The 72,089-nt window shown below is 43.0% G+C and overlaps 2 protein-coding genes across 2 annotated transcripts in view; both read left to right on the forward strand.

The window, feature by feature from the left end:
* Positions 1-11,179: 11,179 nt before the first annotated feature.
* On the forward strand, positions 11,180-37,255 carry LOC310633693 (neural proliferation differentiation and control protein 1-like; the record flags this gene model as incomplete). The annotated part of the gene is made up of 9 exons (XM_083351548.1): positions 11,180-11,252; positions 16,079-16,231; positions 21,676-21,789; positions 24,549-24,767; positions 29,493-29,559; positions 29,814-29,898; positions 30,523-30,599; positions 34,250-34,343; positions 37,202-37,255. The coding sequence occupies 9 exons, from the start codon at positions 11,180-11,182 to the stop codon at positions 37,253-37,255; spliced, it is 936 nt and encodes a 311-aa protein (XP_083207674.1).
* A 22,761-nt stretch (positions 37,256-60,016) lies between these two features.
* POU5F1 (POU class 5 homeobox 1) overlaps positions 60,017-72,089 on the forward strand; it is a gene marked incomplete at both ends in the record, with an annotated part of 29,446 nt that continues 17,373 nt past the window's right edge. Inside the window, one exon of the mRNA XM_083351059.1 lies at positions 60,017-60,661. Within this exon, the coding sequence (XP_083207185.1) occupies positions 60,017-60,661 (645 nt within the window). The remainder of the gene's footprint in view (positions 60,662-72,089) is intronic.

Raw genomic sequence — 72,089 nt, forward strand, 5'->3', positions numbered from 1 at the left:
TTGATGTTTTAGTCTACAAGAAATCCAACGGCTCCCTAGGACACACTATCTACCATAAAAAAAACGCACACAAACCGCTATCTGAATGCACTCTCACACCACCACCCAGCACAGATCAACTCCGTAGCCAAGACACTCATCTCCAGAACAAAACAACTAGCTGACAAACAACACCTAAAAACCGAACTACACAACCTCACTAATGTACTAACAGCCAATGGATTCCAAAGAAACATGATTACCAACTTAATCCGAAGAGAGACACCCACAAAAACCCAAGACAGAGAACAAGAAAAAGGCAAAGCCCTCCTCCCATACTTAAAAGGGACCACAGACAGAATCAGCAAAGTCCTCCAAAAACACAACATCAAAACAGCATTCTACACAGACAGAAAAGTATCCACCATCCTAAGAAACCCCAAGGACATAATTGGGTTAGAAAACCAAGGAGTATACGAAATCCCATGCACCACCTGCCCCACCACATACATCGGACAGACCAACAGAAGAATAAGTGCACGCATTGAAGAGCACAAAAACTCACTCAGAAAGGGAGAACAAACTTCATCCCTGGTCCAACACTTTGAAGCCACGGGACATGAAATTGATTTTAAAAAAACCAAAACTATCGCCAAAATTGAACATTTTAACAACAGAATAATCAGAGAAGCCATTGAGATAGAAAAACGCCCCCACAGCATGAACAAACGAGATGATACCTCTCGCCTACCAGCTATTTGGAAACCCGCCTTGATTGACAGACGAGTCCCAACCACCAAGAATGATACCAGACCCAAACTCATGATAACATCACATGACATCACCACCACACAACTATTCAAAAAGCAAATCCGAACCCACAATGATGGGGAGGCACAACCACAGGACAGAAACCTAACTACAGCTGCAACATCAGCCACTTTAAACCCCTCCAAACCACATAATAAGCAAACTGACACCCACTATAAAAACATGGCACCACCACAAACACGAAGGCAAACAAAAACAGCACAACTCACCAGCTCAGGTCTAAGGCTGGCAGCTGAGACCAGCCCATCCACTCAAAACACACCCCCACCCAATCAGAACACCCCCACCATTCAAAACACACTCCCACCCAATCAGAACACACATAATCCCCACCCAATCAGCACACTTCCACTCACGGAACACACCCCCTCTGGCAGTTTAAAAAAGAAAAACAAACAGCCACATACTTCTCCCAGAAGAAGGAAGCAGAAACCACTAGCCTGATGATGACGGATGGGATTTCGTCGAAACGTTGCGCCTACACCTTTAGTTCTACGCGGGGAAAAACCCGAAAAACCAAGGATCCATATATATATACATATATATATATATATATGTATATATATGTATATATTTATTTATTTATTTATTTATTGATGGGATTTATATCCCGCCCTATCTCCTGAAGGACTCAGGGCGGCTCACAATAAAACATATAATAAGTACATAAATCAAGATAAAATGAAAATTGAGAACATCAGTGCAATAAAAATTAGAGAATTTTAAAATGAATTAAAAATACTAAATATAAATTAATTAAAATGCCTGTCAGTCTAGGTCAGCTTGGTGGAACAGGTGTGTTTTGAGGCCGCGGCGAAAGGATTGGAGGTTTTGGGCTATCCGAAGCTCAGGGGGGAGCTGATTCCATAGGGTTGGTGCTCCCACAGAGAAGGCCCTCCCCCTGGGGGTCGCCAGCCGACATTGCCTAGCTGACGGTACCCTGAGGAGGCCTTCTCTGTGTGAGCGTACTGGACGATGGGAATTTGTTCCCGGCAGCAGATGGTCCTGCAAGTATCCCGGACCTAAGCCATGTAGGGCTTTAAAGGTAAGTACCAGCACCTTAAATCTCACCCGGAGGGCAACTGGTAGCCAATGCAGCTCACGCAGGAGGGGTGTAATATGGGAGTATCGGGAAGCTCCCATCACAACCCGTGCAGCTGCATTCTGCACCAGCTGAAGCCTCCGGGTGGTCTTCAAGGGCAGCCCCATGTAGAGAGCATTACAGTAATCAATACGGGAGGTAACGAGTGCGTGGGTGACTGTACGTAGGGCATCTCGGTCCAAAAAGGGGCGCAATTGGTATATAAGACGAATCTGGGCAAATGCCCCCCTAGCCACGGTTCCAATGTGATCTTCAAAACTGAGTCGTGAATCTAGGAGGACGCCCAGATTGCGTGCTTTATCAATGGGAGGTAACATCTCTCCTCCTATAGTCAGAGATGGAACCTCTTGGACTAAACGAGATGACGGTATGTACAGCCACTCAGTCTTGGCCGGGTTGAGTCGAAGCCTGTTTTCTCCCATCCAAATCTGTACCGCTTCCAGACAACGGGACATCACATCAAGGGCATCACTGGGTTGGTTCGGGGTGGAGATGAATAGCTGGGTATCATCAGCATATTGATGATATTTCACCCCGAAGCTACGGATGATCTCTCCCAGCGGCTTCATATAGATGTTGAACAGGAGGGGCGAGAGCACCGAACCCTGAGGCACTCCACAATTAAGAGGCCTAGGGCTTGACCTCTGCCCTCCTGCCAACACCGTCTGCGAACGGTCCGAGAGGTAGGAGGAGAACCAACGCAGAACGGTGCCTCCCACTCCCAGCCCCTCAAGACGACGCAGTAAGATACCATGGTCGATGGTATCAAAAGCCGCTGATAGATCTAATAGGACCAGGACAGAAGAATAACCTCTATCTCGGGCCCGCCAGAGATCATTCACCAGCGCGACCAATGCCGTCTCCGTGCTGTGCCCCGGTCTGAAACCCGATTGGTACGGATCTAGATATTCAGCTTCCTCCAGGTTCAAAGGGAGCTGTCGCGCCACCACACTCTCAACGACCTTCGCAAGGAAGCGAAGGTTGGAGACAGGACGGAAGTTGTTTAAAACAGCTGGGTCCAGTGCCGGTTTCTTGAGGAGGGGCCTTACCACCGCCTCTTTCAAGGCAGCAGGGAAGTACCCTTCACTCAGTGAGGCATTGATAACTGCTAGGAGCCAGCCTCGTGTAACCTCCCGAGAAGCATAGACTAGCCAGGAGGGACACGGGTCCAACAAACATGTGGCGGCACTTAGTTTCCCCATGATCTTGTCCACTTCATCCGGAGTCACAGGATCGAACTCTTCCCAGATGTACTTGGCCAACTTCATCGATTTCCTCTCGTTAGATACTGCCCAGTCAGAGTCCAGACCAGCCCGAATCTGAGCAATTTTGTCCACCAGATATTTACTAAATTCCTCAGCCCGTCCATGTAGGGGGTCCTCTCCCGTCTCTTGACTTAAAAGGGAGCGGACCACTCTAAATAGGGCGGCCGGGCGATTATCTGCGGACGCAATGAGGGTGGTGAAGTAGGCGTGCTTTGCCACCCTCATTGCCACAAGATAGGATCTAGAAAAGGATCTTAACTGTGTTCGGTCAGACTCAGACCGACTGGCTCTCCAAATGCTCTCTAGGCCCCTTCTCTGGCGCTTCATCTCCCGCAGGTCCTTGGAGAACCAAGGAGCGAGTCGGGACTTGCGCCGGGTCAGAGGCCGCAAAGGGACAACATATATATATATATATATATATATGTTTCAAATGTTAACTATTTAGATTACCTTGCTAGGCCCCAAACATGGGGCAAATCTTTATTTCCTGTTTTCAGCCTATCTTGAAGGCTATCGAACAGGCAGTAGTCACACCGGACAATTCATATATTTGTGTAAATTACTAACAAAGAATTAAACTGCATCTCAGTTTCCCTTTAATTCTTTGTTAGTAATTTACACATATATATATATATGTATATATGTATATATATATATATATATATATATATATATATATATATATATATATATATATATATATATATATATATATATATATATATATATATATATATATATATATTTGTTTCGCGGGCGTTTGTATGTAGATCTTTGGTCATTCGGGTTTTTTACCTTCAATTCTACGTGGGAAAAAACCCGAATGATCATATATATATATATATATATATATATATATATATATATATATATATATATATATATGTGTGTGTGTGTGTGTGTGTGTGTGTGTGTGTGTGTGTGTGTGTGTATTCTTAAATGAACAGTGCAAAGAAATAGAAGAATACAATAGAATAGGGAGGACCAGAGATCTTTTCAAGAAAATTGGAGAGATGAAGGGAACGTTTAATGCAAAAATGGGCATCATAAAGGACCAAAATGGCAGGGACCTAACAGAGGCAGAAGAGATTAAGAAGAGATGGCAAAATTACACAGAAGAACTATACAAGAATGAGCTTAACGTCCCTGATAATCACAATGAGGTGGTCACTGACCTCGAGCCAGACATCCTAGAATGTGAAGTGAAGTGGGCCTTAGAAAAGCTGATCAACAACAAAACCAGTGGAGGTGACAGTATTCCAGCTGAGCTATTCAAAATCTTAAAAGACGATGCAGTAAAAGTGCTACACTCAATTTGCCACCAAATTTGGAAAACTCAACAGTGGCCACAGGATTGGAAAAGATCACTTTACATTCCAATTCCAAAGAAAGGCAGTGCCAAAGAATGTTCAAACTATCGCACCATTGCACTCATTTCTCATGCTAGTAAAGTTATGCTTAAAATCCTACAAGCTAGACTCCAGCAGTATGTGGATCGAGAACTAACAGAAGTACAGGCAGGATTTTGAAGAGGCAGAGGAACTAGAGATCAAACTGCCAACATACGCTGGATCATGGAGAAAGCTAGAGAGTTCCAGAAAAACATCTACTTCTGCTTCATTGACTATGCTAAAGCCTTTGATTGTGTGGATCATAACAAACTGTGGCAAGTTCTTAAAGAGATGGGCGTATCAGACCATCTTATTTGTCTGTTGAGAAACCTATATGTGGGCCAAGAAGCAACAGTGAGAACTGGACATGGAACCACTGATTGGTTCCAAATTGGGAAAGGAGTCCGGCAAGGCTGTATACTGTCGCCCTGCCTATTTAACTTATATGCAGAGCACATCATGAGAAAGGCAGGGCTAGATGAATCAAAAGTTGGAATTAAGATTGCCGGAAGAAATATCAACAACCTAAGATATGCAGATGATACCACTCTAATGGCAGAAAATGAAGAAGAACTAAAGAGCCTCGTGTTGCGGATGAAGAAAGAGAGTGCAAAATTTGGGTTGAAACTTAACATTAAGAAAACCAAGATCATGGCATCCGGTCCTCTCAATTCCTGGCAAATAGATGGGGAAGAAATGGAGGTAGTGACCGATTTTATTTTCCTGGGCTCCAAGATCACTGTAGATGGGGACTGTAGCCAAGAAATTAAAAGACGCTTGCTCCTCGGGAGGAAAGCCATGGCAAATCTAGACAGCACACTAAAAAGCAGAGACGTCACCCTGTCAACAAAAGTGCGTATAGTCAAGGCTATGGTCTTCCCAGTTGCAATGTATGGCAGTGAAAGTTGGACCATAAAAAAGGCTGAGCGCCAAAGAATTGAGGCCTTTGAACTATGGTGCTGGAGAAGACTCCTGCGAGTCCCTTGGACTGCAAGACGATCAAACCGGTCAGTCCTAGAGGAGATCAACCCTGACTGCTCTTTAGAAGGCCAGATCCTGAAGCTAAAACTCAAATCCTTTGGCCACCTAAGGAGAAGGAAGGACTCACTGGAGAAGAGCCTAATGCTGGGAAAGGCTGAGGGCAAGAGAAGAAGGGGACGACAGAGAATGAGGTGGCTGGATGGAGTCACTGAAGCAGTAGGCGTGAGCTTAAATGGACTCCAGAAGATGGTAGAGGATAGGAAAGCCTGGAGGAACGTTGTCCATGGGGTCGCGATGGGTTGGACACGACTTCGCAACTAACAACAACAACATATATATATATAATCTATTTATTTTCATTCTCATATCTGCTCTCTAAATGGTCTGTGTCTCTTACCCTTTTTCTTTTTTTAACATTTGCCTTTGGCTTTTGGTTCTCTCATATTTTCCCCCTCCAAATTTAATTTTATATTTTAGTTCTTCCACTCATCCTTTTCATAGTCCTCATATAGTTTCTTTCTTTTCTGTGCTTTTACTTCAATTTTATTCTCCTCATTTTGTCAAGAAGTCATCTTACCGGGACACCATTCATATTTTTATTATACATTATATTTAGAAACTACCTATCTCCCTCATAGAATGACTTTGGGTGGTGTACAAATAGACATAAAAATGTTAAGTTATATATCAATGTAATAAAATGTTGGCTGGAAAGTGAGTCACGGCAACTGGACTGCTTTTCTTTTTGGTATGAAACATTTTGCTGCTTGTCTAAGCAGCTTCTTGGATAAGCAGTGAAACGTTTCAAATTAAAAAGAAAAGACCTCTCGTTGCCATGATTCAACTTCCAGACAAGTCTGTCTGGATGACTAAGTATCTTCATCGACATAATAAAAAGTTAAAAACAAAAATAAAATAATTAAAATTATAGGATCTCCTGCTTGAGCAGGGGGGTCAGACTGGAAGACCTCCAAAGCCTCTTCCAACTCTGTTATTCTGTCAGAAAGGGCAGCTTCAGGGCGCTAGCCAATCCCATGTTTGCCTGCTTCTCTGTGGGCCACCAAGCAAGCTGACAGAGCCAAATCTACAAGCTTTTATGAAAAGGCCAAGAGAGAGGAAGCTCACCTCTGGGGGGAGAATGTGTCAGTTATATCAGCTACATCAACCATGGTGATTGGTTAAATACCTACCCATATCTAAAACTCTGCAATATTCTTCACAACTGCTGGGTTTCCTCAACCCTCCAAGGGTCTGTTCCAGGGGTAGGCAACCTCGGCTCTTTTATGACTCATGGACTTCAACTCCCAGAATTCCTGAGCCAGCCATGCTGAGGGGAAAGGGAGAGGTTTCCAAGCTGAGCCAAGCTGGCTCAGGAATTCTGGGAGTTGAAGTCCATGAGTCATAAAAGAGCCAAGGTTGCCTACCCCTAGTCTATTCCCATTGCTGTGTTAAAAGAGTTACTCACTCAATACTAAGTTGCAGGAAAAAATGAAAATGGCCTCCCCTCTTGCTGATAGGCAAGGCACTCTGCTGCATCTGTTGTTACTTAGTGATGAACGGTGCTGACTTGTATTTTGCATGTGCAACATGCAATTGGCAAAGCATGCTCTAGTTTGGCTATAATCCCTCTACTGCATGTAATTGAAAGTACCCATCAGTTATGATACTGTTGGAAAACTGGGCAAGTCCAGTTGCAGGATTCTCTTGGTCATCCCGAGTCCTCCTCCTTCTCCTCTCCTCTCCCCTTCCTTTCCTTCCTTCCTTCCTTCCTTCCTTCCTTCCTTCCTTCCTTCCTTCCTTCCTTCCTTCCTTCCTTCTCTTCCTCCTCCTCCTTCTGCCTCTGCCTCTTCTGCCTCTTCTCCTTCCTCCTCTTTCTGTCATAACTTGAACTAAATAAAGTTTTTAAAGAGAGAGAGAGAGAGAGAGAGAGGTCCAGAAGAGTGCCAAGTCACAAGCAGCACTTTTACTTTAAATATTTGTCCCCTTCTTTCCATCCTTTATATAGGAATGTCAACCTTCAGATTTCTCCCTGGAAGGCAATGGCAGAGGGAACTGATTCCATCATTCCAACACTCTGTTATTTCACCCTTGCCTGCATGATAAACCTTCTAAAAGGTAAAGGTTCCCCCGCACATGCGTGCTAGTCGTTTCTGACTCTAGGGGCCGGTGCTCATCTCCGTTTCAAAGCCGAAGAGCCAGCGCTTGTCCGAGGACGTCTCCGTGGTCATGTGGCCGGCATGACTAGACGGCAAAGGCGCACGGAACGCTGTTACCTTCCCAACGTAGTGGTCCCTATTTTTCTACTTGCATTTTTACATGCTTTCGAACTGCTAGGTTGGCAGAAGCTGGGACGCGTTAACTCTGCTCACTCTGCTACGCGGCACTCGGGATTCGACCCGCCAAACTGCTGACCTTCTGATCGACAAGCTCGGCGTCCTAACCCACTGAGCCACCGTGTCCCTTCTACAGTAGAGTTAAAACCCCTGTTGCCAGCTGAGTAGTGCTATTTTGCTCACTTCTGATTGACCATGGCATTCCTGCATCCCTCTTCTTAGAGAATTAACAGCAGAAAAGCAATAACAAGACTATCCCGGGACTGCAGGGGAGTGGCAACTGCCTGAAACAGACAATAAGTACAGATGTGATCACACCTGTCTCTGGTCACTGACAAGGTCTCCACCGCAGTGGGAGAAACGTTTAACCGATGACCCATTGCAAGGGTGATGGAATATGGGTGACAATGCTAGTTTTAACATAGATACAGCAAAGCTTAACCAAAAATCTTCTTATTCATGGGCTGGGAACAAAATAAAGGAAATGTTCCTGGGACGTATCATTTATGCAAGATGGGTGGTGTAGAATGAATGAAAGAATGAATTTAGGAATGAATGAATAAACGTGGGAGAAAAATGTTGCCAAAGAATGTTTCAGATATTCTCTCTCTCCCTCTCCCTCTCTCTCTCTCTCTCTCTCTCTCATTTTTTTCTTTAACTAGAATGGTGGACTAGTTCTTACAATATTCTTGCCAAGATTATTGGAAATGGTTTGCCCTTGCTTAGTTCTTCTGAGGGCTGAGAGACAAGGACAAGGCCTAAGGTCACCCTGCTAGCTTCATGCCTAAGGTAAGACTAGACTAGACATCACGGTCTGCAGGTTGCCACCTTGATAGCTTAACCACTACACCAACCTGTCTCTACACAGCTTGGCCTTTGTGAGCAAATCCGCTAAGTCAGGGGTGTCAAACTGCCGTTGCATCATAGGGAGGCCACGCCCATCCCAGCTCCGGCAATGCAAAAAAAGTCACGATACGTCACAAGACGTCATGTGACATGGCGAGTTTGACACCCATCCTCTAAGTTAACAAGGAACCAGATGGTTTAAGGTGTGTGAATATAGTCGGTGACTCTGGTACCAAACTTCCAAATATAAAATTGCTCCTTCCTTAATTTGGATGAATTATTTATTTATTTATTTATTTAATTAGTTTTCTATACTGCCCTATTCCCGAAGGACTCAGGGCAGTTTACAGGGCAATATTTAAAAGACAATATAAATTAAGATAAAAATAGAATTAAAAAGAATTAAATTAATAATAGCCCAACAATAAAACAATGTTAAAACTTAAAACTAAAAAACCCCTCAGTCCAATTATGCCCTTTGATATGAGTGGATAAACCTAGAATCTAAAAAAAAGGATTTCTTCATGTGTTTTTAAGCTGCAGCATTATAAACACCTATCAGGGAGTATTTATTTATTTAGGGTATGGCAATGTTACATTAGCCAGGAGACTAAATGCTAATAAAGAACAGTTGTTTCGCTGCCTAAGACTGCTAGCCTGTTCAGTTCATGCTCATGGGCTTTCCAAGGTGCACTACAATGAGTAAATTTACTCAGTGAATAAATTCTGTTTAACTCAATGGGGCTTGCTTACTATTGTGTAGATGTGTATAAGACTGCACACTCTGTGCATAACTTTGGTACCTTGCAATGGTGAAGCAACTCTTGCTCAGTGGGACTTTGTGAAGCATTAACCCAGAATTCTGTTTACATTAGTTTTAGAAATGCAGACTTATATATTTATTTATTAAACTGATATGCTGCCTGTATCACTGTCAAGTGACTTTTAGTGCATCATTATGCATTAGGACAAAAATTCATTTCACTGAAGTTAGTAAAATATACTTCCAGGTAAATGTATGTAGGATAATTAAACAACGTTTCTCAACCTTGGCAATCTTAAGACATGTGGACTTCAACTCCCAGAATTCATAGCTGGCTGGGGAATTCTGGGTGTTGAAGTCCACATGTCTTAAAGTTGCCATGGTTGAGAAACACTGGAGTAATACATTGCTGAGTGTATCCTTAATGGAGATAGGCGATCTAGAAATACAAAATACAAATAAACAAACAAATAAATAAATAAATAAATAAATAGTGGCCTGTGTCTCATAACAAGCTTATATTGGCATGAGTGGAACTATAAATCTGCATCACTGTGATGAACGTGTACATATGTGCATACAAGTAGTCCTTGACTTACAACCACAACTGAGCCGAAAATTTCTGTTGCTAAGCGAGACAGTTGTTAAGTGAATTTTGCCCCATTTTATAACCTTTCTTGCCACAGTTGCTAAGTGAATCATTGCAGTTGTCAAGTTAGTGACACAGTTGTTAAGTGAATCTGGCTTCTGGCAAAAGGTGATCCCATGACCGCTGGACACTTTAACCGACATAAATATGAGTCAGTTGCCAAGCGTCTAAATTTTGATCACATGATCACAGGGATTCATCAACGGTCGTAAGTGTGAAAAATAGTCATAAGTCACTTTTTTTCAATATCATCGTAACTTTGAACGGTCGCTAAATGAACTGTTGTAAATTGAGGACTACCTGTTTTATGCTAACACCGGATGGACTGATGAAATCGTATGACTCACCCTGGTGCACAACATCAGTTTATGTTTTATTTTTCCCAAAGCCTCTGTTTATGCAGATGTATTACCAGAATGCTTTTAAAAATCCCATGTGAATCTTGAAAACTTTAGTTCAGAAATGCAGCGGGAACGCTACCTTTAAGTGTACCATGCACATCAGTATTGGGACGTTGGGATTCTAGAAAGTATTTTTACAAAATGTTTTGATATGGGCACCAAAATGTACAATGAGAATATGACACGATGGTTCCCCTACCCCTACCCCTTCCCAAGCCAGTTAGTAGCTGGATGATTCCCAGACCTCTACTGTAATTGTTCAACTGTGCATTGATTTTAACTGGATCCATTATAGTTAGTAAAAGCTCATCCAATTAACTTGTCAATCTAAAGCTGTTGGCGCACCACAATGTCTCCTATACCTTCCCCTCTCCGGTGAGCGAAATATTCAGGGACATTTTTCTTCTGTCTAATTCTCCATCCTTATCCACCACCATCACCACCACCCTCGCCATCCACCCTCCAATCCTCGGTTCATTCATAAATATCTGCAGTCCCTCCCCACCGGCTGTTCCAGCAGGTCTCTTCTCGTATTGGGCTCCATGCCAAGAGCTGCAAAGGGGCACAGCCCCCCCCCCTCTCTAGCTTACTACTTACCCTCCCCCTCCCAGATTCATTTATTTCTTTGAAAGGAGATGATGCTGAGCAAAGCCACAGGATGGCTGGGATTTTTCGCAATCCTGGCTACTACGGGGGCCAACTGGGAAGCAGGTGAGGGGGCACCTGGGTGTGGGTTGGGGTGTGGGGTGTGGGAAGGGGGGTGCAAATTGGGGGAATTCGGGAAGAGGAGAGGAGGGGAGTGACTGCCAAAGGGAGAGAAAGCAGAGAAACGTAACAGCAGAAGGGGAGAGGGCGGGGAGATAACAAAAGGAGAGAGAGAAAAAACGGTCCACTCAAAGCGGAAGGGTTACAAAGGAGAGAAGGGCAAAGCCTTGGAATGAAGGAATAAATGGAGGAAGGAGAGAACGGCAGAGCCTTGGAGTGAAGGAATAAATGGAGGTCTGTTGCTGGAGGGATCAATGGAGAAACGGGATGCAGTAGTTCCCAGCTAGGTTTGGTTCTAGGATAAGAAAGGAACCGAGGCTTCGTTGCATCTTTGCTTTAACTTATTCAACTCATTCTGAGAGATCGAACGTTGCTTTCTCCAAATCCACCACTCTGCCCAGATCAAAAAGATCATACCCCTTCAGTGATACGATAAATAGATTTGGGGCTGGATCGTAGAGTAAGGGGACACCTTGTCCTTGATTGCTTTCTAGAAATTATCTTGGCTCCAAAGATTTGGCCCAGCTTAATTGTTGCCTATTGCCCCTCTAGAATTCTCTGCCCTGGGAAACTGTCTTTCCTTGCCTTAAAGGTCTTAAGTTTCTTGCCAGCCTTCATCATTATAATTCGCTTGGCACAAGGGTTTGTGGCAGAATTAAGGCTTGTGACTCATCCATTACATGCCACCTTCCCATTTCCATCCGAACCTCTTTGTTCCACTTTGCAAATTCACCCATTAGTAAGAACTAGCCTCTTTCCTCTTCTCTACCAAAGTACTTTTTGACACATGGATGACCGGGAGATGTTCAACAGGTGCAGCTCATATCTATACAAAGATGCCAGGCTAGCTGCTGCTGGACTAGTTTTATTTCTGCCTGTCGAAGAAGCCCACCACAGTCCTGTAAGAGGGGTGGAAAGAAGGAGGCAAGTTTATCTTACGCCCATCCTGATTTTATGTTCCAAAGTTTAGTTGCAAACAATACCGATCCTTCCGTATCAGTGCATACACTTGTGTTAAATGGAAAGAAACAAAATGCCCTTTTCAAAGGGGATCTTGGTTTCAAAGAAGCTCCTGAAGATAAAGGGGAAGAATAAAAACTGCAGCTTATTCAGTGCTGGTGGCTTATAGATCCGCCTGTCTCTGTTGCAAACTTTAGGGAGAAACGTCTTTTTATTTTAATGGCATCAATCAAGCCAGAAAGGGCTGCTGTTAAAGATGTTTGTCCTCTGTGGCTACTGCTAAGCTTGTAAGCCGCCCTGAGTCTTCGGAGAAGGGCGGGATATAAATGGAATAAAAAAAATTCAAAACAATGATTATATGGCACTGAAGTCATCAAACATAGAGGACGTGGAATAATAGAGTTGGAAGGGACCTTGAAGATCTTCTAGTCCAACCTACTGCTCAAAGCACGGGACCCTATACTATTTCAGACAGGTGGTTGTCCAGTCTCTTTTTGAAAGCCTTCAGTGATGGAGCATCCAGAGCTTCTGAAGGCAAAGCTGTTCCACTGGTTAACTGTTCTCACTGTTAGGAAGTTTCTCCTTAATTCCAGGTTGCTTCTCTCCTTGATTAGTTTCCATCCGTCGTTTCTTGTCTTGCCTTCTGGTGCTTTGGAGAAACAGTTTGACCCCATCATCTTTGTCATTGATTCTACAATCTTCAATATTCTTCCGGGATCTGAGGGAAAGCTTTGCTTTATCACACATAGCACAATTAGCGATAATGCAATTGTTTATTTTCTCTTGACACTGCTTCCACATGTGGTCTAGCCTCATTTGGTCAATTTAGGGAGGTGCAAACACCAAAGAAATTTGAAGTAATCCCGAGGGAGACTCTGGAAACACACTGGAATTTTGAGAAACACATTTGAGTTACTGTTGTGGTTGCGCTACTGTATATCACAGGCACCACCAAGTAAGATCCATGATAGCTCCTCTTGGGTTCCCAGTTGTTTCGAACTGGGTGCGTATTTGGAAGCATTTAATGTGTAACGATCACTGCCAAGACTGGCAAATCACAAACCACAAGTCACAAACTAATAGCACTTCCAGAATGCTACTTTCTCAAGTGTAACTTTACCTTTTTTTTTTTTGGTCAAGTACTGCTCTGTAATCACCCATCCTATTGCTTTCTAAGACATAAACTGATTGATTGATCAATTGATGGATTTGCATTTTTAAGGCCATCCACTTTCCAACACCCGATTGTCTCTCAGTGGCTCCAGAAATACCCTTCAATATAAATATGGTTGAGTGAGCAACTTTGCCTTACAACGGTCTGCACTCTGCATATGCTCGGAACTGAAGCCATCCTGCCAAGTCCTGGAGTCTGGCAAACCAGGGAGCAGAGTACCCTCTGCACATACTCAGGGCTGAATCCATCCTTCCAAGTCCTGGAGTCTGGCAAGCCAGGGAGCAGAGTGCCCTCTGCACATACTCAGGGCTGAATCCATCCTGCCAAGTCCTGGAGTCTGGCAAGCCAGGGAGCAGAGTGCCCTCTGCACATACTCAGGGCTGAATCCATCCTGCCAAGTCCTGGAGTCTGGCAAACCAGGGAGCAGAGTACCCTCTGCACATACTCAGGGCTGAATCCATCCTGCCAAGTCCTGGAGTCTGGCAAGCCAGGGAGCAGAGTGCTCTCTGCACATGCTCAGGGCTGAATCCATCCTGCCAAGTCCTGGAGTCTGGCAAGCCAGGGAGCAAAGTGCCCTCTGAACATGCTCAGGGCTGAGCCCATCCTGCCCAATGCTAGAGCCGGCCAACCTAGGAAGCAGAGTGCTCTCTGCACATGCTCGGATCTGAGCCCATACTGCAGAGTGCTGGAGTCTGCCAAACCAGCTGTGGTTCGGCTTCCGATTTATTCAGTTTTATTTAAACAAATGAAATGTAAAATTAGTAAGGGAGATGTCCCTGGACACCTTGCTGACAACAGATAATGTAACGGGGATCCAGGATCATTAATGTCTGAAATGCTTCACCTTAATCATTTGGGAATTATTGTCCCTATCTTAAAGATAGCGAGGTGAGGTTTCATAAGGTTAGGCTAATTCTTGAATTCACAGCTGACCAAAAAAAAATTGGATTTGAGAATTCTGCCTCATTTCTCATTTGACTAAACCCCCGTGTCCTTTGGCTTGCAAGAGAAGCTGAAACTTAAGCAAACATTGATTGATTGATTGATTGATTGATTGATTGATTGGAATCCAACCCCTTGGTCATCCTCTTCTTTCCTTTCCTTCCACCTTTCCCAGCATTAGAGTCTTCATATTATATATATAAAGTGGAATAATTTGAGCCTGATCATTTGTGCCGCAAATGAGTGCTCTGGGTCACTCTAGACCCACTTGCTTGTATTCTTGGCTTATCTGCATTATTCAGAGGAGTGGAAACATTCAAAGTTCAAAGGATGCAAGACTCTTCCTGTCCTGATTCTTCAAATTCCACTTCTTTATGGTGTCACAGGGAATATCATGGGGAATATAGGTACTCCTTGACTTATGACCATAACTGAGCCCAAAATTTTGGTTTTTTGCTAAGCAAGATAGTGTTAAGTGAGTTTTGCCCCATTTTACAATGTATTTGCCACAGTTGTTAAGTGATTCCCTGCAGCTGTTAAGTAATAGCATAGTTGTTAAATGAATCTGGCTTTCCCATTGACTTTGAGGATCAGAAGTCTGCAAAAGGGGATTGTATGATCCTGGGACACTGCAACCATCAGAAATGCATGCCAATTTTGATCATGTCACCATGGAGATGCTACAATGGATGTAAATGTGAAAAATGGTCATAAGCGACTTTTTTCAGAGCAGTTGTAACTTCAGACAGCCACCAAACCATTAGTTGTATGTCAAGGTTTGAGAATTGATTTGGACTAGACATCCTCCAATGTCTCTAACAATTCATCCATTCTATGATTGCATGATAATTGGTGCAGTGTGTTGTGCTACAGTTTCCATCATCCCCTGCATTCATGTTGCTTGGACCTTAAATATGAGGGTTCCTAAATGCCTGACTATGGGGAAGACGTTGGACTGAGTAGCTTGGACTGAGAGTGAAGTTTCTTGGCAAAGCACAGGCAAGTCTGAGGAATTGGCCTTTCTTCCTTAAGTCTGTCTCACTTACTTTGGCCATATCATGTGGGGGAATACACTGGAGAAAGCAATTACCGTATGTTTGGAAGAATTAGTGGTAAAAGGAAACCAGGGCACCAAAGAACATGGTGGCTGGGCACCATCAAAGCGGACACCAGCCAGAGCATAAGGTAAAGGTAAAGGTTCCCCCGCACATGCGTGCTAGTCGTATCCAACTCTAGGGACCGGTGCTCATCTCCGTTTCAAAGCCAAAGAGTGTTTGTCCGAGGACGTCTCCGTGGTCATGTGGCCGGTATGACTAGACGCCAAAGGCGCACGGAACGCTGTTACCTTCCCACCGTAGTGGTCCCTATTTTTCTACTTGCATTTTTTACGTGCTTTTGAACTGCTAGGTTGGCAGAAGCTGGGACGAGTAACAGGAGCTCACTCTGTTATGCGGCACTCGGGATTTGACCCACCAAACTGCCGACCATCTGATCGACAAGCTCGGCGTCCTAACCCACAGAGCCACCACGTCCCTCTCAGCCAGAGCATAGAACAGCTCAAAGAAGTAGTTCAAGGTCGGAAGATGTGAAGAGGCCTGGCCTGTAAAATCGCCAAGAGTCGGACAGGACTGAATGGATAACATCAACATCTTTGAAGCAAGTCTTCCTCATCTCTTTTGTGTGTTCTTTTTTGCAGACCCGCTGTGTCCTGCCAGGTACAAGATCAACTGCCTACTTCACCAGCGAATGGGCTGCGGACCAGATGGGGCACCAAGTTGTGGCTCTTGTTTCCCTGGTCACGAAGAGGATTCCAATGGAAACTGTGTGCCGAAAAAAGGTCCTAAGCATGGTAGGTCCAATGGGGTTTGGAAGCTTGAAGGATCAGCAGGGATGGAGTTTTCCAAAATTTTATTGGGAAGAGCAAGGCAACTTGACCAAGAGGTTCATGACAGCAAAGAGGACTTTCTACCTGGAGTTTAATAAAGGGCATAGGTTAGCAGTGGCATCTAACTTTCACTGCTGCAATGAAGGAGGAAAAGATAGTAATGATGTTTCTCTGGAGATGCAAAAATCCATTTGTGGGGGTTGTGGTGAAATTGATTGGGAAAAAGCACAGGAAAGAATTGTCTCTGTCCCATTAAATTATGGAATTCTAGTGTTAAATTATGTGGGCACTATTAAATTGTGTTGAAGGGGAAGAGTTCTAATGGTAAAATCTCCCAGAGCCAGGGATTGTTCTCCTACGTATCTATCATAACATTTCGGGACAGTAAGATTTGCAACTAAACAGAGCATTCATTCTGTGTCATTGTTTCAGAGGTATTTCTTTACCTAAACAGAGAAACAACAGGCAAAAAAGGCACTGGGTCCAGGAGCGAAACTCAACTTCCTGCCAGTTTCCCCACTGAGTTCCTTGCCCTCCCCTCCTATCTCCCCTTCTCTTCCCAGTAGGGAGGTAAGTGGCTGCTCCTGGATGGGGTAGGAAGCAAAGGATTGTGAGAATGGCTGGGAAACTGTCACAGAACATAGAAAATGAAGACCATGTGAGTTTATCAGCAGCATAGCAGCAGTCAGCAGTAATTAAGCAGCCACAGCTTTCCCAAATTTTATCCCCCAGAAGCCATGGGTCCTGGATTTGGGAGACGTTCCGTAAATTAGCATGTTTGAGGTACCTTGGTTCAAAAATTGTTGACCTATGAAGTAGCAGTAGCAATAGCACTTAGACTTATATACCACTTCACAGCGCTTTACAGCCCTCTCTAAATGGTTTACAGAGGCAGCCTATTGCCCCCAACAATTTGGGTCCTCATTTTACCAACATGTTTTGCCATGCTAAAGATCATGACAACGACAGTTTTAGTGGTATATAGATATAGACAAGGAGTGGGACATTAAGTTTAGAATAGTAGTTAAGGCAACAGGTTAGAAACCAGGAGACTGAAGTGACCTTGAGCCAGTCCTTCTCCATCAGCCCTAGGAAGAAGAAGAAGGCAATGGCAAACCATTTCCAAAATCTTGCCAAGAAAACTGTAGGGACTTGTCCAGGCAGTTGCCAGAAATCAACATTCTCAAAAGTCCAAAACCAAACCAAACCATTTCTCTAAATTTAAGGCACCAAGGCCCTTCATCACTGTAAACATCCAATAATAATAATAATAAGTTGGAAGGGACCTTGGAGGTCATCTAGTCCAAGCCCCTGCTCAGGCAGGAAACCCTATACCATTTCAGGCAAATGGCTGTCCAATGTTCTCTGCATTTCTTCTGTACGTTCCAGCTCTCCTTATTTTCTAGCCTGTGTCCTTTGCAACACATCTTGTATTTAACCCAAAGAGACATGGAGAGCTAGAGAGAGAATAGTTTGTGGATCAAACTCAAGAGCCACTAAGCCAATCCCACATATGTTTCAGTTCCAAAGTGTCATCTAAAACCAGTCTGAAGGTTTTAGAGAGAAGAGCAACAAAGATGATTAGCGGACCAGAGGCTAAAAAAATATAAAGAATGGTTGCAGAAATTGAGCATGTCTAGTTCAAGGGTAGTCAGCCTTGGCTCTTTTATGACTTGTGGACTTAAATACCCAGAATTCCAGAACCAGCCATGCTGGTTCACCCCTAATGAAAAGAAGGCCTAGATATGACCTAGATATGATAGAGATGACATGATAGCAGTGTTCCAATATCTAAGGGGCTGCCACAAAGAAGGGGGGGGGGCAATCTATTCTCCAAAGTACCTGAAGGCAGGACAAGAAGCAATGGATGAAAACTGAACAAAAAAAAAGAAGCAGTTAGAACAATTAATTAGTGGAATGGCTTGCCACTAGAAGTTGTGAGTGTTTCATCACTGGAGGTTTTTTAAGAAGAGATTTGAAAGCTATTTGTCTGAAATGGTATAGGGCAGGGGTATCAAACTCAATTTCATTGAGGGCCACATCAGCATTGCGGTTGCCCTCAGGGGGGTGGGTGGGCGTGGCCAGGGTGGGCGTGGCCTACTGGATGGGCGTGGCTAGAGTGCATATGCCCTACTGGATGGGCGTGGCCAGCTCTACATCGTTTGCATCAAGGGTGCCTATGGGGGCCTGGGCAGGAGTGGGACAGATCTGAGGGTCTCTGGCAGGAGGAGGGACTCTGGGCCAGGGCCAAGGCAGTGGGGGCCGTTCCCTCACTGTTTCCAGGATGGCTTCATGGGACACATGAAACCACTTTGCGGGCCGGATCCGGCCCCCGGGCCTTGTGTTTGACATGTCTGGTATAGGGTTTTCCCACCGGAGCAGGAGGTTAGACTAGAAGACCTCCAAGGTCCCTTCCAACTCTGTCATTGTGGTAAGGTCAAGAAACAAAGCACCAGAACTGAATAGGATTGCAATTTTTACCTCATTGTCATCACAGCTGAAGAGGTCAGCTTATCTGTGTGAATGGTTCACAGTGGAGGTATCTGGCCATTAGTATGCCAAGTGAGCTAGAAAAAAAAATGCTTCTAGCAACCATTTCTGCCTCTGACCATGGCTTATAAAGTGTACCATAGCCAGCTCCTACCGGTATTAGTTGTATTCAGGGTTGGTTGTGATTTTGACGCCCAAAGAGATTTACTCTCCAAACGATGACCTTGCAATCTGTCACTCTACTCTCTGTACCTCTACTTGGAGATTGGAGTGTTATTAAAGGTCAGAAGCTACTGGTCAAGATCGGAGAACAAGAGCTGAAAATTCTGCTGAAGACTGGATACATTTCCCCCCCCCGTCTGATCTAAGCCCTGGGTCAAAATAGGAACAAATACAAACTCTGACGGGTCCTTGGTGCTCTCTTGAGCTTGTTTGTTTTCTTGCAGATGTTTCATTACCCAAACTAGGCAACATCAGCAGCGCTAGTCATGCTAGTTCTCCTTTATTAGTACAAACTCTGTATTCTCTTCCTCTGATTTCTGTCCTTCTTCCAATAAAAAGGAATTATGGGGCTGTTTTGTGGCGGAAGAAGAGGGGCTGACATACCTCTTTATTTTCCTGAAGTGTTTTTATATTGCTTGTCATAACTCATCACCATCATCATAAAACGGGCAATTTTAATTCCACCAGCTAATAAAAGAAGGCTCTTGGGGAGAGTTAATTGCTGGGAAAAGGATGAGTAGTTGGATTTTTGTGGGGTGGTGGTTTGTTTGTTTTTTTGAATACTTGAATTTCATCACGTTCCACTTGACTTCCACTCTGATTTTCATAACTAAAATTTCCGATAAGAAGCAGCTACATCTTGATTTAGGTGCATGATGCCAGCCCTTCAAGGTAGACCAGAGTAGGAAATTTATGAATGCTAATATTACTTTTATTATAAGGTTGAATGATACAATCCAAGTCTGAATACATTTTTCCCCTGCCTCCCCCCTTACAGGAGAGCTAAGGACAATCTTGTCAGAGAAGCTTTCTCAAATTACAGTTCTGCACCGGACTCAGATTCTTTTAACTGACAATTATCTTGACTGCAGCTTTTCCTCCTGTTCCTCATGGTTTTTCCTTCTGCCCAATGCAGTATATATAATAAAGGAGAATATTAGGACACCGCAGTATATATAAATCTGTCATTTAAAGCAGGGGGTCTCCAAACTTAATGGCTTTAAGATTTTGTGGACTTCAGCTCCCAGAATTCCCAAGCTAGCATGGCTGGCTAAGGGATTCTGGAAGTTGAAGTCCAGGTATCTCAAAGTTGCCAAGTTAGGAGCCCCCCCCCCCCCCCGATTTAAAGGGAGACGATATCCCAGTGAAACTATTGCATTTGCTTCCCTGTGTTTAGCCAAGCGATGATTTGCCATGGGTCAAACAAAATTCCAGAATTTCCAACCACAATATAGAGGTAGTCCTCAACTTATAATTGGCCACCTAGTGATTGTTCAAGGTGAACTCCTCCAAAAGCTGCTTATAACACAGTTCCGAAGCTCTGAACCCTCCCATCCCATAGTCATGGGACTGAATTTTGGGCGCTTGGAAACCAGCCCTCATTTATAGCTGCTTGCAGTGCCCCAGAGTTATGTGAGTACAATTTACAATGGCTTTTCTGGAAGCCAACATCCTAATTTCTTGCAAAAAATGCCCCATAGCAAACAATGGGTTTGCTTAAGAACCCTTGCAAAAAAAATAAAATGTAAAATTGGGTCTGGTCACATGATGAGCATCTTTACAACCTTCACGATTCAATTGCCAGGCTTCATCTTCATCTTCATCTTCATCAACGATTTGGATGAGGGGATAGATGGGGAACTCATCAAATTTGCAGACGACACCAAGCTGGCAGGAATAGCCAATACTCCAGAAGATAGGCTTAAGATACAGGAGGATCTGGACAGACTCGAACACTGGGCACTATCTAACAAAATGAAATTCAATGGTGAAAAAAGTAAGGTTCTGCATTTAGGCAGGAAAAATCAAATGCACAGGTATAGTATAGGTGGTACCTTGCTCGATAGTAGTAACTGTGAGAGGGATCTCGGAGTCCTAGTGGACAATCACTTAAATATGAGCCAGCAGTGTGCTGCAGCTGCCAAAAAAGCCAACACAGTGCTAGGCCGCATTAACAGAGGAATAGAATCAAGATCACGTGAAGTACTAATACCACTTTACAATGCCTTGGTAAGGCCACACCTGGAATATTGCATCCAGTTTTGGTCACCACGATGTAAAAAAGATGTCGAGACTCTAGAAAGAGTACAGAGAAGAGCAACAAAGATGATTGGGGGACTGGAGGCTAAAACATATAGGGAACGGTTGCTGGAATTGGGTATGTATAGTTTAATGAAGAGAAGGGTGAGGGGTGACATGATAGCAGTGTTCCAATATCTCAGGGGCTGCCACAAAGAAGAGGGAGTCAAGCTATTCTCCAAAGCACCTGAAAGCAGGACAAGAAGCAACGGATGGAAACTAGTCAAGGAGAGATGCAACCTAGAACTAAGTAGAAATTTCCTGACAGTTAGAACAATTAACCAGTGGAACAACCTGCCTCCAGAGGTGGTGAATGCTCCAACACTGGAAGTTTTTAAGAAGAGACTGGACAGCCATTTGTCTGAAATGGTATAGGGTTTCCTGCCTTAGCAGGGGGTTGGACTAGATGACCTCCAAGGTCCCTTCCAACTAATTATTATTATTATTATTATTATTATTATTATTATTATTATTATTATTATTATTATTATTATTATTATTATTATTATTATTATCAACATGATACTGAATGTCAAACATTAAACACTTGCCCTGCCACTATTTGTGTGTGTTTTTGTGTTTACTGGCTGGACATTTCCTCTTTTCCTCTCTTTCAGAAAGCAAACTCAAAACTCAGAAGAGACCTAAAGATTTGCCAGGTCTTTTGCGTTACCTTCTGGCTAAGCATGAAAAGACATTGGAGTTGTCCACGATGGAGACCACCGTACCTGGTATGTGAACTCACCAACTCTTCCTCTTTCCCCAAAAGGGAACAAATTATTTGGGGTGCTTTCAGGTCTTGTACTATTTTCCTAACTAACACAAGGAATCGACATAAGGCGTCCAATTTTCTTTAATAATTTCAAACAATCAAGCCGCTTAATTAAAGAACTATCAAGGAAGAAACCACACGCGCACACACACACACACACACACACACACACACACACACTCTAACACTGGCAGGGCAAGTGACTGTATACAGGTAGTTCTTCACTTACAACCATTCCTTTAGTGACCAGTTGAAGTTACACTGGCACTAGAAAAAGTGACTTATGATTGTTTTTCACACTTACGACTGTTGCAGCTTTCCTACAGTCATGTGATCAAACTTCACACACTTGGCAACTGGCATGTATTTATAAGGGTTGAAGTGTCCCGGGGTCATGTGATCACCATTTGCAACCTTCCCAGCCAGCTTCCAACAAGGAAAGTCAAGGGGGAAGCCAGATTCACTTAACAACCGGGTTACTAACTGAACAACTCCAGTGATTTACTTAACTGTGGCAGCAAGAAAGGGGCAAAAGTCACTTAACAACTGTCTTGCTTAGTAACGGAAAATTTGGACTCAATTGTAGTCATGGGTTGAGGACTACCTGTATGTTCTGTTCCAGCCTACTACCGGCCCTGCAGAAAAGGCAGGGACAACCCCTTTACAAAAGGCAAAAGGCTGGAACGAAGCCTGCCAAATTTATTGACACCAAACAGAGCAAACTGAACAAAACACGAACCACAAAACAGGAGCTATTCAAACGGTTGCCTTCAGCAAACCAGCCCTCCCACACATTCCCCTTTTAAACAGTTCAAGGCGTGGCTTCTCTCTGCCTCCTTCCAAGGTGCCCCATTGCTTTCCTCTGTTTACTCCTGATTGACTGCCTCTTGCGTCAGGCGTCCTTGAACAGGGCCAGCTGTGGGTCATCTTCATCCATGCTGTCAGGCTCACATAGCTGGGTCTGCGTAGTAACCAGATGAGAGGGGCCTGGCTGAGAGCTCTGCGAAGCCTCAGAACTGTCCTCTGCAGGCTCTCCAAAACCCCCTCCTCCTCCTCCTCTGAATTGTCCGACCCAACTGCCGAACCCACAGGCTGACCCTGAATCACAACACTGTATAAGATTAAATTCAGCTTTGCATTCATTTCTGGGTGCATTTAGTATTTGCATAATAATGCCATGCCTTGGAATGATTCATGACTGAAGAGATTGTTGGGTCGTGTGGCATCTTGTGATTGACACTGTCATGGAAACTTTGGCATAGAATTTGGAGAGCTTAATGCTGGGTTGTGCTTCACTCCACACCTCAAACTACTTGGCAATCTCTACTTTTTCAATACATTTTGACTCAAAGCACTTCACTCTATATTTTCTTTTTATTTCCTTATCTCTCTGATATTTGTACTGCCTGGGAAAGATTGAATATGCATTATGATTTTATCCACTATTTATTTTTATCTCTTAGCTGTGTTGGAAAATGAGATCATTTCCAGTTCAAATTGCATCCAGCACTCTCCCAGTCATTCCCTGTGTCCAGATGAGAGCAAGCACATACCCCGTTCAGTTCAGTATTCCTTAGGCTTATTGATTAAACATCAACTAATGTAAATAATAATAATAACAATTAATCAGCAGAAAGAAGATAAAAGGCAGGGAAAATAACGAATAGGGAAAAGCACACGAGCTACAGGCAAGGATTTACATTCTCTCTCGATCAAAAGGCACAGCATTTTCCAGAGCAATGTTTCTCAAAATTGGCGACTTTAAAATGAGTGGACTTCAACTCCCAAAATTTCCTAGCCAGGATGGCTGGCTGGGGAATTCTGGGAATTGAAGTCCACCCATCTTAAAGTTGCCAAGGTTGAGAAATCCTGTTCCAAACCCACAGGAAATGGTACTGGAGAGTTTTCATAAACAACCTTGAAGTGACTTTCAGTTCTTCCAGTTTAGATAGATAGATAGATAGATAGATAGATAGATAGATAGATAGATAGATAGATAGATAGATAGATAGATAGATAGATACATAGATAGATAGATACATAGATAGATAGATAAGGTTAGATAGATAGATAGATAGATAGATAGATAGATAGATAGATAGATAGATAGATAGATAAGGTTAGATAGATAGATAGATAGATAGATAGATAGATAGATAGATAGATAGATACATAGATAGATAGATAGATAGATAGATAGATAAGGTTAGATAGATAGATAGATAGATAGATAGATAGATAGATAGATAGATACATAGATACATAGATACATAGATAGATAAGGTTAGATAGATAGATAGATAGATAGATAGATAGATAGATAGATAGATAGATAGATAGATGATGGATGGATAGAAAGAAAGAAAGAAAGAAAGAAAGAAAGAAAGAAAGAAAAGGTATTGTGTATTAGGAAGAGAACAACTGAATGGATTGGGATGTGCATTATTTTTATTATTTTTTTCGCCTAGGGTAAAAATTGGCTCATAGATTAAAAGACAGAATATTACACATGTTGTGTAATATCATCTCTGAGTAACATTGCTTACTAGACTGTATTTCCAAAAATGCTTTTTGCCGAATTTTAGGTTTAGCTCTGCTGTTAGATTAATGAAACTATTACAAAGACTCGTCCCTTAAAGAAATTTGCTGGATCTGATACTAAAGAGCAGTGAACAGAAAGCAGGCATTGTCTAAAATTGATGCATTTTGATTTTACAGGCACTACTGAGGTATTTGAACCATCCATCTCTCAGACTGACTTCCCAACTTCTCATTCAACAAGTGCTTCTTCTTCTTCCGGGAACACGTCTCCAGATTCTTCTCAGTCATATGAAATCACTCCAATTTCAGCCACTACACCACCAAGGAGAGTGAGAGTGGACTTCAAGCAGAGATCCCGTCCTCCAGTTACTAGCATGAATAAAGCTGTGACTCTTAGTGAGTAGAACATTTGATTGATCATAGGAGAAGGACTGGCAGGGTCTGGGGGTGGAGTCAAGAGAGTAATCAGCCTAAAGTCACTACATTCCCATAAGCAGTCTAAGTTCAACCCCTCTTGAATTCTGTTAACTCTTAACTAGCACCAATTTAGTGCTGATCATTAGTTGACTAGATCAGGGGTCTTCAAACTTGGCCCTTTTATGACTCGTGGACTTCAACTCCCAGAATTCCTTCTGGGAGTTGAAGTCCATGAGTCATAAAAGGGCCAAGTTTGAAGACCCCTGGACTAGATCCTTGTATATAGCCATGAGCAATAGATCAACTTAACTAGATGTTAACATGTGGCCCTGATTCTTTGTGCCTGACATTGACTGACTGATTGTTGACCACATGGATAGATTTTCTCCATGACAGTTTATCCCTAACTTGGTTTCCCAATGTGCTCCCATCGTCACTGTAGCCAAATCCATCCCTTTGCTGGATCTTTTCTTTCCTTCTATCTTTCATAGCATCAGAGCCATCTCTAAAGAGAATACATCATGTGTCCAAAGTAGAATAATTTTAGTCTAGGTTTTCTTCAAAGTCCGTACTCTTCCTATCCTGCTTCTTCAAAATCCAACTTTCATTTCTATGAAGTATCACAAGGGACTACAAGGGACTACTACAGAAAAGGGGTCACCCTATTCTCCAAGGCACCTGAAGGCAGAAGAAGAAGCAATGGATGTAAAATAATGGAGAGAACACTGGAGGTTTTTAAGAAGAGTTTGGACAACCATTTGTCTGAAATGGTATAGGATTTCCTGCCTGAGCAGAGGGTTGGAATAGAAGACCACCCAGATCCCTTCTAACTCAGTGATTCTGTTAATACCAGGGCTTTTTTTTCTCATAGAACGCTCAGAACGGCACCTTTTTTTGCAAAAAAAAAAAAGCTTTTGCACAAGCTGTGCTGCTATTGGCTTAAGCCTATTGCAGGCTTTGCTCTTTTATGACTCATGGACTTCAACTCCTAGAATTCCTGAATCAGCTATGCTATTGGCTTTTGGAAGCCAGTAGGAATTGCTGCTGAGCTTGCCAAAAGACCCGGCAGGCAAATGTTGCACAGGCAAGTTGCAGCGAAGGCAGCCCTCCTCCCTGCTCCCCATCTACACCATCTCAACTAGGTAAGTAAGATATTATTTGCAAATAGGATATCCAAGTATGACTCAAGGAAATTTTCCCTGCATGGAGGGAATAGTGGTTTCTTTCACTTTGTTTTACTTTTCAAATTGCTGTAGGGAAGAAATGATGATTAGAAAAAGCAGGAAGTTATTTTTATTAGGAAGAATTGGATTTATCCCATGCTAGATCTTTGGGAGCTTAGTACCACCAGCACAGAACATTTGCTTTTCTGAAACTTCATTCAAATTCAATTCCTGATAGGGGCATTTGAAAAAAAATGTTATTTATTACATTTATATGCTGACTATCCCACCAGGATGACTCTGAAGTCAAGGAGAGGGCTTGCAACTTCTATTTGTAGTTATCCACGTTTCTGCACACTGAGATAATCGGCCATTGTACAAATACAGAGCCTATCATGCTTTTATATTTATATGGAACAGATACATTACCTGAAATTTTTGGAATGTGTAAAAAATTTGAACCAGCCCAGAAACTCATTTCCCATTGTTTGTGTATATAGAAAGTAAACCCTGAATTAGATTTGGAAAGAGCAAGGACTTTGATTAAATGGAAATGTTGCTAAGCATAGAACTGTTGAGTTAATTTGCAGCTGTTTCTTCTGTTTTCTTTTTATGTGCTTATGATTTTACATCACATTTTAAAATCAGCCAAATTGAATAGGAATAAGATTGTGACTGAAAGAATACTAAGTCTGAAATATAGTAAATATCTTTAACAAGTAACGTTAAATTTAGCTTTAGTGTAATTTGCTTGTTTACCGTAGCTAAAACTGGAAATTATATTTCTAAAGCATTAGTTTGGATCATTGGAAAGAAAAAAGATTTAATATTTATGATTCAAAAATATAAATATGTGAGAAACATGTTTTTAAAGACCTTTGCAGCTTGTTCTCATATATATCCTACCACAAAGGAATAACTAAAATTATGAAATTTAGAATCTACCAAGCTTCCCTCCAATGGACAGAAGACAATCCATGGGAAATGTGAATCCGTAATCCATAGCTTTAGCAGCAATAATAAATCTAATGATGCTATGCATATTTAAGTTAGCCAAACCCTGGAGCAGTGGTAGCAATCTTCTATCACCCTTTAAGATTATATATTGTTAATCATATAAGTGAAGAAATGAGGAAAACTGTGGTTAAAGAAATTGTTTGACCCAGTAATAATATTTCATTGATAATTGATGAATCAACCACAATAAGCAAAAAAACTACCCTCATAGTATTTGTTCGATGCTGTATCAAAGGCATGGGAATGAATTCACCAGTAAATTTGTTTTTTGACTTGGTAGAACTTGAAAAAATAACAGCAGAAGGAATATTTGATTCTTTATTCCAATGTCTTTACTCTTATGGGATGACAGAAGATTATTTGAAAAAATATTTGATTTCTCTGGCATGCGATGGCGCCGTTGTGATGATGGGATGTAAAAGTGGAGTGAAAAAATTGCTGTCAGAATGTTTTCCTTCTATGATAGTTTGGCATTATGCTAATCACAGATTAGAATTATCAGTAGGTGATGCTGCCAAGAAACGTCAGGAATAAATAGATTCCAATCATTTATTGATAAACTGTATGTCATATACCATGCTTCACCAAAGAATAGCAGAGAGTGGCATTCATGTGCAGAATTACTGGGGACTGAGCTGCTGAAAATTGGAAGAATTTTAAGTACCCGATGGGTGTCATCTAGTTCGCGTACAGTTTTGGCTGTATGGAATAATTTTGAATCCCTTGTGTATCATTTTGAACAAGCAATGCATGATCCTAGAAGAGATAAAAATGATAAATGCACTTATGATGGCTTGAAAAGAAAAATAACATCTACAGAATTTTTATTGGACCTAGGATTGATGTGTGACGCTCTCCAAGAATTGTCAGATTTAAGTTTGGACCTACAGGACCGCGACATCGACTTGTATAAGGCAAATAAGAAAATAAAAATACTGGTACAAGTTTTGGAAGAAAGAAGACAGAACTTTGGGCCCTATTATAAATGTGCTGTTGCTGCTGTAAGTGATCTTCGCTTTCGTGGAGTTTTACGTCACAAAAGAGATTCAAAAAAGGATCCTCCCATTGACCCAAGTATATTTTATACAAAATTGAAAGAATCAATTGAAAAAAGATTGCTTGATATCAAAGACGATGAGTTGGCATATTGGTCTCGTGTACTTGATCAAAAACATTGGCCTGAATATGTTAATACTCAACTGACATTTGGAGAAGTGGAAATTAGAAACTTATCAATCAGACTGCAGCTAAATGAAAGAGAAATGATTTGTGGATTACATGAATACATTCTTGAAAAGACATATCCAGAAAAACTGTTGCATTTGATACGGACTCTGAATACCATTCCTATTTCTTCAAGTGAATGTGAACGTGGGTTTTCACAGATGAATCTAATTGCCACCCCAACAAGAGCTTCGTTAAAGACTAAGACAATTTCAGCACTTTTGTTCATCAAACTTGTCAGAGAAACTTCCTGACAGTTAGAACAATTAACCAGTGGAACAACCTGCCTCCAGAAGTGGTGAATGCTCCAACACTGGAGGTTTTTAAGAAGAGACTGGACAGCCATTTGCCTGAAATGGTATAGGGTTTCCTGCCTGAGCAGGGGGTTGGACTAGATGACCTCCAAGGTCCCTTCCAACTTTATATTATTATTATTATTATTATTATTATTATTATTATTATTATTATTATTATTATTATTATTATTATTATTACCATCTCTGAGACTTTTCGATCCTTCAAAGTTCATCAACTTCAAAGTTGATCTGTGGTTACTCAGAGGACGACATTTGGCCATAGATACTAAGAGCAAGGAAAGGAGTCGAGAAGATTTGCCAGACGAGAATTGGACAAAAGTTTGGAATTTTCTATGAACATTTCCCTTAAATACAATAAATTAAATGCATGTTAAAAATTGAACATATAATTGTTTAATTATATAAATAAATATATAAATAAAATTATCTAAATAAAAGATTAACAAGATGAGAGTTCCGGCACCTTTTTTTTTTAGAAAAAAAGCTCTGGTTAATACCATGGTTCATTTATCTTTGTAGGCAGTGCTTTTTTTGTAAAAGAAAAAGGTGCCAGAACTCACATGTGTCATACAACCCGCCTTGCCTACCCTACAAGTTTCCATCCAAAAAAGGTGCCGGAACTCCGTTCTGAGCGTTCTATGACAAAAAAAAGCCCTGTTTGTAGGTATAGACACACCATGACATTTGAATATCATGCTCTACCCATTGCTAGCCTACATAGTGTAATTCTTGACTGCTTGTTCTTTTACTGTTGATGGTTGATTCTGAAGGCAAAAGCTGTCCAGCACTTTGATGACTTCATGGTCAACAGGTGCAAGAAGCATTAGTTCTTGGCATTAGTTTAGTCTTCTTTAAGGGATCAGAAAAGAGGGGGCAAGAATGAGGAAGAGACCTTGGGACAGCTGAATGGTGTGATGTGTGCGTTTGCAATGTTTTCATATACTTGTGGGTCCAACACCCAGAGTTAATTGTGTTCCTTTCAGCGCTTGTGGTCATGTGCACGGTGACAGGAGTCTCTGGATTGGTGGTTGCAGCCATTTGTTGGTACAGGTATGAATCTGATTGTCCCCTTTTCCATATGTTGTTTCTCCATTATTATAATTATCACTATTCTCATGTTTGAGATGGAATAAGCTCTTTCCTTGCTCAGTAAATTCCTTTATTTCCCATTGCTGAGGATGGTGAATTTGACTGCAGATTTAATGATTTATGAATCAGGAAAATGAGAACCATGCATTGGAGTTATTCATACGTGGGTTTCTTTGTTTTGTATTTCACTCAAAATATCTATGATTAATTTGCAGGCTTCAGAAAGAAGTACGTTTGGCTCAAAAGATGGCATACACAGCTACTCGAGGGAACCAATACCGGTACCATCAACCCAGTGCAGTAAGTTGGCTTTGCAAAATGGAATTGGTTAATGGAAGATGAAGGCCTTGCTTATCGGACACGTGAAACTGTAGCATGTTTTGACAGCATGCTGTACGAAGCCAGCCATTGTGGTTTGGAAATCATAGTTCATGGCATATTGTATGAACTCAACCAAATGAGACTGTTATTAAAGCCTAGTAGTCATGATGACAGCTAGATGAAGTCCCAGGAATCAGGGTTAGATTGAACTGGCATTATTGTCTGGAGAGAAATAAAGCTAGTTTGGTAAGTTTGATGTCAGGCTCCCCACAAAATCAAGAAAGACATATTGAGACTTTTCTAAGCATTTTTCTTTATTGTTCCTTGCCTATAGAGAGAAATCTTGCCAAACCAAAGCAGGCTACTAGTACCCCAAGACATAACTCTGGGAACCATTAGGGAGGAGCTGTTTTCACCCTTTTTCTCCCACAGAAGCTATTTAAGCTGCAATGCACTCCCTCCTGGGAATCTGGATAACATTCCATCACAACTGTCTTGCTTATGGGCTTTGAAGAGACATTGGGTTGGTGGAGGATGTTTGACTAGATGATTTTCCTGATCCCATAAGGCTCTCCTTAATCATTTTCTGTTCATCTCTCTCAGTATATGGATTCCAGGCTAGCACAGTCTTGTCAAGTTCACCACTATCAGCATCGAAAGAAACTTCTTGCTGGTGAGGAGTAAGTGTCCTTCTCTAGAACTTCCCCTGGAGATGGGAGGGAATGGAAAAGCTGTGAGAACAGAGCAAGTCCCAGAACTGGAAAAGACCGTGAGAGGGATCTCAGAGTCCTAGTGGACAATCACTTAAATACGAGCCAGCCACGTGTTGCAGCTTTCAAAAAAGCCAACACAGTGCAAGGTTGCATTAACAGGGGAATAGAATCAAGATCACGTGAAGTATTAATACCACTTTACAATGCCTTGGTAAGGCCACATTTGGAATATTGCATCCAGTTTTGGTCACCACAATGTAAAAAAGATGTTGAGACTCTAGAAAGAGTGCGGGGAAGAGCAACAAAGAGGATCAGGGGACTGGAGACTAAAACATATAAATAACGGCTATGGATATGTCTATTCTAATAAAGAGAAGGACTAGGGGTGACATGATAGCAGTGTTCCAATATCTCAGGGGTTGCCACAAAGAAGAAGGAGTCAAGCTATTCTCGAAAGCACCTGAAGACAGGATAAGAAGCAATGGATGGAAACTAATCAAAGAGAGAAGCAACCTAGAACTAAGGAGAAATTTCCTGACAATGAGAACAATCAATCAATGGAACAACTTGCCTCCAGAAGTTGTGAATGCTCCAACACTGGAAGTTTTTAAGAAGAGACAGTCATTTGCCTGAAGTGGTTAGGGTTTCCTGCTCAAGCAAAGGGTTGGACTAGAAGACCTCCCAGGTCCCTTCCAACTCTATTGTTGTTGTTGTTGTTGTTGTTGTTAATCATCACACAGTCACCCAGATGTTCAGACTGGATTTGGCATTTTTGTCTACCTATCGAGTCCTTACCAAGTACCTGGGATAGGCAGATATGGATATTTGATAGTATTATAGATATCATCGCAGGATGGAAACAATTCCTAGTAAGGCTGCCTTTTGCAATTGACTAATGGTGAATTTGTCAATTTGTAATGGTGTATATGGGACGTGATGGCTCAGTGGGTTAGGACACTGAGCTTGTCGATCAGAAGGTCAGCAGTTTGGCGGATCGAATCTCGAGTGCCGCGTAACAGAGTGAGCGCCTGTTACTCGTCCTAGCTTCTGCCAACCTAGCAGTTCGAAAGCACGTAAAAATGCAAGTAGAAAAATAGGGACCACTACGGTGGGAAGGTAACAGCGTTCCGTGCGCCTTTGACGTCTAGTCATGCCGGCCACATGACCACGGAGACGTCCTCGGACAAGCGCTGGCTCTTCGGCTTTGAAACGGAGATGAGCACCGGCCCCTAGAGTTGGAAACAACTAGCATGCATGTGCGGGGGAACCTTTACCTTTACCTAATGGTGTTCAAGTGGTGCTCCAGTTGTTTTGGGATTGCACCCAAGGTGCCTATTACTATTGGTACTACCCTTGCTTGCCTTTGTCATAGTCTTTCTATTTCTATTTGTAGGTTTTTGTATTTTGTTATCTTCTCCAGTTCTTTCTCGTCTATTCTGCTGTCTCCAGGGTCCTGGCAGACCCTGGAGACAGCAGAATAGATGAGAATTTAAATAACAACAACAACAACAACAACAACAATAATAATAATAACAACAACTACTACTACTACTATTATTATTATTATTATTATTATTATTATTATTATTATTATTATTATTATTATTAAAAAATCCTTGGGAGATGACATGGGAGAGCAGAACTTTCCCCTCTCTTATCTAAAGAGAAAAGATCTCTGGTTTGGGGGCATCACTGAAAGATTTGTTTCCAGAGCTGGGAAACTGATCTTCCATGCTGAGCAGACAAACTCTTGATTACTTATTAGACACTTATCTTTAGGAAGAATCCATTGCTTGTGATAGGATTTATTTGTTTATTAAATTATTAAATTTATATGCTGCTCATCTCCCTGTCCAAGGCAACTCTCAAGCCATAGGTGGGAAAATATTACAAGTGTGCCTGACAAGGGTGCACACTCCATCACACACAAACCTGCACGCACATCAAAAATAAGGTATTAAACACTCTCAAGGGTGATCTTCACCTTGTCATATACAATATGTTCGCTCTTACTCTGTTATCATTAGCTGTCCATGGCCTAGCATAGCATTTGTCCAATATACTATAGTTAATTACACGATGTAAAGTATAGAAATTTGTTTAAGTTTTTATATGTTTAAGAAACTGAAAAAATTAAAATCAGCGTAAATTAGAACAGAGTTTTCAAAAAACTTGAAACAACATATTCTTAGTAGGAGCTTCTTTGTTATCTTATACTGCTTCCCAATCAGTGTTTATATAAAAAGTTATTTTATTTCAATCAGCTCCTTCTCTTGTGCATAGAGGGCCAGACCCATATGCAAGTAGTCCTCGACTTACGGCCACAATTGAGCCCAAAATTGATGTTGCTATGTGAGGCATTTGTTAAAATACGTTTTACCCCATTTTGCGACCTTTCTTTCCACAGTTGCTAAGTGAATCACTACAGTTATTAAGTGGGTAACAGATTTCCGCATTGACTTTGCTTGTGAGAAGGTCTCAAAAGCTGATCACATGACCCTGAGACATGCAACTGTCATAAATATGAGTCAGTTGCCAAGTGTCCGAATTTTGACCACATGACCACGGGGATGCTGCAATGGTCATAAGGGTGAAAAATGGTCATCAGTCACTTTTTTCAGTGCGGTGGTAACTTCAAATGGTCACCAAATGAACTGTTGTAAATCGAGGACTACCTGTAGTATGTTTTGGGAGATTGAGGCTAAGTAATCTAATTTGTTAGTGCCCCCCACACTTGCATTCCTCTATATTTCCCTGCTATCTGCAGATGATGGAATTGGGGGATTTTGATTCCAGTTAAGGTAGTAGGATGGAGATTTGAGCAAGCAGCCTTGTAGACAATAAGAAAGATGACCTTAACTGAAATATTGTAATGGAAGGTGTGGATGACAATGGGGAACAAGGGGAAGAGTTTCTGCCTAGAAAACAATCAGATAAGGGAGGGAGGAGCCCCCAGTGGCTTAACAGAGAAAGAAACTTAGCAAAGAAACACTCTAGTGCAGGGGTAGGCAACCTTGGCTCTTTTATAACTCGTGGACTTCAACTCCCAGAATTCCTGAGCCAGCCACGCTGAGGGGAAAGGGAGAGGTTTCCAAGCTGAGCCATGCTGGCTCAGGAATTCTGGGAGTTGAAGTCCACGAGTCATAAAAGAGCCAAGGTGGCCTACCCCTGCTCTAGTGGATCAAGCCATTAAAACGGGCAGCGGGAAGTTTGTACTTTCAAACTTGCAAAGATCCTGTTAATGTCTACCTTAACATAAGGTAGATTTTGCTCATCTAATGTTTCCCGCCTGGTTGACTGGGAGGGCTGACAGATAGGCAGGAGCTGAGACATTTTTAAGTCCAGAACAGTGAGACAACCATTGGGAAGCAGCTTAAAGAAACGCACACTCGCGCCCCCTAATTCACCAGAATATAAAAAGCAGGCGGAGGCTCAGCCCAATCAGACTTGCAAGATTCTGTAATTGCAGCTGATCTCGATAAAAGCAGTTTTAGTCTTCCTGTGGAATTGACTTCTTAGTCTGATCTACCTGGGGAGACTAACAGAAGAGGAACTCAGGTCATCTGAGTCTCTCTCTTTGACATCCAATCACTTTATCTTGTTTTTCTGCTCCCCAGGAGACCATCTCCCAAAGCAATGGGGCAGATCCCTGCCGAATCAGAGAGTGAAAGTGGCGATTACACTGTATACGAATGTCCTGGATTGGCCCCGGTATGTATGTATGTATGTATGATATTAAAAAAAAATGATATATGCGTGTATGTATGTATTCATGTGTCTATGTATCTAAGTATTTGTATCCTGCCTTGTATGAGTTATTTTTACAAATAACTCAAGGCGGTGAGTGGAGTCAAATACTTTGGCCACCTAATGACCAGAGAGGATACACTGGAAAAGAGCCGGATGTTGGGAAAGACCGAAAGCTGAAAAGGAGAAGCGGGTGGCAGAGCAAAGAACATGAATTTTGGCAGACAGTGGAGGACAGGGGGCCTGGTATGCTATGGTGGAGGACAGGGGGCCTGGTATGCTATGGTCCATGGCGTCACGAAGAGCTGGACACTACTTAGCAACAGAAGAACAACAACAAGGTGGTGAACGTATCCAACACACTTCCCTCCTCCTGTTTTCCTCACAACTACAACCCCGTGAGGTGGTTGGGCTGAGAGAGTCACTGCCCCAAGGTCATCCAGCAGGCTCTAAGTCAGGTCTTGAATTCACGCTCTCCTGCTTTCTACCCTGGATCCTTAACCACTAGACCAGGGGTCTTCACACTTGGCCCTTTTATGACTTGTGGACTTCAACTCCCAGAATTCCTCAGCCAGCATGCCTGGCTGAGGAATTCTGGGAGTTGAAGTCCACAGGTCATAAAAGGGCCAGGTTTGAAGACCCCTGCACTAGACCAACCTGGCTCTCCTGTATATGCACATTCAGTCCGTGCTGAACAACAAAGATGGCTTCCAGCGGGCTGCAGGATGTCCCATCTGAAAAACCTCTTGCTGCTAGAGGCAAATAACCCCTCCAAAGACAAAATGCACACCAGGTTATTTTAATAACTTAGAAAAATCCCACCTTCCAGGCAAGAAAAATATTACAGTCCTATGACAGACATGAAACCATCGCATGATAATCAATAGTCTACCCTGGCAGTACAGCTGGCCCTTCTGCCAAGCTGTCTGAAATGTCCACTTTCATTTTAAGAAAGATCAACAAAAAAAAATTTTTAGTTTCACAAGTGGACATTTTGGTTAGTGGTTGATTGCCCTGCTAATCCCAAGCTTTCCATGAGTTCTTAAAATGTATTAGTGAGTGAGTCAGGTTGTGTCTCCCGGGCTCTCTGCATTTCTGAAGGGTTTGGTCAGAAAATCCTTCCAGGCATGTTTCGGTTCCTATGAGGAGTAAGATAGCAAGAGGTAACAACAAAGCCCCAGGTGTGCTGCTAAACAATAAGAACTAGAGTCGAGACACAACTTTGCAAATGGTTCTTAGCTACGTTGCTCAATAAGCAGTAAATATGCTTCTCAGACTACCATTCATGCAATTGATTGGTATTATTTTAATTTTATGTTTTAAACTGCTCTGGAGGCCTTATATCTAACAGGCACAAAGGCCACTAGGATGACTTTCAAAAGAATAATTATACCGAGTGAATTTCTCTTAGAAAAAAATGTTAGTAATGTGTTAACTTTATTATAGTCCTTTTGAGATTGTTGGGATATGTATTTTGCACTGATCTTTTAAGCCTCTCCAACCCCCAGCTCCCCCTACCCCCAACCCATATCCTGAGGCACAGCCAAAAAACTATCCTAGTTATAAGGCTACAAGCCATCATTCATCCACCCTTCCTCTGCCTATTTTTGCTGATAAATATCCTCTCACGGAATTGTGCAGCAAGTGTCCAAATGAACTCGGAGACACTAACACAAACTTGTAGTTTTATTATATGAATAAATATATTTTACATTTATCTTTACAGCAGACAAGATAGTCAGGAACACAGGAACATCATGAGGTAAATCTAAGCCAGGGGTCTTCAAACTTGGCCCTTTGATGGCTTGAGGACTTCAACTCCCAGAATTCCTCAGCCAGGCAGGTTTCTGTCATAGGACTGTAATATTTTTCTTGCCTGGAAGGTGGGATTTTTCTAAGTTATTAAAAGCATGTGCTTTTTTCAAGAGGCAGCTGGACTTTCTTGTTTTTCTTTCTGAAGATGTTTCATTTCTCATCCAAGAAGCTTCTTCAGCTCTGACTAGATGGTGGGGAATGGAGCCAGTCAGAGCTGAAGAAGCTTCTTGGATGAGAAATGAAACATCTTCAAAAAGAAAAACAAGAAAGTCCAGTTGTCCAGCTGAAAAAGCACCTTTGGGAGAACCATGACCTGGATGACTGAGAATCTCCATAGACATCTAGGTTGAAAAACCAGGTTTTAGTAGTCTCCAGAGGGCCAAAACAGACCCTCCTAATCTCAGGTATGAGGCTCTTCCATAAGAACTGCATAATCTTAAGGAGTTCCCAGTCACTTTGATGGGGACAGGGCAGCAAATGTTCTGCCTAATCAATTTCTAGCTGGAGAGTTCCAAAGTGATGACAAGAATGCCCAAGATAAGATTGCAGGATCCAATCTGGGGGGATCACTGGAACCAGAGAGTTAGTCTTACAAGCTTTTTGGGCTCGTGCAGGAGCCCATCCTGAGGGAACATCTCTCTTCCCCCTTCAGAATGGCCGATTCAATGCTTAAGCTTTCTGACCCAACCCTCGAACAGCACGATCAGATCATCCACACAATTCTGAAATCTGCTAGAGTAAAACTGTTGTAAGTTGAGGACTACCTTGTAATTTCCCTATCCCAGGGGTAGGCAACCTTGGCTCTTTTATGACTTGTGGACTTCAACTCCCAGAATTCCTAAGCCAGGAATTCTGGGAGTTGAAGTCCACGAGTCATAAAAGGGCCAAGGTTGCCTACTCCTGCCCTATCCACTGATGGACATGGCAGTACAGTAGACAATACGTCTTGCATTGTCGCCCTTCTAAAAGAATGCTTTGACTAATTTTCTGTTTTCTTCTCCTTCCAGAGTGGAGAAATGGAGATCCACAACCCTCTCTTCGACACCTCTGCCCTCCACTGATGTCCCCCCCCAGTTACACCCACCCACCCCTATTTTTCTCCCTTCCCTCATCTATCTTGCCATCTTCTGGATCCATGTAGGGAAGATTCAAACTGGCCAACACTCCCGTGGTGCCGTTTCTCCATCCTCTTCCTTTGAAGGAAGATCGTATCCATCCCACATATTCCTATATCCTCTTATGCTAATATGGGAATGCTTTCAGGCTTTTAGGAGATTTTTCTATCATAGCTTTGCTTCAGTTGAAGGTCTTCTGACAGTGAACTTTTATCCTGAGAGTCCCTACTATTATTTGGAGACCTTGATTCAAGCTCTCCTGATGCCATCAACTCTCGAACTGGAAGGGTTTATTGTATCCAGTCTAGCTGTGGAGATCTAAGGAGCAGAAAACTTCATTTGTCACATACAAAAAGAGAAATCCTAGGCACGCGTAGATGTCTAAGATTGGCCCAGAGGCAGAAAATCCCACAAAACAGCTCTCCTCGGCAATAATATTAATCATAGCAACAATATATAATTTGCTACTTTTTCATGATGATAACTTAAGTCTCCTGCCTCACTTTGCTCCATGCTTGGAACAGCCCTTGTCCCACCCCAACTTCATAAGTCATCTGGGTGATGTTGGTGGATGGATATCATTTTAAATAAAAAACAAACAAACATACTTCTATTTAAGACCACTTGTCAGGGACCGGGGAGATCAGATTTCAGGCAGTTCAAATGAGTTTAAAGATTCATTGCAAGCTTAGCTCTCTATAAAAATCTGGCCAAGTGACCATTAAGGAAATGTGCAGGAATTAAGAAAGGAATTCAAGGAGGGCTGGGCTTGGATCTCTTGTGTGCACAAAGGGACTTGTGACTTATGATGGCTTGATCATTCCTCGGGCTCAGCCTGATCATCTACACCACCAATCCTTCTCGATGTGTTTTAGCTTGCAAGTTCAACAAAACTGGGGCCAGGGACCTGGTAGTTTTTATTTATGTATGTATTTATAAAACCATGCTATTGTTTTTAAGATTCCTAAGCAATGAAAAAGGCTAAAATATTCCATTGCAACCCATTGGCCAAAACGTACAAGAAGCAAAGTCTAAGAGAGATTCACCATTCCTGATGTTCTCTCCACCCACCCTTAACCACCTGAAAACTATGTTGTTTTTCCTTCCTCATTCCTTTTCTCCTCTTCAACTATCTGACAATCACAGAGTACGATGGCACTTGCCCTGTGTGGACTGGATTGGATATCATGCACTGTATATAATAACATGCTTAGCCATCCAAATTTTCTTTGTTTACGGCTTGCTCTGAAGGACCTGATTTGTCCTCTAGAGCAGACATGTCAAACACAAGGCCCGGGGGCCGGATCCGGCCCGCGAAGTGGTTTCATGCAGCCCGCGAAACCATCCCGGAAACAGTGAGGGAACGCCCCCTACTGCCTTGGCCCTGGCCCAGAGACCCTCCTTCTGCCAGAGACCCTCAGATCTGTCCCACTCCTGCCCAGGCCCCCATAGGCACCCTTGATGCGAACAATGTAGAGCTGGCCACGCCCACCCAGTAGGCCACGCCCACCCTGGCCATACCAACCCGGCCCCCTGAGGGCAACCGCAATGCTGATGCGGCCCTCAATGAAATTGAGTTTGACACCTCTGATCTAGAGGTTGGAGTCATTGATCACGAGACCAAGAGATCACACTAGTCTTCTCTACTTTGATGGTTTTTCATTGGTGGATTTCTTTGTGGCAACAGATTTTTTGGATTCTATAAAGAAAGGAGAAGGAACGGCAATAAGATGTTTCTATAGAGGGCTTCTTTTGGGGGGATTGCAAACAAACTCCCAAAGGATGCAGAACAAGATACTCACTGAATATTTATTTATTTATTTATTTATTTTATTGGATTTATATACCGCCCTTTCCCGAAGGACTCAGGGCGGTTTACAGGGTACTTAAAACAGTGATACAAAAATTAAAAACAATTAAAAACAATTAAATTTAATCCCTGAGAATAAAACCCCAATTAAAAACTAAAAACTCTTAGCCTGGGCCGGGGAGCTCGAAGAGCCAGGTCTTCAGGTCCCGGCGAAATGAACAAAGGTTGGGGACAGTCCTAGGTTCCATGGGCAGCTGGTTCCAGAGGGCAGGTGCACCCACAGAGAAGGCCCTCCCCCTGGGTGTTACCCGCCGGCAATCTTTAACCGGCGGCACCCTGAGAAGGCCCTCTCTGTGAGAGCGCACTGGACGAAGGGAACTTGATGCCGGCAGCAGGTGTTCCCTCAGATATCCCGGGCCCAAGCCATTAAGAGCTTTATAGGTCATCACCAGCACCTTGAATCTCACCCGGAGGGCAACTGGAAGCCAATGCAGCTCGCGGAGTAGAGGTGTTATATGGGAGTATCGGGAAACCCCCATCACAACTCGCGCAGCCACATTCTGCACCAGCTGAAGCCTCCGAGTGGTCCTCAAGGGCAGCCCCATGTAGAGAGCGTTGCAGTAGTCTAAGCGGGAGGTCACGAGTGCATGAGTGATTGTGCGTAGAGCATCTCGGTCCAGGTAGGGTCGCAACTGGCGCACCAGGCAAACCTGGGCAAAAGCCCCCATGGTCACGGCTCCTATGTGATCTTCAAAATTGAGCGGTGAATCCAGGAGGACGCCCAAGTTGCGAGCCCTATCAACGGGGGGTAACACCTCACCCCCCATCGTTAAAGATGGAATAGTCTGGTTAACCCGAGATGCCAATATGCACAGCCACTCAGTCTTGGCAGGATTGAGACGAAGCCTGTTTCTCCCCATCCAGACGCGAACCGCCTCCAGGCAACGGGACATCACGGCGAGGACATCACTGGGTTGGTTCAGGGTGGAGAAAAAAAGTTGGGTATCACCCCATCCCCAACCCACAGGCCTAATCTCTCCCATTGCAAGCCAATGTGCTGTTTTTGCCTATTATTTTTCATCTGCTGAAGTCAGTGGTCACGTCAAAAGGATTTGGAGGAATCCAAAACACTGAAAGAACTTTTTTTTTAAAAAAAAGTGATTCATGTTTCTGCCTTGAAACGATCCTTTTGACTGCTTCAAATTCATACTTTGGATGTGTAGGTCCTGGGGGCAATTGAACTCTCTTCCTCTCGGCTAGAAATCGCCATGAAAGAAGCTCTGATTTGCTTAAACAGCTCCTGATGAGAGGTCCACGGATGTGTTTTGCGGTCCCTCCCTCACTTGGTTGCAACTTTGTGAGCATCAGGAACATACCCCTTAAGGTACCCTAGATCAGCAATCCCCAACCTTTTCAGCTTGGCTGCTCCGTGGGTGGATGGGTGAGGGAATGGTTCCATGTGAGTATCAGGCACGTGCAGCTCCGTTTGCACGAGCGGTGGATGCACATGCCCACCACTCCTGCAAATGGAGCTTCACATGTGACGCTTGCCCATTGTTTGCGTGGCCCAGTCCAAACGGGACTCGGGGACCCCTGCCCTAGATGGTACCCTTTGATCAGATATTATAGTATATTTTTCATCCGCAAAGGCCTAAATAGCACTTGAGTGGTTTGTTTAAATAGGTTGTGATTCTATATATGTTGATGCCAGTGGCGTAGCGTGGATTGTCAGCACCCGGGGCAAGCACCCGGCCGCTGCACTGTCCCTCCCCCAGATAGTCCCTCGCTCTCTCTCTGCACCGCACCGCACGCCTGGCACCCCCCCCCCTCCACAGTGGGCGGCACCCGGCGGCTCAGATCGGATTCGCACAGCCAGCACTGCAGTGAGAGAGAGTGAGTGAGCCAGGCAGGGGCAGAGAGCTGCGAGTGCGAGCGCGCCCCCCCAGATGTTGCGCCCGGTGCGGCCGGCCCCCCCCTGCACCCCCCACGCTACGCCACTGGTTGATGCCCAATTGGTCACCTTCCCTTCAACTTGTATTACGTTGAACCTTGATCAAACAAGGGGAGCTGCACCCCTACCCCTACAGCTGCCCCACTTCAGGCATGAAATCGGGTCACCCCCTGCTGGGTTGCATGCATGTCACATATAGATCTCTTTTCCATGTGTGCAAACATACACAAGGAATGCAAAATGCTGGGTGGCTTGCATGGCCTCTACAACATCTCAGTGTGTGTGGGTGTGTATACATACACACACACCTGTATCAGGTTCTAGTTGAATTCCACCCCCACCCCACCCCACAAGCTAATGTGCAAACGTAGAAAAGCCATTCTAAATTAGAGAAGCATGAGCCTATTTTTGAGAAGCAATGTGATCATGTGTCATAGTGGGAATCATCTAAACCAGGGGTCTTCAAACTTGGCCCTTTTATGACTTGTGGACTTCAACTCCCAGAATTCCTCAGCCAGGCACTCTGGCTGAGGAATTCTGGGAGTTGAAGTCCACAAGTCATAAAAGGGCCAAGTTTGAAGACCCTTGATCTAAACCTTAGCATGTTTCTTCCTGTCTTAAAAAAAACAACCGCATCCTTGTTCCTGAGAGAAAAGGGATTATGCAAGACCTTCTAGTTTGCTACTTTAAGCAACAGCATTGTAGTCTTATATTTGTCTTGTGAATGGGCTCGCCATTTCTCCTACCTGGATCCTCTAATTTGGAGTAGTCTACCTAGATTGTGTGCGCAGATATGTGCACACCATATACAGTCAGTGTTGCAGACAACTTGTTTCGGAGTTTTTATTCCTCATTCTTACAGAACTAAGCCATGTGGGGGGGGGGGAATGAAATTCATTTGCAAATAAGGAATAGCTGTTTTTCTAGATGGGGACAGGCCTGGCAATGTTGGATCCTCTCTCTATATATTTGTTTCTCATCCTTAGCAATATTTATTTATTTATTTATTTTATTTATTTTAATTCCATTTATATCTCACCCTTCTCCGAAGACTCAGGGCGGCTGACAAGCTTAGCAGTAGCCTTCATTCTATGTATATGCCTGCTTGTTAGGGCTTTCACACACACACCCCAAGCGGCATTATTACAAAGTCAGCTTAATTGCCCCCAACAATCTGGGTCCTCATTTTACCTACCTCGGAAGGATGGAAGGCTGAGTCAACCTTGAGCCTGGTGGGATGCGAACCTGCACTGATTGCAGGCAGCTGGTGTTACTTAAGGAGGCATTAGCCCACTGCTCCACCAAGCAGTGGTTATCATATTGGTTGGGGCTTTATTCCTCCCACTGAGGGAGAATGCAGGATTGCTAAGTGGGGTTCCTGCTAGAAGGGTGCCCCAAATCGGTCTAGAATGGCAGAGGAGGCAGCGGATGGGGAAAAAAACTGCTACCACATGTCACCCACTTCCAGTGCTTTTTTTGTAAAAGAAAAAGGTGCCGGAACTCACACGTCATACAACCTGACTTGCCTAACCTACAAAGTTCCATCCAAAAAAGGTGCCGGAACTCCGTTCTGAGCGTTCTATGAGAAAAAAAGCCCTGCCCACTTCAGTTTATCAAGTCCTGCTTTGACTCAGCCAAGCTGATGAATAGTAGCCCAAAGAACTGTCATGTGCCAGACAAGAGGAATTAAAGGCAGCTTTCCTGGGTATGGCATTCTGTCATGGAATACATCTACCAGAGATGACGCATGGACTAATGGGAGTAGCAACCCATCTAAGAAGTATCGCCTTGAAGGAAGGGTGGAGAGATTTCCTGGGTAAAAGTGCACCCGTAACCAACCCTGGGTGATTAAATTAAGGGGTCATTGTGTAGAATATGGAAATAAAAGGCAATTGAGATCAATCAAGGGAGAGTGTAGATTAGAAGCTGAATAGCCAATACTGGCTCCCAGTAGCAGGTCACAATAAAAGGGCAGGAATTCTGTGTTGGTTAATTGTGGGTGTATACTTTTGGGACACGGTGGCTCAGTGGGTTAGGACACTGAGCTTGTCGATCAGAAGGTCGGCAGTTTGGCGGGTCGAATCCCGAGTGCCGCATAACAGAGTGAGCGCCTGTTACTCGTCCCAGCTTCTGCCAACCTAGCAGTTCGAAAGCACGTAAAAATGAAAGTAGAAAAATAGGGACCACTACGGTGGGAAGGTAACAGTGTTCCGTGCACCTTTGGCGTCTAGTCATGCCGGCCACATGACCACGGAGACGTCTTCGGACAAGCGCTGGCTCTTAGGCTTTGAAACAGAGATGAGCACCGGCCCCTAGAGTTGGAAACGACTAGCACGCATGTGTGGGGGAATCTTTACCTTTACCTTACTTTTGTGTTAAGAAGCTCAGCTGATTCTGATAGAACTTAATTCCATGTAGTTACATCTACTAGGAATGCAGTATTTGGGGGGATCTTTGAAGGATAATTTCCCCTAAATTTATTTGTTTTATATCTTAGATTTCTATTCCCCCTTTTCCTGAGAAGGGTAAAAGACATATACTAGTGTTTCCTCCTCCAATTCTCTCCCAAAACACCACCACCACACTGAGATAGGCTAAATTGTAAGAGAATGACTGGCTCAAAGTAATCCAGGAGGCTTTGTAACTGAAAGGGAACTGGACTCTGGTTCTCTCGACTTCTAGCTCCATGCCTTACGCTGGCTAATTTCACTTAATGAAAATATAATTAATATGAAATTAAAATGATTACTTTGGAGACCTGAGGAGATACCTTAATAAATGTAGTTAACAAGTTACTAGAAAGTTATTGTTGACTTCTTTTCCATCTCTTAAAACATGCACACTCTTATATGAGGTTTGATGTCTCTGGATTCAGAAACATGTGCACAAATATTTGTGCGTGAACTCTTGAGGCACAGGACTTTCTACTACAGTAGATCATTTTTCAGCAGCCAACGGGTAGTTAAAGGGTCTTCAACCTTGGCCCTTTTATGACTTGTGGACTTCAACTCCCAGAATCCCTCAGCCAGCGTGCCTGGCTGAGGAATTCTGGGAGTTGAAGTCCACAAGTCATAAAAGGGCCAAGGTTGAAGACCCCTGGTGTAGATAAATTGTGATCACACATTGGCTGCATGGTACATCATGTTAAAACTGAAATCCTGTCTTCTTGTGGATGAATTTAATATCCTTACGGTGGCATTTCAAGCAGACTGCAGAAGCTTCTTCTGAAGTTACCTTTAGCTTCTGTCTCTTCCAGAACAAGTCAAGAGCTAAGAAGAATCCACAAAATGATCTTATTAGCTACTCTGAAATTCTTGCTTGGCATGATTAAGCCACAGCGAAACAAAACAGATTATGCCCTAGCATGATGTTCCAAGCTAGCTATTGTGGCTTGCAGACTATAATATAGACTTTAGTGTGTTGTGCCAAACCAAACAATTGTAATTTATTCAACAAACTGCAGTTAAATAAACCATGACATAGCGCAATTTGTCAGGTAATTAAAATATTGTAATGTTTCTACAGGGAAAATAATGCTTACTGTGCTGGTCTTTGGCAAATTGTTGTCAAAAGCATTCAAGAGTTTGAGCCTCCATCAATAGGGCATCATAGAAAGCCTAGACAAACTTGAACAGCAATCTTGCATGCGATCCTTTGGAGTTGAAACAAGGATGGTCTTATTTTCATCTGTAAAATGCTGGGAAGAGAAGACAATCTGGCACTCAACGTTCATCTATCCATTTATTTATTAAATTTATACGCTGCCCGACTTCCCACAACTTGGGGCGACTCATAAATAAAAACATGTTTTCTAAAAATGCAATAAGAGACAAAAATAATTTAAAAAGATGGCAAGAACCTGGCTTTTCGATCTATCTGGCCTGGACTGAAGGGGTTTTAGCTTTTTAAACATTGTTTTAATTGTTGGGCTTAATTTAATTTATTTTAATTTATATTATCTTTTATATTGTATTTTATGCTGCCCTGTAAACCGCCCTGAGTCCTTCGGGAATAGGGCGGTATAGAAATTTAATTAATTAATTAAATAAATAAATAAATAAATAAATAAATAAATAAATAAATAAGGGGGGGGGAAGGAAACCAGTTTACAAAATTCAAGAAGGCTTTCTTCTTTCATACTCACCAAAGACCTGGGAAAAAAGCCAGGTCTTCTTCAAGACCTAGCAATTCAATATGCCTTCATCACAGCAGATTTGTGTTTTAGAATTTAGAACACATCCCTGCTTAGTGTTTAAAGGTAAAGGTAAAGGTTCCCCCGCACATGCATGCTAGTCGTTTCTGACTCTAGGGGCCGGTGCTCATCTCCATTTCAAAGCCGAAGAGCCAGCGCTTGTTCCGAGGACGTCTCCGTGGTCGTGTGGCCGGCATGACTAGACGCCAAAGGCGCACGGAACACTGTTACCTTCCCACCGTAGTGGTCCCTATTTTTCTACTTTCATTTTTACGTGCTTTCGAACTGCTAGGTTGGCAGAAGCTGGGACGAGTAACAGGCGCTCACTCTGTTACGCGGCACTCGGGATTCGACCCGCCAAACTGCCAACCTTCTGATCCACAAGCTCAGCGTCCTAACCCACTGAGCCACCGCGTCCCCTGTTTAGTGTTAAGTGCTTGGCTAATAAGGCCTGCTTTCTTCAGCTCTGCTTTAGACACTGCAGATCTGGACAAATATCCCAATCTTCTGATGCCAGTCCCACCTTTTAAAGAAAGTAGGCTCAGGTATTGCTCGGACCAAAATACTTCACAGTCTCTCAACATCTGTGCAGCTGTGTATGCTGGCTGGGGGATTCTGGGAGTTGAAGTCCACCTCTCTTAGGGTTGCCAATGTTGAGAAACTCTGCTGCAGTGTTTCCCGTTTGAATTTTTAAAAAATGGGTGGGTGTGCCCCTCTCCTTTTCTCGACCTCTGGCTTTCCCTCCCGATTGTACTGCCAAACTTCAAAGGATAGGACAACTAAATTCAGCAGTGCCTTTTCCTGATATTTTAAGAAACACCCCCCATGTGTCTACGGAGACAATCATCCAGGTCATGGTTGTCCCAAAGGTACAGTTCTAAAAGGCAACTGGATTTTCTTTTCTTTTTTTCCCTTGAAAATGTTTCACTTCTCATCCAAGAAGAAGCTTCTTAGGTGAGAAATGAAAGGTTTTCAAGAAGAAAAAAGTCACAAGTCCAATTGCCTTTTCGAAAAGCACCTTTGGGACAAGCCGCCATGTTAAAACGAGTGTAAGCCTCAAACTAAGACTTAACCCAGCTTCAACCTTTTCCTCAAAACCAGTGTTGAAAATGAGCAATCCAGACTCACCAACTTTGTCTCATTCCCCAACAGTGGGACAAAGAGGACAGAGGCTAAAAGTGTTAAGTGTGACTCTTGACCATCAAAACATTGCTGTTCCTACACTGGGCATGTTCAGACAAATTCGCTCATTTTCTTGGGAGGGTGCTTTTTTTTTAAACCCTCCTTAGTTATTTCTAGGGACGCGGTGGCTCAGTGGGTTAGGACGCTGAGCTTGTCGATCAGAAGGTCGGCAGTTTGGTGGGTCGAATCCCGAGTGCCGCGTAACAGAGTGAGCGCCTGTTACTCATCCCAGCTTCTGCCAACCTAGCAGTTTGAAAGCACGTTAAAAAAATGCAAGTAGAAAAAAAGGGACCACTACGGTGGGAAGGTAACAGCGTTCCGTGCGCCTTTGGCGTCTAGTCATGCCGGCCACATGACCACGGAGACATCCTCAGACAAGCGCTGGCTCTTAGGCTTTGAAACGGAGATGAGCACCGGCCCTTAGAGTTGGAAACGACTAGCATGCATGTGCAGGGGAACCTTTACCTTTACCTAGTTATTTCTAGGAAAGAGACACAGAGGTCAAGACATTTCTAAATTTTCATATTGCCATCATTGGCCTGATGTGCAGAAAGGAGAGAGAAGGTCAAGAATTCAGCAAGGATTGAATGTAAAAGGGATCCATACGAAGGAAGTACATTGAGGTGGCTTAGTCTGAGAGAATATATATGGAGTGCAGGATAACGATAACAAAGGAAAAATGAATGCATTAAAAGAAAGAGGAAGACCAAAAAAAATATCTTGACTGGATGGCATTGATAAGATCTCATGAAAGAGAGGTGGGGTTAAAACAAAGAAAGAAAAGAGGATATAAAGCAGGGGTGTCAAACTCAATTTCATTGAGGGCCACATCAGCATTGCAGTTGCCCTCAGGGGGGCGGGTGGGTGTGACCAGGTTGGGCGTGGCCTACTGGGTGGGCGTGGCTAGAGTGCGTATGGCCTACTGGGTGGGCGTGGCCAGCTCTACATCGTTCGCATCAAGGGTGCCTATGGGGGCCCTGGCAGGAGTGGGACAGATCTGAGGGTCTCTGGCTGGAGGAGGGTCTCTGGGCCAGGGCCAAGGCAGTGGGGGCCGTTCCCTCACTGTTTCCAGGATGGCTTCGCGGGCCGCATGAAACCACTTCGCGGGCTGGATCCGGCCCCCGGGCCTTGTGTTTAACATGTCTGATATAAAGTAAAGACAGGGAGAGAGATTGTGAACAGTACTGGGGTAAATGAGACTGAATTAAAGTACATTCCATTTTATCTCTGCCTTTCTACTTTTTACCCTTTTTCTGGGTTTTGTCTAATGAAACTCTACTCCAACGGCACTTAAAAGTTTGTGATCCCTTCTGAATATTCCGTGATGGTGACGTTATCCATTATGGGCCAGATCTCTCCACCTCTTCTGATCCTGCTTTACGTCTTTGAGCTTTTCTATGCTCTGGCTGGGGTCAGCTTTGAGGGTGTCCGGCCACTGTGTTGAAGGTCTTGATTTCCTTTTATGAGTATTCAACATTTCTGCATAAATACCAGCTAAAATACAATTGCTCTCCGCACAAGTCCTCAAACTAGGTAAAGAAGACCCCCATTAAATAAATCAGTCAAAAACATTATACTCGTTCAATTATTTATTAAGGAAAATGATCTAAAACCTGCCTATTTCCAAAACCTGTCCAATAAAAGTGAGGCTATCCACAAAAACATATGCAAAGAAAAAAAAATTAAGCCCACTGAATGGTGGGAAGACAGCAGAAATGAAGATAGGTTGGGCTTTCTTGGCAAGAATCAAGGAGAATATTTGTAGCTCAGGGTTGAAACATGGGGTCCTTGGTGCTCTCTGAGCTTGCTCGTTTTCTTGCAGATGTTTCATTACCCAAACTACAGAACATTATCAGTGATGTTGAAAGCAAACCCCACTCCCTACTGGCACCGATGATGTCACCTAGTTTGAGTAACGAAATGTCTACAAGAAAATGAACAAGCTCAGAGAGCATCAAGGACCCCTCATTTCTTGCAAAAGCCAGCCGTTCTTGAATTGGCACACCCCAGATGTGTTGGATTCAGCTGATGCTGGAGTGCAACCAGTGCTACATCAAGGGTGCATCGCTTTTTCTGCTCTGCCATAGCACTGCAGCTGTCATAGCATTGGTCATGGTAAGTGGTGACTAATTCAACTTCTTTTCACATCTTTCCATCATTCCCCTCTTTGGCTTCCCCACCCTAAAATGGGATGCGGCTTCTTCCTTCTTCTCTGTGATAACCCCTCAACCACTGGAAGACAGTTCAAGTTTAAGACTTGTGGACTTCAAGTCCCAGAATTCCCCAGCCAGATATTACAACTACATGGCATTTTCCCAAGCCACTATAAAGCAGTCCTTTATATGCCCCATCTGGCATTCCTATGTATGAAAATACAGTCCATTCACTCCAACCAGCAACTCTGGAAGGCTCACAACTCAACACATAAATGGCATCGGATTTTGGAATATTGCTCAATTGGAATGGTTAGTAAATAAAACCGCATACTGCAGCAAATATAGATTTGTAACCTGAATAATAATACTGGAGATGCCTAGAGCTCCTTTGCGGGTTTCATATTTATTTAAGAACCACATCCTACCTTTCTTCCAGCTCAAGGTGAAATACACAGTACAATACTCCCTTCTTTATATTCCTCAGCTGCATTCACACAAGTTTCCACAATTTCTTTGATCGGTATTCATCTGGGGGTAGCTTTTTTGTAGCTGAGTGTGAGTTGTCCCAAAAGTGCTTTTCCAAAAAGCAACTGGACTTTCTGGTTTCCCCCCCCCCCTTGAAAACATTTCACTTCTCATCCAAGAAGCTTCTGCAAAGAGACTTTTTATTTAGCAGAGGTGCGTAGATTGCAACTAGATCCCAATAATATTTGCAACAATTTGCTCATTTCAGTTTGGTTCAGCCTTAATTTACTGAATTAACCAAGTTACCTGGTTTGCACACTATACACAACCCTAAATAAAGGACAACCAATGGGCTTGCACAACACACACTAAGGTCTATGGAGATTCTCATTCATCCCGGTCATGGTTGTCCCAAAGGTGTTTTTTTCCCCAAAAGGCAACTGGACTTTCTTGAGAGTTTTTTTTTTCCTTCTTGAAAACATTTTGCTTGTCATTCAAGAAGCAAATATTATTTGGACCTAGTAGTTTTAATCTATACACTTCTGCCAACCCCACCACCCACCCCACCCCCGTCTTGGTCTCCTTGCAGATGGGTGGGCTTAATCCCCAGAGACTGGCTTGCTTGAGACCGCCTGACCAAGATCTGACTTTTTGTAACTCGGTCTCTCTCAGCCCTGATGGGACATCGGTTCACATTAAAAATTAAAATAATGAAATGCACTGAAATAGGTACAGCAGTCTCATTCCTCGCAGGATCAAATGACCTTGATTTTTTGCCAAGCAAAGGATGAAGGTTGTTTACAACTAGAATCAGATAAGTTTGGGGAGGAGGCCCTGTCAGAAAGCAGCGGAGGTGTGAATGCCTCATTGTTGGGGGAAGCTGATGGATCCTTTTGGAAGTGAGCTGGGAGGGGGGGAGGCTGCCGCCCCCCTAGGCAAGAGAAAAGAGGAGTCCAGGAAGCCAGCCCACCAGGAGAGCCATCAAGGACCTGAGAAGAGCAATTGATAACTTGACAGCCCATTTAGCAAGATAATGGAGCCTGAAGGCCCTTTGATACATTGTCCTGGAGGGGAGGGGCTGAGAAGAGAGGGAGAGACCTTGACTCCTGTGGTTTTATCTCTCAGCTATCAGCTGGAGTTTTATCACTTTATAAGCCTTGATGAGCACTAACCGGCAGGCCAAGCCAACCTTGTCATGTCTTCTGGAATGTCTGGGGGCCATGGGACCTAGTGGTTAGGGCAAGAATCCCCTGGGGAGGATTGGGACGTTTCAAAAAGGTGCAGGGTTTTTAAGGGTGGGAAGGTGTGCTGGCATTTACCTCAAGAGTAAGACCCCAAAAGCAGAAATGGCTAAGATTTCTGCTTATCTGAAGGATCATTCACAAGAAAGATACATTTCGGTCTGGAGAAGATGGATAGATTATATTCAGAATAAATATGGGACTAAAAAGTTCCATCTAGCCTATGAATAAATTTTAGATTGCTATTATTACTAGTAGTTTATTATAGTGGAATTTTTATTAATTTTAATTATATGGTGTTATTATTTTAGTATTAGTATTAATAACTTGGATATTAATTTGTTTATGTTTTTATTATTATTATGTCTACTTTTATTTTGTTTGTATTTATGTTAAAGGGGACTTAAAGCACATTATGAACTTGGTTATCTATATAGTTGGTTAATGTTAGTTAGATTACGATTATTATATTTGTAACCCTGTACTCAGCTCTGGGAAGTGGGGGAGGGAGAGGGGGGTGGTTTTGGGTGGGTTGGTTTTGGGGATTATATTGTAACTTTTACAAAACTTTTTAATAAAAAAAAGAGTAAGACCCCAAAGTATTGATTGTACAATCAAAAATCTACCCTAGATTGCAACTGTGGATGTATCCATCAAGGGTGTGAATTCTCTGGGGAGCTAGCTCTTTCATCTTCCCCCAATGGAATGTTAAATTGGTATTTAATATGTATAATAATATCTACTAGGTTTTATTTTGTAAGGCAGGTTGTTCCTTAAGAGGTCTAATTCTGGGCGCTCTGAAAGGTTCCTTTGGCAAGGCAAGGGATATTGGGCTGATTTAAGAGCAAACACATCAGCCGACATGATGGAGGCTCGTAAAATTCATTGCTTTTTGAATTGCCTTAAAAATACAATCCATCACTTTAATTGAAACTGCATTAAGTCTGATGGCTGTCAAAGTGGGCAGGTGAGTTCTGCAAACAGGTCTTTTCTCTCTGCCTTCACCCAGTGAAAATCTTGCTGTGAAACTTAGAACACATCTTAAGTTTAAGCTCAAAACAGTAAGTGCAAAACAAGTTTTCCCAAAGTAAAGAGAGAATTAGCCAGAATTAATCCAATCTAGCTCTAGATTCACAAATGATTTCATTACATCTCGATTCCATAGCAGTCTGAGTCGTAAAGATTATGCTGGAGATAACATTGAGGCAAAACACTTGTTTCTTGTTTCATGATTTGTGGCTTGTTAACAATAAAGGGCTAGTACAGCCAGAACATTCCACCCATCCATCCATCCATCCATCCATCCATCCATCCATCCATCCATCCATATCCCGCCTTTATTATTGTTGTATAAAATTAATTCAAGACATCAAACTTGGCCAATGCTCCTTCCTCCTTCTATTTTCCCCACAACAACCCTGTGAGGTGAGTTGGACTGAGAGTTACTGGCCCAAGGTCACCCAGCTACTTTTCATACGGGTAAAAGTTTTTAACAGTATGCAACTTATGACAAGCGAGTCCAAAATTTCTGTTGTTAAGTGAGACGTTTGTTAAATGAGTGTATAACTGCACTTGTTAAATTAGTAACCTGTTTGTTGACTGTGCAAGGGACGCGGTGGCTCAGTGGGTTAGGACGCTGAGCTTGTCGATCAGATGGTCGGCAGTTTGGCGGGTTGAATCCCGAGTGCCACGTAGCAGAGTGAGCGCCTGTTACTCGTCCCAGCTTCTGCCCACCTAGCTGTTCGAAAGCACATAAAAATGCAAGTAGAAAAATAGGGACCACTACGGTGGGAAGGTAACAGCATTCCGTGCGCCTTTGGCGTCTAAGTCATGCCGGCCACATGACCACGGAGACGTCCTCGGACAAGCGCTGGCTCTTCGGCTTTGAAACGGAGATGAGCACCGGCCCCTAGAGTCGGAAACGACTAGCACGCATGTGCGGGGGAACCTTTACCTTTACCTTTACCTTGTTGACTGAATCTGGCTTCTCCATTGACTTTGCTTGTCAGAAGGTTGGGAAAGGTGATCACATGACTGAGACATTGCAACCGTCCTAAATATGAGTCAGTTGCCAAGCATCTGAATTTACATCACATGACCATGGCAATGCTGTAATGATTGTTAAGTATGAAAAATGGTCATAAGCCACTTTTTTCAGCTATGTTGTAACCTCAAACACTCACTAAACAAACTGTTGTAAATCAAGGGCTTCCCGTACAGCAGTATTTCTCAACCTCAGAAACTTTACGATGGGTGGATTTCAATGCCCAGAATTCCCCACTTAGCATGGGGAATTCTGGGAGCTGAATTTCACCCATCTCAATGTTGCTGAGACTGAGAGACGCTGGTACATAGTATTAATCTATTTGTTATCTTAACAATCTTCTGCTGTTTCACGTATCTGTAAAACATATTTACATTTTGCCTTTCCTTCAGGAACACAAATGTCTCTTCCTCCTATTTTTCCTCATAACAATCATCCTGCAAGGTAGGCTGGACAGAAATGAAAGTGACTAGTCCACAATTATCCAGAGTATTGTGGTGGTGGGTGAGTTACAACCTAGATCTTCCTTCCCTCCCAACACAGTCCAACACTTTCAATGCCTGTACCATGTGCTATGTTTGGGAATACTTTCAGTGTGGAAGGCAATAAAACAATCCATGAAATTGATTTTCATTATTAATAAGACACCATTAGAATACAGTAGTTACCTAGAGTGCTGAAATTTAGGTTAATCCTTTCTCAGCCTATCCCCACTTCATACAATAGTTTTCCTCTGATCTTCTTGAAGGCACAGTGGGATATAAAAAGAGAATAAATAACTCTTTGGCTTCACCTGCAAGATTGGATGAAACTGGAAGCTCCCTAAGCTGCTTTTCTGTTTATTTACATAAAAAGTATATATATATTTTTATTTATACCGCCTCCACTTCTCCTTTGAAGTATATACACATCACTCAGATGATTTACGGGGTTTGAAAGAACACAAAAGTTAAAACGTTTTTTTAAAAGACGTTAAAAACCATTCCTAAAAAACAAAAAGTCCAATGAAATGTATAAAGCAGACAGAAAAATAATAATCCTGTTCTGCCTTTCCTTTAACTTTTGTTCTTTCTCAATCTCATTTACCTCAAGGAGGTATTGTATGGAAAAACATGAAAGTAAATCACGTTATACACTCCTCGGGGATGTCTGGAAAGAGAAGATAAAATGGTAAATGCAGATTAAGCATTTCTTCACTTTTCACAAAGTAAACTATATTGGACTGACACTACATTAATATAGTTATGAATAAGACACCAAATCACTTTGGTGTCTTAAAGATCCCCCTTATCTGAAATCTTATCAAGGCAACCATGGAATTTTTAAATATGGAAGTGACCAATTGAACCATCATACACTACTTGAAAAAGAAATCTATGTCTAATTTGCAGCAGTGAATTGCCCGCAGTGTGTGTTGTTTAAGCAAACTTTGAATTAAGCTTGTTTCGCAAAAGGAAAAGGAAGAAATCTTCTGAGCAACCCCTGCAGATTGTTGCTACTACTGTTTATAATTCCCCAGGTTTTTTCCCCTCATTATTTGATTCCTCTTATATTATTCCATTGTTGCCTCAGTATAAATTTATATTTTTATTTGCACAAATAAAGGAAACACGGTCTGGAGGAGCTCAGAAATCTATCCTAAACTTCAACTTCTGATTTACTACTTCTGTTCCCGCAACTCAGAGCATCTGTGACCAGTTTCACCTGAGAAACTCCACCATCACAGTAATCTAATTTACTTTTCGGGAAGTAAATTGCTAAATTCAAATGGGTTACTTTGGAGTAAGCACATATAACATTATTTGTATCCTTGGGAAGTGCTGGAGGGCAGCAACTATAAAAATGAGAGCCTTATTGACTGAAATTGAGAATTGCAACCCACTTTTAGAGTGCTGATATCGGGGGAAAAATGGTTTTGAGGAATTTCTTTGGAAATAAGACCAGGAATTCTAAGTATCAGGGAGAATACTTAAAAAAAGAAACATTTGTTTGAATATGGTTAAAGGAATAGAAAAGATTTTGAATATACATGGCATTCTAAGAGGGATGAATCCCTTAAATAACATAATATGCTTCCCCCCCTTTTTAAGTTCTATTTCTTGATATGAGTAATATAAAAAAAGTTGAAATGGCTTAGATAAAGGAAATGTTTTAGAAAATTAAATGTGATTGAATTTAAGAAAATTATAATGGAAAAATGTTTTGAATAAGAGTTAAAGGACTAGATAACTAGATGCATTAAATGGAATATTTAAAGATTAAACATGTTTTTAATTATGGTTAAAAAGAATAAGAAATTTTGGAGACATATTAGCTTAGGAGGGATATATATTTTAAGTAGTATGTTACTTTTTATGTTTCTTTACGCTTGCTCTTTCTTTTTTTTTACTGTTTTATCTATTCTTTAAAAAAGTGTAGAGATGGTTCATATGGAAAAAATAGGCTTACATTTTTAAATGTCATTAATTTTTGAGAAAATCTTAACCAGCAAGAATACTTTGAATTTTGTGGGAGAAACAAATTTAAATAAGGACTGTAACAGGATCTATGATGGGGCAACCAGAATGATTAGATAGAAAAGAAATATTATATCGATGTGGTTATTATTTTTAGGAATATTGGGAAAATATATATTTAATTGTTATCTATCAAAATAATAAGAACTTTATTAATTAAATGTTTGCAGAAGACATTTTGGGTAAAAGAGGAAATCAACTAAAAGCATTATGTGGATTATGAACTACAGAAATCAATTGTTAGTGATTCTTTTACAAATGTAAATCCAGACAACACACTGTTTACCAATTATTAAGTAATCTATGTTTTAAAAAATCAATAAAATATATTGCAAAAAAAAAGGAATTATAAGCATGACAAATGGAGAAATGGTCTCTCACTCTGGCTCAGGAATTCTGGGAGTTGAAGTCCACGAGTCATAAAAGAGCCAAGGTTGCCCACCCCTGGTATAGGGTTTCCTACCTGAGCAGGGGGTTGGACTAGAAGACCTCCAAGGGGCCTTCCAACTCTATTGTTGTTATCTTTAGCAGACTTAAAAGAACAGCTTAGAATTGTCATGGAGAAAATCTATCTATGTCAGACATGTCAAACACAAGGCCCGGGGCCCGGATCCGGCCCGCGAAGTGGTTTCATGTGGCCCGCGAAGCCATCCTGGAAACAGTGAGGGAACGGCCCCCACTGCCTTGGCCCTGGCCCAGAGACCCTCCTTCTGCCAGAGACCCTCAGATCTGTCCCACTCCTGCCCAGGCCCCCATAGGCACCCTTGATGCGAACGATGTAGAGCTGGCCACGCCCACCCAGTAGGCCATACACACTCTAGCCACGCCCACCCAGCAGGCCATGCCCACCCTGGCCACACCCACCCGGCCCCCTGAGGGCAACCGCAGTGCTGATGCGGCCCTCAATGAAATTGAGTTTGACACCCCTGATCTATGTGGTCACTGTAAGCTGAAAAGGACTTGATGGCACATAATAAAAACTTTCATTCAATTTACAAGAGTGCATTGACTGTTCAAAGTTACAATGGCACTGGAAAAAGTCACTTCTACTTATGTCTGTTGTAACATTCCTATGGTCATGTGATCAAAATTCAGATGCTTTGGTCATTGACTCATATTTATGACGATTGCAGTGTCCCGGGGTCATGTGATCCCCTTTTGTGACCTTCTGACAAGCAAAGTCGCTGAGGAAGCCAGATTCACTTAACAGTTTGACTAATTTAACAACTGCAGTGATCCACTTAACAATTGCGGCAAGAAAGGTCATAAAATGGGGCAAACCCACTTAAATGTTTCATTCAGCAACAATCTTGGGCTCACTTGTGGTCATACGTTGAGGACTACCTGTATAAATAGGATTGCATTGACTGAAATGAAGGGTTTAGTCCAGGGGTGTCAAACTCAATTTCATTGAGGGCCGCATCAGCATTGCGGTTGCCCTCAGGGGGCTGGGTGGGTATGGCCAAGGTGGCCATGGCCTACTGGGTGGGTGTGGCTAGAGTGTGTATGGCCTACTGGGTGGGCATGGCCAGCTCGTACATCGTTCGCATCAAGGGTGTCTATGGGGGCCTGGGCAGGAGTGGGACAGATCTGAGGGTCTCTGGCAGGAGGAGGGTCTCTGGGCCAGGGCCAAGGCAGTGGGGGCCGTTCCCTCACTGTTTCCAGGATGGCTTCGCGGGCCGCATGAAACCACTTGGCGGGCCGCATCCGGCCCCCGGGCCTTGTGTTTGACATGTCTGGTTTAGTCAATTCAATACATCCACATTCAAAGTAAACCCACAAATCTTGAAAGTGCACGCCACTGTATTCAAGCTGTACATTCCTTCCAGTAACCACGCATAAGATCCAGTTTCGTGATGGCAATGGGAATGCTTATACAGATGAGACCTATCGATTCAGGTTTATAAACTTTCCATTTAAAAGTGGAAGAAAATTTCTCTGTAGCGTTTATTTTCCTGCACACTTTCATAATTTTATAAGCTAGCACTACATGTTTTTATTAGTCACTTTGGGCTTTCTTCTGTGATACAAACATTATGGAATGCAAAGCAGTAGATAGGATCCCAAACAATAAAGCAGCAATTTTATTCGTTTTCACTTGGGAGTAAGAATTATTGAACTCAGCTTACTTCTGAGAAGAAATATACAACTTAAGTTTTAAGGCTGTGACCTTATTAAAGTTGCCTGGACAATAAGCTCCACAGAAGGCAGTAATGCTTACTTTTGAATAAACACCTTAAGAATTATGCTAAATTCCAACTTTAGAATTACCTTCTAAATAGGCAAGGCTACACAGGAGTGACTTGCATTGCAAAAACGCAGATCTGCATAAGATTACAGCTAGAATCCCCCACTCCTAAAACACAGTTAGATACTGGTGAGGTTTCTTTCTAACACTTTCTAGCTCCATTGACCCAAGTAGGTTTTTAATTTTGAATATATTTTGAATGGGGCTGTAAGTAAATGAAACAGAGATGAGCACCACCCCCAAGGTTGGCAACTACTAGTGACAGGGACTCCTTTACCTTTACCTATAAGTAAATTAACAATACTGTAAAGAGGGGAGGAAAGAAAGCTTCTTAAAGGGAGGCCGTAAAGCTACCAGAACTGAGTAAATTGCAATTAACTGTTTAGGTGTATTCATCTGCATCATCTCAGGTTTTGAGACATTTATAATCAAGGTTTATAAATTGATGGAGACTTTTCCTCCAACAATTTGAAAGTCTTCATCAACATATATTAGAGAATCCCAGTCTGCAACAATTAACATGGCCTAGGCTAGGGAAACCAGATGTAAATATCCATAGCTGTGACATTTCGGTCCAACTACATATCCTTAACCTGCCCCTATGAAATAGTTGAAAGGGAAAAATACAATCTACATTACCTTGATCTCAATGGGAGAACGTAGAGATAAGAGTAAATTCTTAGGGGTGTGTGTTTTTATTTGTGGTTGTGAGCCGCCTAGATATGGTACAGATGGCCACAGACTTGTAATTTCTGTAAATAAACAAAAGGAAACTCCTTCCAAGTAAATCAGCCCTTGTTTCTTAACCGCTTTTAAAGCTATGGGTTAAGGTTGCTCTGCCCTATCTCCTCTCCCTGCAAGGTTCCTTCGCTTTTGCGCTGCAGCCTAACAGGCACCTATCCAACAGATGCAGCCCCTTCTCCTCCGGAAAAGCTCCCAGCCCAGTTGGAAAGGCCTCGTTTATGCATTTATACACCCTTCATCGAGCTTCGTCTGAAAAGGTCGGAAAGAAAGCAAGCCACCCCCTTTGCAAGCCTGCACAACCCCCGGAAGGTGGCACCTTGCAAAAAAAAAAAAAAAAAAGGACGGGAGGCGCAGAACTGGGAAGCGAAGTCACTCCGGTGTAAATAGCACGTTTATAATGTGTGCGTTACGTAGGTCTACACTTTTGAGAGCAGCCCACAGAATTTCCTTTTTAATGTGTGCCGGTGGTGTGCCCACAGTGAAAAAAAATGACAATAAAGGGGTTACCTTGTCTTTAATTAGGCTTTTACTGGGTTAAATTGTTCTGTAATTTCGGATTTATTGTTTACCGTAATTCTCTTTTAAATGTTTTACTCTTAAGTTTTTTTTTTTTAATTTTTATTGTTGTGAGCCGCCCTGAGTCCTTAGGGAGAAGGGCGGCATATTTATTAATTAATAATAAATTAAATTAAATAATAAAATTAAATAAATAAATAAATAAATTCTTATTCTTTGTTTTTTTTATTAAAGAGTTTTACAAAAACAAAGTTTTACAATATATCCCCAAATGCCCCCCCACCCCAAACCCGCCCACTTCCCCCTCCCCCACTTCCCAGAGCTAAATACAGGATTATCGTTATAATAATCCTATTCTAAATAAAAATTATGCATAATATACAATTAACCAAATTCATAATGTGCTTTAACTCTCCCTTTCACATAACCACATACGAAGTACCGATAACAACATCCCACTAAAATCTACTCATAAGCTAAATGGAACTTTTTAGTCCCATATTTATTCTGAATATAATCTTATCCATCTTTGTTATCGTTGACCCAACACTCAGCACACCTCCTTCCTCTCTCGGGGACCCCCAAGCGCAGAGCTGGATCGGGGACCCCCCCCCAATACCTTCTTCTCCCGGGATCGAGGCCCTCGGTGGCCCCTTTACCCCCCACCCCACCCCTCATTTCCCCCTTGGCTTTGAAGCCGGGGCTGCCCCCCCCCCCGCCGCCCCCCTTCCTCTCCAACCTGGCTTTCCCCGGAAGCAACCCAAGCTCTCTTTGCTCAAGGATGGCGGAGGGGGGGGGGGTCGCCTCCCTGGATCCCAAGCCTCGGCTGGGCTTTGAAGAGGCGGCCACCGGGGTGGGGGGGACAAGCATCAACGAGTTGGGCCGGGCCCCCCCACCCCGAGGTGGGAAGCCCCCCCGGGGTCTTTCTTGGCCTTTGGCCAATACCTGGAGGAGAGGTGTGGCCAGGGCCACTTAAACAGGAGGGCGGGTGGCCGCCAGGATGGCTTTTCGATCCCCTCCAGTTGTCCCAGCCGCCCGGAGTGGGGGGGGGTGTTAAAGAAAGCAGTCTTCACTTTTTGGGGCGGTGGGGCTCCCTGCTCCGCCGCTGGACTTTGGGGAGCGGGACGGGGGAGGGGGGAAAAGAGAAAGAAGCTTGTTCGACGTTGCTTGTTCGACGTTGCCCCGGCTACTGGCTCCCCTCTTGGGCTTAAGGACAGGGGCTCAGCCCTCCCCTTGGACTTGACTTCACCTGCAAGGGATCGGGGGAGGGGGGGGGGAATCCCTTCTTGGGACGGCGATCTGAGATTTTTTTTTTTTTGCCATCGGATCTTTCTGAGCTGCGGGGGTGGGATTTATCCTCCGTCGCCTCGTGGCTCCCCAAACATCGGCTTGGGGTATTTGTTTTTCCCCCCGAAGAGGAGAGACCTTGGACGCCTAACGCCTTCCAGCTTGGTCCTCCTCCTCCTCCTCCTCGCTCAACCAACCCATCCGAGAGGTTATTTCGGCCTCATTTCCCCCCACCCCCACCCCACCGGCCGCCCGGTTCTTCCCGGGCATCTTTGGCTAACTTTTCCCCGAGCCAGGCCAGAGTCGCGACCTCGGTGTTTGTTGTTTTTTTTGACCGCCTTTCCAACCGGCCACCATGGCGGGGCCCTTGAGGCGAGAGCTGGGCCGCCCTTACCCTTTCCCCGTGCAGAGCCTTCATCTCAACAACCTCCCGCCTGTTCCCCAACACGAAAGCCCGGGCGGCTTCTTGCCGGAGGCTTTCAGCGGGGCCACCACCGGCCAGGCTTTCGGCTTCAAGCCGGATTACGGGCCCCCGGGAGGGATCGGGGAGCCTTATCCCGGCGGGGGTGAAGGGCCTCGCACCTGGTACCCTTTTGCTGCCGGGGCCGATGCCTGGGGCCACCCTCCCGGGATCGTGGTAGGCCCTTATGCCCTCCCGCAACCCGGAGAAGCCTGCCAGCCCTCCAAGGCCGAGATCAAAGTGGAGCGTGACTTCGACCAAGCCGGCCCTTATTACGGGGGACATCCTTGGGCCGGAGGCTGTCTGGTCCCTGCGGTTCCGGCTCCGGCTCAGGCCCGGCCGGCTTCTTGCAGCAGCAACAACAACAACAAGGAGGAGGCTGCTTCGCCCAGTCCGGATCCCGAGCCTTCCAGCAGCCCCGCCAGCCCGCCAGAAGAGGTGCGGAGTGGGGAGAGCAGTCCCCGGAGCGAGGCTAGTCAAAGCCCCAGCGAGCAGATGGCCTCGGAGGAAGCGAAAGATGAAGAGGGCAGCGGAGAAGAGGTAGGATTGGGGCTTGGGGTGGGGGTGGGGAGATGATAAATAAATAAATAATAAATAAATAAACCTTTATTGGCAAAGTACAACATGTGTACATTGAGATTAGCTGAGCCTCCCCCTGGGCCAACCTATCTGGGCCAACCTGTGTAGCCTTGGTGGAGCAATGGGCTAATGCCTCCTTAAGTAACACCAGCTGCCTGCAATTAGTGCAGGTTTTCGCATCCCACCAGGCTCAAGGTTGACTCAGCCTTCCAATCCTTCCCAGCTAGGTAAAATGAGGACCCAGATTGTTGGGGGCAATTAAGCTGACTTTGTAATAATGCCACTTGGGGGTGTGTGTGTGTGAAAGCCCTAACAAGCAGGCATATACATCGAATGACGGCTACTGCTAAGCTTGTCAGCCGCCCTGAGTCTTCGGAGAAGGGCGGGATATAAATGGAATTAAAATAAAAATAAATAAATAAATACCTTGAGGTTTGTGCCAGGGGCTCCTCCAAGTAAGGGTTATAAGATTAAGAAATGAGCAACTCTTTTAAACAAAAACAAAAAAACCCAAAAAACTGGCGAGGACACAATTGAGGACCCTAGTACAGTTAGGGCTGTATTGATATTATCCTTCTCATCTTCTCTACCACCTTCTCCTATTGGTATCCCTGATTCCTCACGGTGTTGTATTTTAGGATTAACGATTGCAACTGTGGCCTAGGATATATGACCTATCACTTTGTTGTATGTACAGTGAGAGCTTATGCACCGGAGACAAATATCTTGGGTGTCCAATCTCATTTGGCCAATAAAGAATAATTGTGTCTTTGCCAGGTTTGGGGGTTGTTGTTTTTTTTTTTATTTTGAGAGTTGCTAATTTCCCTATTAACAGGATGCTAAAGGTTGCTTTTAGAATCCTGGCTCCTACTCCAGATAGAAAGGCATTTCTAGCCCGGTTTCTCCCCCCCCCTCCTTCTCTTCTTCATTGCATCTTGCCTACCCAGAAAAAGATGCCCTTCAGGGTGGATGTTGCAATCCGGAGGAAGAGTCTCCTTTCTGTACTTACCTAACAATCCTGGGTCTGATCTAGTTCAAGTGGAGCATCTGTTTTGGCCCAGCGGTTTAGCGGAAGATTTCAGCAAAGGGTTTTATTTAGCACTAGTGTCTTTTTGAGGCTTTGGAGATTGCTAGGCAAATGCTGCCTAAGTTGTGGGGAGCTAATGGAAGGATTGAGGAATTGTATGAAGCACTCTGGGACTTTCACGTCTATGGAGATTCTCAGTCATCCAGGTCATGGTTATTCCAAAAGTGTTTTGTGTTGTTGTTTTTTTTCTTCCAAGAGACAACTGGACTTTCTTGCTTTTTTGTTCTTTGAAAACATTTCGCTTTTCATCCAAGAATGAAAAGTGAAATGTTTTCAAAGAAAAAAACGCCAAGAAAGTCCAGTTGTCTCTTGGAAGGAAAAAAAACCAAACACCTTTGCGTCTGGGACTTCACATTTATGTCTGGCTTGCGCCTGTGCATTATTGTTGCTGGGTAGGACAAAATGGGATAAGCCATGATCTCTATTGGGACTCCTCCATAAGTACTATGGATAAGATTTCTGAGCTGGTAAAAACTGTTCTCTGGAAGATTTGCAACTAGGGTTTTAAGAGTCCAGCTCAGCATCAAGTGCTTGGAAATAGCGCCATATCCTGCCATCATTTCGTTATTGTAAAGAAAGCAACTTTCTTCTCCTGGTGGGTGCTTCTTTTTTGGTCATGCTTTAATGAGAATCTCTAAGCTTATATTGAAACATAAATACGCGGTTGGGTTTGCAAGACTGAAACACAAACTAGCTAACTCTGTCTTGGCTTACATTGTATTATGTGTTATATTATATAGACATAATTACTTTGTAGCTCAGTGACTGTCTTCACACAACTGCTAACCTGGTTTCTTTACTAGCCACAGTTTGGAATTTGCCCAAGACACTGAATCTTAGTTGCCAATTTTACTGGTTATACCTAACATACTAAATGACAAATCTCTTTGAGTTGAATGCTAACCAAGGTGTCCATGGTATCTGTGTTTGGAAGCAATAACACTATGAAAGGTTTTTAGGAATGGTCTTGTGTAAATCTGTACTTTCTGTATTCCATTTTTTTTCAATCCCACACCCATCTGTTACATATATATGAATTTGGGGGGAAAAATATTCAGGTTCATATTTTATACACTGGAAGCAGATTACAGTTGATGAAAGCCCATGCCATATTGTATAATCACTTTAAGGTGCCAAAAATTAGAAGCAGACAAATTAAAATTGTTGTGTAGATCTTGCTACAGAGGATCAAGTTGAGAAAAGGCTGTTTTAGTTTCCTCATAAAATGGTCTTTACACCCTTGAACTTTTAGAGATAAAGGCTCTAAATGCGCCTCTTTCTTCTAAAAGTAATTACATAGTAAAGCTGTATCAGATTACTCCCATCAACTCAAGTATCCTTTGCCTTACTTGCTGAGAAGGATCTAAAGCCAACAGCTTCCCCTTCTTTTCCCCCATTCAAGAATTAGTATTCAGATCTACTGTGCTGGAATCAGGAGGATTAACTGTGATTAATTAGCACCAGGATGTGTTTAATGTTACAAACAGCTTTGAGATTTTTAATGGGAAGCAGTATATAAATATGTTAATTAAGGGCCATAAAATCACCCCTCCCAATTTGTTTAAAGTCTCCTAATGCAACATTTGCTGTTACAAGTTGTCAACTAATAAATTATGAACAGTATCAAGAAACGGGACTTGATTGGTAGAGCTAATAAATTTCTGAAGCCGTAAAAGAAAATGTTTCTTATAAACCTGTAGAGAATTTAGAGAAAGTTTTTTTCTCCTCACTCCTATTGGGTAAGGACTCTAGGTTTCTAATGGAACTGAGGATTAACCTTTTTAAACTAAAAAGCTCTTTTTAAGATTTCCTCCCAGAAAAGCTCCTCCATTGACTTGGATTTCTTGATTAATTGCTTCTCTCATCTGTGTTCCAGCTGTTTTGCTCACTCATTAGCTGGATTCATTCAGTTGATCAGTATATAAACAATACAACAATCTCCGGTTGATTGGGTTAGCCTGACCTGGTACGTCAAAAATCATATTTTGGCATTGTGTGATTTGCAAACTACTGTTTTGGTAAACTTGGCCACTTTTTAGGCTGTATGGTGGGTATAAAACCATAATGTAAAATGAATCACAGCTTCGATTTGTTTCCAAAATTCAGGTATTGCAGAAAGTGGTGTTTTTCCCAAGCAAACTGAGAAGGTTTTAGCTTTCACCCTGTTTTTTCCCCCTGCATATCAGCCGTAAGAAAAATCTCTTCTATGCTAACATGCAGGATCCCAACAGTGTTCCCCAACTTGGTGCCCCCTCTGGCTAGGGGAAAATTTGGGGATGTTTGGACACGATTGCAATTTGTTCATAGTGTGTATGACCTCTGTATTGCACAACAAGGGGTGAAATCCATGCCAGTTTTGCCACAAATTAGCAATGCAGCATAACAATGTTGTCACAAGACGATACTGCTTGGTATCTCAATAGCGTGTATAGCTTATTGTTGAATTTATACTCTGCTCGTTCCACTATCCAAAGTGATTCTGGGTAGTTCTTCAAAGATGATTATGGAAGATTATGGAAGAAAGCAAAAAACAAAAAAATGATACCAATTAATCAGGCAGTTTAAAATGTTTTCCTGCATGGAAAGACTACAACAGTTGGAAGTTGTTTCTTTTCTTTAAAGCCAGAGAGAACACATGATAAGCTTAGTATAAAATCAATGCAGGTTTTACTCCTCCCAGTGTTAGAATTGTGTGTCGCCTGTTGAAATGAAATATTCAACGATTCAGGATCAATTAACAGAACATTTTTTTTAAACCATGCACTGCATGAAATTCACTGCCATTGGGTGGGGATAGCCATCAGTGTGGATTTTTATTTTTTTTTAGAAGAGGACTGGGCAAATTCAAGAAAGAAAGACAGGGGAATCAACAGCTGTTGATCTTCAGGGCTGTTTGCTATTCTGAAATACCAGCTGCTGGGGAGCCACAGTGAAGGAGGGGTGTCAACCCCCTATTCATGTTTGTGTGTTTTTGGAATGTATATGACTGCCTACTGTGAGATACAGAGTGGTGGACCAGATCAGCCCTTGGCCCGATCAAGTAAAACTCTTTGAAGTTTCTCATTCCTTGGGGAACATTAATTAATGAAACTCCATGAACCTGCGGTGGCCAGAGAAAGCAACTGTGCAGCATTTCTTTAAAAAGAGTCAAGAATCCAGAGAAAAGAAGCAACCAAATATCTCCCCTTACCCCATTGCCAACCCAAGATCTACCAAAGTGCCCAAAGATCCAACTTGAATTTCTGAGCAGATGCGAAAAGAGCTCTCATAAAGTTAATTTTTAAGCTCCTTGCTAATGGTATAATAACTATTTGCTGCAGAACCAGACAGGAAGACCAACCAGTCTTCTCAAATCCACTGAATTTTGCTTGAATCCAAGAGCTATCAATCAAAGCCAGCTATTGAAATTAAAGCGAAAGGTTATAAATACTTCAGAGCTAATGCTTATTCATCTAGGTAAATAATAAAAGCAAAACCCAGATTACAGTAGATAATCTAGGAGTCTCTTTCTGATTTGATGGATTTGGGGAATGGAAAGGTGTACTTCTTAAAAAAAAGCAACAAACATTTGACAAAGAGACTCTCTCTTCCTAGTTTTCCCCCCTATGGTTAACCAGTTGAATAGATGAATCTGTGATGATAATGTGCTGAATGTATTTGCTGCCCATCTCACTGTCCAAGCAACTTTTAGGCTGCTTGCAAATAAAAGCAAAGTTGAAAAAAACCATTAAAATAAAAATAGAATTATAATTAACAGGGATCAATAAAATTAGAATTAACAGGGATGAATAGCAATAGCACTTAGCCTTGTATACCACTTCATAGTGCTTTACAGCCCCTCCCCTAAGCAGTTTACACAGCATATTGCCCACCCCCCAAAAAACAAATCTCAGTCGTTTATTATCACCTAATAAAACTTAGGTGATATATATATATGGCGATGGAATGAGATGGATTCATTAGGTTCTACCTCAGAACCGAGCAGGATTTTGACTGAGCAACTGAGTTTCTCTGCCTTGAAAGTACTCTTCAGCATTTCTATCAATTATTTAAATGATTTTTTCCTTGTCTTGGATGGCCTGTAGTTTCTTTTCATTCTTTGAAGTCATGGGTTGGGTGATGAGACTTGCAATTCAAAATGTGTTGGAGAAGGCTGAGTTAGAAGGCTCTCAAAAGACCCCACTTGGGTTGCTCAATGTAATTCAGAAAAAAAATGCGGTGTTTTTGGTAGAATAAGCCACTGAACTAAGAAATGAAGTTTAGCAGATCAAAATTAAATAGCTAGATTCCGTGAAAATCCAAAATGCCGTATTTAGCAAAAAATAATCAAATGCGTAGGGGTGGTGTGAAGAATACTTACCTTGTAGGGAAAATATTGGTTAAGCTAACTCAGGAGTCTTCAAACTTGGCCCTTTTATGACTTGTGGACTTCAACTCCCAGAATTCCTCAGCCAGCTGGCTGAGGAATTCTGGGAGTTGAAGTCCACAAGTCATAAAAGGGCCATGTTTGAAGACCCTTGAGCTAACTGTTCCTCAGCAGTGTTGTCCAGACTAACATCTAATTGAAAAAAAAAGTTGTATTAAGAATAGTATAGTTTTTAAACTAGATCATTTCCAAATTAAAATGTGCGTTCTGTTTTATTGTGCATTAATCAAACCTTACCCAGAATCCTGGGTCTGGGTCTGGCTCCAGATGGTTAAATGGAGGGGCATTGTTACATGGAAATTATGTTCTGTGAAGAAAGGCAGAAGGGCACTTGGTGTGTTTAGCCTAGAGGAGAAATGAGAAGTGGGAAGGGAAACTAAATCACTATTCAAATATCTGAAGGACTGTACAGGTAATCCTAGATTTACAACAATTCATTTCATGACTGTTCAGAGTTACAGTGGCACTGAAAAAAGTGACTTATGACCGTTTTTCACACTTACAACTGTTGCAGCATCCTCGTGGACACATGATCAAAATTCAGACATATGGCAACTGACTCGGTACCTATGGCGGTTGCAGTGTCCCAGGGTCATGTGATCCCCTTTTGCGACCTTCTGACAAGCAAAGCCAATGGGGAAGCCAAATGCACTTAAACCACCGTGTTACTAACGATTCGCTTAACAACGGCAAGAAAGGTCGTAAAATGGCCAAGCTCTCTCTTAACAACTGCCTCGCTTAGCGACAAACGTTTTGGGCTCGGTTGTGATTGTAACTTGAGGACTACCTGCACAGTGAGGAGAGAAGGCCTTGTGGGTGCATTGGACCTGCATCAGAGGACAGATTTAGTTAAACATTAGAACAGGGGTGTCAAACTCAGTTTCATTGAGGGCCACATCAGCATTGCGGTTGCCCTCAGGGGGCCGGGTGGGTATGGCCAGGGTGGGCGTGGCCTACTGGGTGGGTGGGCGTGGCTAGAGTGTGTATGGCCTACTGGGTGGGCATGGCCAGCTCTACATCATTGGCATCAAGGGTGCCTATGGGGGCCCGGGCAGGAGTGGGACAGATCTGAGGGTCTCTGGCAAAAGGAGGGTCTCTGGGCCAGGGCCAAGGTAGTGGGGGCCATTCCCTCACTGTTTCCAGGCTGGCTTCGCGGGCCACATGAAACCACTTCGCGGGCCAGATCCGGCCCCCGGGCCTTGTGTTTGACATGTCTGCATTAGAAGAAACATTAATAAAAGTTATAGAAGTAGAAAGACTTTAAGCTACTGTTTCAGCCTGCTGGCTGGGGAATATTGGGAACTGAAGTCCACACTTCTTCAAGTCATTAAGGTTGAAAAACATTGGTTTAAGGCAGAGGTGTGGAACGATGGCCCCTTTATGACTTATGGACTTCAACTCCCAGAAGTTGGCTGGCTCAAGAATTCTGGGAGTTGAAGTCCACACAAGTCATAAAAGGGCCATCGTTCCCCACCCGCTGCTTTAAAGAATGGCTGGAGAGCCTTCGCTTGGGGCTGGTAGAGCTCTGGTTTTTTTTTTTTTTTTTTGGCATCTTTCAATGTAGCTTCTGTCCTGGCTCTAAATGCAAATTCCTGGACTGACATATTCTGAGAGACACTTTATTCTGTAATCGCTATCTTGAGCTGCTGTTTTGCCTCTCAGAAATTCCTGAGTATACTCAGTAACCAGTCTCTTGAGAAACTTTAATTGCGATGCTGTAAGAAAACCTGACTTTTCGTACCTTGCTAAGGGATTAAAAATGGAAAGTAAAATGCAATCCATCTTATTTATTCCATCCTCACATACCACATTATTCATCCCTGTTAATTCTAAGGTTTTTACTGCTTTTGCACCTTTGCTTTTATTGTATTGTAGGCTGCCTAGAGTCACTTGGATAGTGGGACGGGCAAATTTAATAAAGCAATCTGATCCCCTGTAGTATTGTCTTAAATACGGGTAGTCCTTGACTTAAAAACATTCATTTAATGACCATTCAAAGTGACAACAGCACTGAAAAAAAGGACTTAGGACTAGTTCTCATACTTAATGACTGTTGCATCTTCCCCACAGCCACGTGATCAAGGTCTGGGTCAGGAGTAGGCAACCTTGGCTCTCTTATGACTCATGGACTCCAACTCCCAGAATTCCTGAGTCAGCATAGCTGACTCAGGAATTCTGGGAGTTGGAGTCCATGAGTCATAAAAGAGCCGAGGTTGCCTACCCCTGGTTGGCAACTGGCATGTATTTACAATGGATACCGGGATTGTCATTTGCAACCTTCCTAGGGAGACTCTGAGAAGCAAAGTCAACGGGGGAAGCCAGATTCACTTAATGACCATGGTTCACTTAACAACCATGGCAAAAGGTCATAAAATGGGGCATGCCTAACTTAACAACTGCCTTGCTTAGCAACAGAAATTTGGGGCTCATATCTGTTGATCTTTTTTTTCTTTCTCTTCCTTTCTTTTTTTTTAAGAGTCATACCTGAGTTGAAATGCTTTAAATAAATACAGGTAGTCTTCAACTTACAACAGTTTGTTTAGTGAGCATTCAAAGTTACAACGGCACAAAAAAAAGCGATTTATGACTGTTTTTTTCGCATTTACGACCGTTATGGCATCCCCATGGTCCCGTGATCAAAATCCAGATGCTTGGCAACTGGTTCATATTTATGACGGTTGCAGTGTCCCAGGATCATGTGATCCCCTTTTGTCACCTCCTGACAAGCAAAGTCAATGGGGAAGCTGGATTCACTTAACAACTGTGTTACTAACTTAACAGCTGCAGTGATTCACTTAACAACTCTGACAAGAAAGATTGTTAAGACGGGGCAAAACTCACTTAACAAATGTCTCGCCTCACGAAATAAATTTTGGGCTCAATTGTGGTCATAGGTCGAGGACTACCTGTAAATGAAGGTGAATAAAAAGAACGGCAGGAGGAAGGGGGCAAGACGTTGCTCTTTCTTCCCCAGCCTCTTTTTTCAAAGTGTTATGGGTCTTGGGTTCATCCCTGAAGTTGACTGGAAGGAGATTGAGAATAGACAAAAGAAACTATTTTCTTCATATACGACATAACTAACCTTTGGAATTGCCACTGGATGTGGTAAGAGCTCTACAGGAGAACTAGATCAGTTTGTGAAGGACAGGTGATTAGTGTTGAGGAACCTAGTGCCTTGTTTTCCCGAACGTAATACCTATCCCGAAAATAAGCCCTACCTTGATTTTTGGGGGTGGGCCTAATGTAAGCCCTACCCCCAAAATAAGCCCTAGTTTTGGGGTGAGGCACACACCTAAAAATCAAGGTAGTGTGGGTGTGGATCTGCCCTACGTGCCCCGCATCCATGCCTCTCCTCGCCAGCCCCCTTCTTCTGCTGTGTCTTCTGCGGGCGGGCCTGCATTTCTCAGTCACAGGCCTTTCCAGGAAGGCCACTGCAGGCGAGTACCGAGCTATGGATTCAATCCATAGCCAGGTTCTGCAAGAGCTCTGCAGCTGAGGACTGAGCCATGGATTGAATCCATAGCTCGGTACTCGTCTGCAGAGGCCTTCCAGAAAGGCTTGACCGCAAAATGCAGGCTGGAGTGCAGCTGCAGCATGAAGCTGCTCCTTTGGCCCAAGAAGAAGTGGGCTGGCTGGGCAGGGCTGTCAGTGCCGGAGGGGAGTAAGACATCGCCCAAAAGTAAGACCTGGTGCCTCTTTTGGAGGCAAAAAAAATTAAAAAATAAGACCCGGTCTTATTTTCAGGGAAACACGGTGTTACCTCTAAGTTGTGGGCAACCTGTGCCATCAAGTGCCAGTTATAGAGGAACACTAGTATTAGAAGAGGGACGCGGTGGCTCAGTGGGTTAGGACACTGAGCTTGTCGATCAGAAGGTTGGTAGTTTGGCGGGTCGAATCCCGAGTGCTGTGTAACAGGGTGAGTGCCTGTTACTCGTCCCAGTTTCTGCCAACCTAGCAGTTCGAAAGCACGTAAAAATGCAAGTAGAAAACTAGGGACCACTACAATGGGAAGGTAACAGCGTTCCGTGCGCCTTTGGCATCTAGTCATGACGGCCACATGACCATGGAGACGTCCTCGGACAAGCGCTGGCTCTTCGGCTTTGAAACGGAGATGAGCACCATCCCCTAGAGTCAAAAACGATTAGCACGCATGTGTGGGGGAACGTTTACCTTTACCTTTAAATACAAGACACACTTACATATGGGGGATGCATTTGTGGCAGAATTCTATAAAAGCTCCATTTAATCTGGAGCTGGGTTTACTTATCATCTGATCTTCCCAACTAGGAAGTCTTCTCTGTTGGAATACAGCTTTAATTGTCCAGGTTATTGTGGGGTCAACCTAGCAATGAGGGTTGTAGATACATATGTCATATCTGAAGAGAAATAACTTATTATCAAGTTAGTCCATAACTGTGCCTCTCTGCTATGGAGGTCAGCCACCCCCAATTTGGGGTTCTCAAGATATGTTGGGATTTCAGCTGCCAGAATTCCTGACATAACTAAATAAATTGGCAATAAAAAGTGTTAGTAACAGCAGTCCTCCCTATAAAGTGGCTATTACTTCCTATTCTTTAAGGTTAGACCAGGATATAATCCCAGCAGAACGGTTGACCCAGAGCAGTGCAACTACTGAAAATAATAATAATAATAATAATAATAATAATAATAATAATAATAATAATAATAATGATGATGATGATGATGATCATGATCATGATGATGATGATGATGAAGAAGAAGTTGTTGGAAGGGACCTTGGAGGTCATCAAGTCCAACCCCCCTGCTAAGGCAGGAAACCCTATACCATTTCAGACAAATGGCTGGCCAATCTCTTCTTAAAAACTTCCAGTGTTGGAGCATTCACCACTTCTGGAGGCAGGTTGTTCCACTGGTTAGTTGTTCTCACTGGTTGCTTCTCTCCTTGACTAGTTTCAATCCATTGCTTCTTGTCCTGCTTTCAGGTGCTTTGGAGAATAGCTTGACTTCTTCTTTGTGGCAGCCTCTGAGATAATGGAACACTGCTATCATGTCACCCCTCACTCTTCTCTTCATTAAACTACACATACCCAATTCCAGCAACCGTTCCCTATATGTTTTAGCCTCCAGTCCCCCAATCATCTTTGTTGCTCTTCTCTGTACTCTCGACATCTTTTTTACATCGTGGTGACCAAAACTGGATGCAGTATTCCAGGTGTGGCCTTACCAAGGCATTGTAAAGTGGTATTAGTACTTCATGTGATCTTGATTCTATCCCTCTATTAATGCAACCTAGCACTGTGTTGGCTGTTTTGGCAGCTGCAGCACATTGCTGGCTCATATTTAAGTGATTGTTCACTAGGACTCCAAGATCTCTCTCACAGTTACTACTATTGAGCAAGGTACCACCTATACTATACATGTGCATTTCATTTTTCCTGCCTAAATGTAGAACCTTACTTTTTTCACAATTGAATTTCATTTTGTTAGATAGTGCCCAGTGTTCGAGTCTGTCCAGATCCTCCTGTATCTTAAGCCTATCTTCTGGAGTATTGGCTATTCCTGCCAGTTTGGTGTCGTCTGCAAATTTGATGAGTTCCCCATCTATCCCCTCATCCAAATCGTTGATGAAGATGTTGAAGAGCTCTGGGCCCAGAACAGAGCCCTGGGGCACCCCACTACACATTTCCTTCCATGTAGATGCAGTTCCATCTACTCCACACGCTGAGTACAGCTTGTCAGCCAGCTACGAATCCATCTGGAGGTGATGCTGTCTAACCCACATTTTTCTATCTTGTCAAGTAGTAGGTTGTGATCTACTTTATCAAATGCCTTACTGAAGTCCAAGTAAATTATATCTACAGCATTCCTCTGGTCCACTAATTTTGTCACTTGGT

This window comes from Vipera ursinii (genome assembly GCF_947247035.1).
Source record: "Vipera ursinii genome assembly, chromosome: 2".
NCBI lineage: Eukaryota > Metazoa > Chordata > Lepidosauria > Squamata > Viperidae > Vipera > Vipera ursinii.